A 72089-nucleotide genomic window follows, 5' to 3' on the forward strand; every position below is an offset into this window, starting at 1 on the left:
AAAGTGGAGGCTCATTAGGAAGGTGAGTTCATATTTTTTTTTGGAAGGTGCCCCCTACCAAAGGGGAAAAGATCAAGTTTTTAGGAGAATACCGACAACCAAGGAGATTCCAGCCATTCTTGAAGGTTTGCATGAGGAAGCGTGTGGTGATCATTTTGCAAAGGAACTCACTGTAAAAAATATTTTGCTTGCCGGGTATGTTTGGCCAAGCTTGCACATTGATGTTCCACATTGGTGTAAAAGCTGCCACAATTGTCAAATTAATGGAAACAAGTGCCTGTTACATGGTCCACGTTAGTTACTCCTTGCAAATGGTCCGTTTGAAAAATGGGGCATTGATTCTATGGGTCCATTGCCTAGGACTAAAAATGGAAAATTGTATATCTTGGTGGCCATAGACTACATGACTAGGTGGGTAGAAGCTCAAAGTGTGGCAAGAGTAAATGAGAGGACAGCTAGCAAGTTTGTGTACACTCACATTTGTTGCAGATTTGGCACACCTTTGGAGATTGCTTCTGATAATGGTCCAGGATTTAGGAAGGTCTTGCTCACAGAATTTTGTGATAAGCTTCACATTCTACATCGGCATAGCACACCCTACTATCCTCGTTCAAATGGTTTGGTAGAGAAGGCTAATGGCATCATTGCAGGAATCATCCAAAAGATGGTAAAGAACAAGAGTGGGATGACTTCTTGAATGGAGCATTGTGGGCCTATCAGACTACCTACAAGGAAGCGACAGAGTTCACACCCTTCCACCTTGTCTATGGTCAAGAATCTTTGCAACCAATTGGGCTCAACATTCCAACGATGCGACTTCACGGAAAGATGATACAAGGCAAAGAAGAAGCATGGGAAGATTGCCTTCTCACCCTCGCAGAACTAAAATGGAAACGAGAGGCGGCTTATGAGTGCTATAAAAGAAAGGGCTACGTAAATAAAGGACAAGCTTGACAAAAAGGTGAAAGACAAAGGGATCAAGGAAGGAGATCTGGTGCTAAGGCACGATAATCGCCTTGACAATCGCTTTGATGTGAAGTTCAATACTAAATGGCGTGGCCCCTACATTGTAAAGAAGGCCTACTATTCACGCGGCTATCAACTCATGGATTTGGACGGCGAGGAGCACCCCAAGAATGTGAATGGGTATTGAGTAAAGCGTTACTTGAGTCGAGTTCTACCAGAGGATCTACAGGAGCAACGAACAACTACAATACCATGTAAGTCTTTGAGCTTGGTACTACAAGATGAAGATTTGATTAAGGCACCAAATATCACAAAGGATTGAAAAACACTCTCATTGGAAAGTATGCCTTTTGATGGTACATGAATGTACCATCATCTAGGGGAGGGCTAAATGATAGCCATTTTTTTGGCTCTCATACAATATTTTAAGAAGCCACTTAACCCCACAAAAACACCCTAGCACAATGACTAGGCTCGCTTTTTCATTGTAAATACTGTGCATGCGTTTAGGGTTTCTATCACATTTATTTATCAAATCATTGAGCGAGTCATTGGTCTAGGAGACATAAAAATTAATTTATAATATTACGGTCCTCTTTACATGTAAATATTTTCTATCAAATAAAGGACCGAAGTATAAAGGGTTTTTTTCAAATTTTTTGTATTTATATACGTATATATTTTTAGGTGTGCGTTATTAGGCCTAAGTATGCTAGCTTCCATTGCGTGTCATTCCTTATACATATTTTACTATCATTCTATCCCTTAAGCTCTACTTGCACAAGCTTTGAAAAAACCTTTATGTGACCTCACTGTATAAATTCACCAATAACCTTATCGGCTCCGTCATATTTTTTTCCATCCCTCCCAGATAAATACTCACAAGTACATAGATTTCATCTTCAAATAAATTTCATAAATCACTCAAAGTAGAGAATAATTGAGGGTCCCTTCCCTCATGATTTTTCTCCTTTTATTTTATATGTTTTTGCCACCATGCATCCCATGTGTCCATTTTTCATGACTAGCTAGCCTATCTTCTTATCCCACAAGTATATCTTATATTTGATACTTATCCTGTACCATACATGTGTGGAAGCTCCTTGGAAATATTAGGTCATGGTTGATGTATGGGGGTGCTCACTTGGAAGACTACAAAGGAAAAAGAATCAAATAGTGGCCCACTTCAAGCCTTATTAGGTGCTGCAGGGACAACTTTTTGCTCGAATTTTGGCACCTTCTTTTAATCCGAGTCTGAGGATGTGTTCAAATGAGAAAATGTATCTCGTGAGCTAAAGTATTTTTCATAATGTTTTTGGAAATTTTGAAGTCAAGGGAGATTTTACATGAAATTTATGGCCTACTTCAAAACTGCCACCTCATACACCAAACAATCTTCCTATTTCCTCAGACCTTTCCACACACCTACTCACTCTTACACACTCCTCCCTCTCTTTTCCACACCCAAACCTACAACTCACATGTCCTATTTCACCTCTTCACCATTGCCACTTCTCTCACACCTCCATAGCCTTCATCCTTCATTTCTACACCCCTATGCGCTCCCCTTTCCCTCTACATATATGTCCATATTACCATATCCTCTTCAGGTTTCTAAAGAACTTCAAAAACATCAGAAAAAATCCAAGGCTAACCTCTGCAAATGAAGGCTTTTATCATGAACTATCCAAGGTTTGAAGATAACATAGCTTCATGAACACGTGCAACTTTGCCATGCTGACCACTTCTTCTACCGTTGTTGTAAAGAGGTGAATGTCAACTTCTCCAAAGCTTCAACCTCTCTTTACAATCTTATCCCTTCTCTAACCTTTCTCATCATATATCTCACCATTTGGTGAATGATTTTGTAAATGTTTTGGAGCGATGATTACTAACCACTAACTACTAACCTTATTATAAAAATGCACCCTCTACTATCTATTAGAGTAGGCACTCCCAAATTATTCATTCAATCCCCTCTCCTTTGATCCTCAATAATTCTCTTCCCTTGATCCCACATCCATGTGACTCAAAGGATAAGAGAGACCCACTCTCATTTAAAAAATAGAAATATGCATAATCTTTAATTTCTTTAAATAAACTTGATTAGGTCTAATCCTAACTGAGGCTTCTAAAACCTATAAATAGATCCCTTTTCTCCCTTGTAAATGATCACATGATCACACCATTCTCCACACATAACACACCACTCTTCAAGCCTAGTTTTGTAGAGTGTGTGCATTGTGAGTGCTCTATTCCATCACTACACATAGGTGCATGGAGAAGCTTGAAGTTAGTTATGCCATCTAGAGGAGTGGAGTGATACCATACTCTTCATCACACTTGTAGCCTACTCTTGTGTATAAATAAAATTTATAGTTTTGGGTGCAACAACTACGACTCTTTTCTCCAGATTGACTTGATAAGTTGGTTCATCAGGTGGTTGAAGGTATATTGTCTTTGAAGTTTGTTGTGCCATTTCATGCTTGGTGGTTTGAGGGCTTGTTGAATTGTTTGCCTAAAAGTCAATTGTAAGAGGGTGCTCGGTGAGAGGGCTCCCATGACCCTAAGACAATTTGTGTATTGGCAACAAGGTCAAGTTTTGTGTTGTCTCTATGTTTCTCACTAAGCTTTGAGTGTATCTAGTCTTTAAGGCTAAGTTTGAGTTGCTCAAGTTGATTTGTGCCCTTTACCCCTCTCTGGTGTGGTGAATGTTTTTGTCTGGTGTGTGCAGATATCTTGCATTCCCCTCCCTTTGTGTGTTTTAATACAAGAAGATATCACGTGCGTCCTAGTTCGCATCTACAACTAGGTGGTGCCCCTTTCTTGTTTGGTTTCTGGCTGTGGGTTATTTTCTTTGATTGTGATTTCCCTAGCCCCAATTAAGAAGCACGGGAGCGTTGAAGGGTGTTTCGAGGACGCTCTTCTTGTTGCTCGCCCTGGACCGCCTCACCAAAATCTATAGAGCTTAAAGAACAACTTAGGCAACTTAAAAATATTTTGTTTTACTCTAAAGACGAAGCAGAGCATGAAGAACATGTCCGGAAAGTGTTAGAAATTCTACGTCAGCATCAGCTTTATGCTAAGGAAAGCAAGTGTAATTTTTGTACTCCCCAAGTTAGCTATTTAGGTTTCATCATATCTGCTGATGGAATTTTAGTTGATCCCATGAACATCAAGGATATAGTGGATGAGCCTCAACCTTCTTCTGTCAGTGAAGTCAGAGGATTTCTTGGAATTATAGGGTGGTATATAATTTTTGTCAGAGATTATGCTCTTATTGCAGCACCTTTGACAGGACTTCTGAAGAAAGGAATGTGAATCGATTGGAAATCAGAGCATGAAGGTAGTTTTGTAGATTTAAAGAGATATTTAGTGTCTTCTCCTATTTTAATGCTTCCAGATTTCAGCAAGGATTTTGAAGTTGTGACCAACGTCAATAGTTGTGGCTTAGGAGGAGTTCTTACTCAAGAAGGGAGACCAATAGCTCTTACCTCTCCCAAGATCAAAGATCATGAGAAGAATTATCCAACACATGATCTAGAACTTCTTGCTGTCATCCATGCATTGAAGTTATGGAGTATCTTTTGAGTCGCAAATTCTAGCTAGTTACGGACCACAAGAGCTTAAAGTAGATCTTTACGCAACCCAACCTCAACATGAGACAGAGGAGGTGGATTGAACTTCTTCAAGAATACGATTTTAATATCAAGTACGGACCTGGAAAATATAATGTAGTTGAAGATGGAATCCGTCTTAAGTCTTTCCTCAATGCTATCTCTATACCCAATAATCGTATTCTGGAAAGAATTAGAGAAGCTTCCTCAAATGACCCAGAGTATCAATAATTTTTAGTGTAGATTCAACAAGGCCAAGGATCTAAAATAACTTCTAGACCGACTAAAGACAATTCCCTTCAAGGGGAATTTCTTTATCTTGGTCAAAGACTTTATGTACCTAAGGATCAAGCATTAAAGAAAGCAATTTTATTTGAGGCTCATGATAGCCCGACTTTTGGACATCTAGGGTATGCAAAGACCTTGAACCCAGCCAAAAGAAGTTATTTTTTACCAGAAACGAAAGGTGATGTTCTTTGTTACGTAAAGCAGTGTTTATCTTGTCATCAAATTAAAGCCGAACGAATCAAGCTTCCCAGGCAACTCAAACATCTTGATAAACCTCAAGTGAAATGGGAGCGTATCAGTATGGGTTTTGTTATTGGATTACCTTCTATTGGAGGCAATGATTCTGTATTTGTGGTTGTCGGTATGCTCACTAAGGTGGATCACTTGATACCTGTCAAGACAACCTATAGTGCTTTCAACATCAATAGGGTTTTCATCAAGGAAATATTTATATTTCACGGGTTATAGAGAAGAATCATCAATGATAGAGATGTGAAGTTTACTTTGAAGTTTTGGACTTCTCTTTTTCAAGAAATTGGAACTCAACTATGCTTTAGTACAACATATCATCCTCAGACCAACGGGCAGACTGAAAGAGTAAACCAAGTAATCAAAAATATTCTAAGAGCTTACTGTTCACAAGAGCCAAGGAAATGGATTCAAAATCTTCCTTTAGCAGAATATTCTTATAATTCTTTTGTTCATAGAAGCATAGGAATGTCACCATTCAAGGCACTCTATGGACAAGAGTGTATAGCTTCACTGAACTTTTCTGGTCCAACTATTAAAGTGGAGGCCTCAAAGTAAATGTTAAAAGACATGGAAGTGCAAACTAAAGCAATTTGCAAGGATATTCAAGCAGCTCAGGACAGACACAAACATTATGCAGACAAGAAAAGATATAAAAGAACTTTTAAGTTAGGAGATAAGGTGTTTCTCAAGGTTAAACCCAAGCAGAGTAATCTATCCTTGGGAAAACTCAAGAAACTTAGCCCAAGATACTGTGGACCTTATGAGATTTTAAAGGTTGTAAGTGATCATGCTTACAAGTTGCAGTTACCCTCAAACCTTAAATTTCATGACGTTTTTCACGTGAGTTTGCTTAAACCCTATATTCCCAATCCCGATCATCTTGTAGATGCCGAACAAATCGTTATTCCTACTCAAGGAGTTCTTGAGTTACAACCTGATTACATCCTTGAGATGCGGGAAATAAAACTAAGGAATAGGAACATCATTGAACATCTAGTCATGTGGAAGGATTTTCCAAACGAAGACGCAACGTGGGAAGATCAACTAACGCTTCAGAGAGAGGTTAGGATTTTCTAAGGTATGTATGGCATGCATGGCTATGCATGCATGGATGTGCATGAACGATCATGGGTATGCATGGGCATGTATACCCATCATGTATGACCATGGGTCATGAGCATGGCTAGTCTTGTGACAAGTGTCAGGTTAGGCATGAGTGTAGCATGGCCTAAATAAGGTGGCACATGGGTCAAGAGTGAGGTGTGGCATAGTATGGGCAATGAAGCATGGACTTAGGCCACCACACCCCCTCAAAATAGCAAAAAGCTAGTGCTACCTCCCCTTGTAGGAATCAATTTTTTAAGTGTGTGTGAGAGAGAAAGAGAGAGATGGGCAAGTGAGGACACCTCACTAGGGAACCCCCACACCTCGCATGACACTTGGAGGTGTGTGTATGTGCTCTCTAGTTCTAGTTTTAGCAAGCCAAATTGAACCTAGTTGATGGGGATGCCTATATAAGAGTAGCTTCAACCCTCTCTAGACACATACAATTCCCAAGACAACGCAAGGAAGTGCTGCTGCTAGAGTGAATTTTTGTGAAGCTTTTCTACATCACATAGTACACAAAGGAGACCTTAACCAAGGGTAATTAAATTATGTCTTTGCTAATTCTATTACTCCATAGCCTCTTTTCTCTAGAGGATTCCTATGTTGAGCTTAATTATGCTAGCTGGCTACAGCATTAAACAATCTATTCTCTATTATAATCTATGCGAAGTATTGTCAATGGTTTCCATCCGTTGATTATAGTTCTATTATTAAATTAAGGAACACCTTGCTTCTTAAGTATACCTAATTTTTCTTAATTGAGCATGAGTTTATGCACATAATTATCATTGCTATATAAGAAAGTTGTGCATAATTATGTTGTAAATATTTTTCACCCATGATTCTCTAAGATATGGTGAATCTTTTTCACCTTGTTATGCACCCAAATTGCAGCATGATTATGGTGATAAAAACCTTGGTTTATCCATGAAAATAGGGCAGAATTATGAGAAATTCTTGCATACTAAAAGATGCATAGTTAGAGTCTTTCTTTGCACTAGTAAATTATGCATGTCTATGTATGATAGTGCGGAAGTTAATCATTTACTACAATTGGTATTTGCATGGTTATAGTCTATCATTGTGTGATATATAGATGCATCTAGTTAGTATAATAATCTTGATCTCATATTACATATGGGAGAAGTCTTGGTTATGATGATCTTAGTGTGAGCTTATAAGTAATTGGGGCACAATCATCTCGTTGCTTGCATACTTATAGTTGTGAAAGCTTGTAAATTAGCCTAATATTAAGTATAAGACTAAGGTTATGCTTGTTAAGTTTTCTCATTGGTTGTTGTGGTGATTTTTGTACTACACTGAGTCTCTTCGTTTTTCCAAAAGAACTAATCCTAGTAGTGAGAAATGGCTCCCAAAAGAACTCGATTTGGTGATGCTAACGACCGCGAGGCGGGAACTAGCAAAATGGTGACCAACAATAAGGCGCCAATAAGAGAGGGAAATCTGGCCATCTCACAAAGCGACATGGAGAAAATTCATGAGGTAGGATGGATTTTATTTTGTAATTTACATAAACATTGCATTACAATAACTTTAGGAATGTCTAAACTCCCCGAAATATGTTGGAAATCCAACCGAGATAACGGCAATAGTATTTTAATGGTTTTTATCTAAATTTAAGTTTAAATTAAATAAGAAAGAAATGTTTTATGGAAATATTGTTTTGAGGTAGGAAAGAGTGGTTGTTAGGAAAAACTATCTCAACCAAATTTCATTCATTATTCCAATGTCAACTTAGTCAGAACCCCCTATTGATCACCGGGTGGTAGCTCGCGAGGTTATCGCAGAAGATAAATCTTTTTATGCAGTGAATATGTCCATGGCTTGCTTTTGATGCGGTAGATACATGATTTTACCCAGAGAGTTACTCCAAGAATTGGGTGGATCATGGACTGGTTGTATGGGCGGCCAATTGACAATGGGTGGATTTAACACTTTCTGGAGGTCCTACGACTCCAGGACATTGAAATTTTTAATGAAATATTGTTTGTTGAGTATTTTTTCCTAGGAAAAATATGTTTTGGTGCCGGTTTTTCTTAATTGAAGGGATTGTCTTAAGGAACTTGTGTCAAGGAAATCTAAAGAAGGAACCCTAAGTGATGAACAAAACTGTGTTAGTAATTAGGCCACACAAAGACTCTGTGTGAATGCGGGGTGGAAAGTGGGGGGCTTGGCTCGGTGTGCCAAAGCCTACGAGATGGGTGGTCCCGATCAGTCGAGAACTCTCTGCTTTTTGTGATAGAGTACTAAATTAGATATCATATTATGCCAGAGCAGTAGGAACTCGGTGTACAAGCCTCTGAAAGATATGGGGAAAAAGGCACGAGGGTTTTTCTCCTCTTGTAAGATGAGATTATGACCGATAGTATGTAGTTATGCTTCTCCTGTGGAGCAGAGCTAGATTCCTTTCACTGGTGGCTTGGACTCATCTAGTGGTGAGAGACCATCCAGTGGTTTTTCTTCTTAGCCAATTTTTTTTTTTCTTCCACATAGGATCTAGCGAACGTCAAGTGTCCTCCAGTTTCATCAAGGTGAGACGAGGAGGGGACCTAACAACATCTTAGCTATTCTAGGTATTGCTCAAGCTAGAAGAGTTGAGCATATTTATGTTGTGTCGCTCATGCTGGTATAGCTGCGCATAAGAGTCAAAGTCATTGTAGTATAGTGGTGAAGTGAAGGAGAGAGTCCAAAATACACTCACGCACTCAGTACAGTGAGGTATGAGTGGCCAAGCTTCTACATTGAAAACCCTTCTTGGAAACATGAAAGCTATTGAGACGTCCTTTGATGTCACATGTACTACATTTTTTCCTTCTCATCAACTCCATCTCTTAAACTACATGCTTTTGTTTGACAAAATTTATCGTATGCATATAGAGTGTCCCATACTTTGCACTTGCATTAGGCACTCTTCCTTTGTTTCTCCCAAGCACTCACCTTGCATGACATGTACTTCAATTCCAAATTCTCAACTCCCATTGGGTTTTTTCCCTTTGGTCATCCAAGTTTTAAGACCTTGATCTAAGAATCCTCATCATCAACTTCTTGTATATATTCCTTCTGCATCAGCAATAAGGAAGTGGCTACCTAAATCAATCGACAACAACTTAGAGCTACACCTACAGATCAAACACACTTATCAAGAGAATATTTTATCTTCAAGGATGGGAACAAAGCTCCATCAAATAATGGCAAGTTAAATATTGGCCTACAATGACAAAAAATGATAGCATTAACAAGAGATCTCTCAACAACCAAACATAAGGAGATCAACAATGTTGAAGCTAGTGAAGTATTTCAAGTCAACAACAAAGGCAGACACATCAAGAAAAACCTTCACAGCCAAAAGTGGCACCAACAAGAAGAATGAGCAATAGATGCAAAATGTCATCGCCAATTGAAGTCCAAAACACGCATCAAAAATAACATAGCAGATATAAAGAACTCAAGGAAGGGGGGAGAGTCATCAACGACAACGCACCTTCCAATTTGAAGACCAACCTTGAAGAAAAAACTGAAGACAACCCTATGACAAGACTGCACAAGGTCGTGTCAAGGGATGACATGATTTAGGAAGGGGGGAATGTTACACGAGATAGACAGAACGGGCATCCACTTGGTTGGACACGTAGCGGTACACCATATTTGTACTCTATTAGTTTTTTGAGTTAATGTAGTGATACTCTATATAGATCCTACTTCCAGAGTAGCAGGTCAATTCCTTGACTTGTAATGTTGTCATGATATTTGTAAAAGTCCATGTGAACTGGCCATTTAGAAAGCCCTAGGTATAAAGTTCAATAACTTTAATGTGAAAGGGAGGCTTTTTAAGCCTCCCTTTCACATAAAAACTAATAGACCAGGTGGGCGCCCGTTCGGTCTGTCTCGTAACAGAAGGCAAGGCAAGGGCAAAAAACTGCATCAAAAATCATCAAGGAGGCACAATGAGATAAAACCTGCAAATTCTGATATTTGGATGCACTTTTTTAAGTTTTTACATAATTTTTAGTTATATTCAAGTCTCACTTCAAAAAGCTCACTAACAAGCACATACAATAACCCAACAGCTGGCGCTAGTCAAGCGACTTGCCCTGCATGTACATTTGCTTGCTAAACCAATCACAAAAACCCAAAAGAGCATGCCCAAATACTCTAATGAAAGTTTATCTCAGTCAATATGTACAATTTTTACAAAAAATGAGATTCTCAAAATGCGTGCAACATAGTTTGCCAATCCCCCAGTCTGCTAGAGCATTCATGCTCAGCAGTAGACTATGCACAAGCTTGTGTACAAAGATACTTCATGTACAAATACATCAATATCATATACCCTTACCATGATCAAATGGAAAAGTATTATACCCTACATCCATCGTGCACACATAATGGCATCCTTCAAAGTCACAAGGAAAATCAAGAATCATTAGTGAGCTCCAAATATCAGTGTTCATGTCATACAAATCAAAAGACCATGGATTAGCATTCTCATCACCATGAGATGTATCACTAACATGAGGACAAAACAAAACATCCATTGTATCCATGTCATCAAGGTTGTCCCAACTTTCCAAGCTTCAATCCACTTCAGCCTACACACATGCATGTGAGGTTTTCCTAAGCTTTTTCACCCTTGACAATGCATGGAACAAATTTACTTGCATCTCCTCATCCATCTCAACTTGGAGATCATTAAAGCCCCAATCAAGACTACTATCATCATCCCCATATGTCTCATAAGCATCACTTTCACTACATGCCATCTCTTGATTATAATCAAGAGCATAACTAGTAGGCAAACAAGAATCCTAGCCAATGTCACAACACCAATATCAATATCCCAAATGGTTCCACATGCCCACAAGTCATCTAGATACCACATCAACTCAGAAGATGGAGGAGAAAAAAAATCACCATGAATGTCAACATGCATGTCATTTGTCTCACAAGTAACAACATCCATAGGCACATAAGGCAAACACATAGACCTAGATGAGGCCTCATCTTTATGAGAATTCATACATGGAACTAACTTATAAGTGAGTCCTAGGGAAGAGCTAACTTATATGACACTTGACCTATACGTTTGAGAATGGTAAACAATCCACAATATCGTGGTGAAGGTTTAGCAACTTTTTCCGTCTTTAGAACTTCTGAATGTTTTGGAAAACCTTCTCTCCTTCTTGGAAAGTAGCAAGACGGTGCTAGCATGCAAACAAGAAGGGGCATGAATTCCTCTATAGCCTTGCACGAGCCCGACTGTTAGAAGGAAGAACTATTGCACGGCCAAAAACACATGTGGTAAACACTTGTAGAGATTTATAAAAAACCCTTCAAGCATGGAACACACTCAAAATCAGGAGAAACAGAGGACATCAGGATGAAACTTGTCTTGTGGAGATGCTCATAGAGTATTCATAGGCAAAAAACAGAGGAGAAATGAAGAAGTTATGGCCACTCGAACGTGGAGGTGTCCTTTCTCTTGCTCAAAAATGAGCTCTCTGGAAGCTGTGCAGGTGTTGCAGCCATTAAAATGGGACTCCCTTATCTTTTATTCCCCCAAAAATTTTCTCTCTCTTGTCAACCGACAAGGCTTCTTTTTTGCCTTTTTTGGGAAAAATTTGATGTGTCGATGACCCTTTTTACCAAGGAATGGGGTGGGGGCAAGTGGCGAGGGACCAAAAATGGTGTCAAGTGTTTGGGCAGGTAGTGTGAATATGCTGAAAAAGGCACCCCACTCTCCCCTTGAGTCCACAAGCCCATGAAGCCCATCAAGCCAAGCTTTTCTCCATTTGATACACCTAAGGGTACTCACCCTTTAGGCTATATACCCCCCATTTCCCATTTTTTCCTTCCCATGTGGGATAATCCCCCCCACCACATGGCAACTTCCTCTCCAAGCTTCCCAACTTATAAAATTTCTAGCTTTCTCTCAAAGCATAAGAACTTCTCGAAAAACTCCCTTCAAGCATAACTTTGTGCTCCGATCATCGAATGACGCATTGTAACACACGGCTCGAATCCCATCATCTCGGCTATCTCCAAAAATGTAAAATTTCAGCATTTCTAATCTTAGACCCTCAGGTTGGACTAGTTGCCCTTGTTGCATGCACCCGCAATCACCATCTAAGCCCACTTTGGATGCCCATAACTCATGATGTACAAGTCTGATTCACAAGCTATAAAACACGGCTGAAAATACTTATGAAAAAACATGTATTGGGGACTTGAACAACCAAAAACATCAGCATTCAATCTTGCCAAATTCACACCTTTGTACATGAAGTTTTACAGGGCCACGTTGCAGAGCTATGTACATGTATATGCACAAGGCTAGTGGGAAATATTTTTGGCATAACCTAGTGACTCTATGCTCATCCAAAAAATGCCTAACATAGCTTGCCAACCCCCCCAGCCTGCTTGATCATTCATGATAAGCAAAGGTTCTTAGGGTGAACAATTGTTGCAGCTCATTCCCAACTGTTGCAGCGACGTGCACCAATGGTTAACATCTCACTGAATGCTTGGCCATACATATCCTTCTTGAAAAAGTTTATGGAGCATGATATTCATGGCAAAATGGCCTCTAAAAGACCCCTCATGTTTTTCTTCCAAGATCTTGTAGACTTCCTCTTTCTGGCGCACACAAAAAGAAACTAAATCACTTTCTTTCATGTAAAGCACATCATCAAGCATTTTGTACTTCTTGTCTTTTCTTAAAAACGCATATATTTTGGAGGATGGAAAACCTTCAGGTAGGACCTATCAACAAAAAATCCATCTCCTTTGATAAGACCTCTCTCCCATGATATAAAGGGGCATTCGCCTTCAACACAAACACACAAATGATCATTTCTTGGGCAGAATCATGAGCTTCTTCATTTTGAGACCTCTCAATGTGCTGCAAACTCCATGCTTCGAGATTTTTGAGCAATGATTTCACTTGAAGCATAAATTCTTCAATTTAGGATTCTTATTCTTCCATACTCCCAATACTTGCTTCACAACCAACAACGTAATGTTCTTTGATCTGCAAGCGTCTAATTCCCAATTGTAAGAAAATGTGAAAACCACCTTCAAGAGACATACACTCTGCTTCATTATTACTTTTTGCATCAAATTTCATCCCTTTCTTCTTTACAAGTTTTCCTTGTGCATCATAAATGACAATGCCTCTCGAAGCAGCATCATGACTTCTTCGATAACAGCCATCAAAGTATAACAGTGAAGTTCCAGATATGGCAAGAGTCTTGACTTTCTTCTTTTGCACCACCTCTTATTTAACCAAAACAAGAGTGTCTTTATAAGTGAGTAAATCTACCAGGGTAGCCCAAGTACTCTCTTCTACAAAAAAGGTAAATTGAAACTCTTAAAGTTCAATAACCCATTTCATCACTATCTTTGATATATTTGAATTATTGAAAAGTTGGGAAGCAATGAATATCTGGTGAGGAAGGTGAATGACTTTTGTAGCAAGTAGTGTCTAAATCATCTGCAAGAATAAACCATACTGGTCATCACCAATTCAATTTCAAAGAAATCTCTTTCATGAGGAGTTTTCACTCTGCTAGCATAATGAACATGCTTCATATATTGAGATTCCTTCCCCTTTTGCAATAACATGGCCCCAATGGAATCATCTCCCAATGATGGGTTAACATAAAACTCCTTTTCCCAATCAAGAGCGTACATAATGAGTAGTGTACTCAAAACCTCTTTGACTCTGTAAAAAACATCGTCGCAGTCACGACACCACTCCAAATGATCGTTCTTAACTGCTTGCTGTAATGGATACAGTAGTTGTGATACCAAAGGTATGAAACAAGACATACATTTAACCTTCTATATGAAAGTGGCTAATTGTCTAGCAACAAAGCCTCCACTTTCTTTGGATCCGCTTCAATCCCATTTTCTGAAATCACTGACTAAGGAGCTTTACCCTTGGCTGTGCCAAATGACATTTCTTAGGGTTCAGCTAACCCTCACATTCATCATACCTTGCAAAAGTCATTTCAAGCTTCTGAACATGCTCCTTCCTTAACTGTATACAAAAAAATCATCTATGAATCCTTTGACAAACTTCCCAAGAAACGGGATAAAGATTCACTCACTCTTTAGGCTATATACCCCCAATTTTCCATTTTGTCCTTCCCATGTGGGATAATCCCCCCCACCACATGGAAACTTCCTCTCCAAGCTTCCCAACTTCAAAAATTTCCAACTTTCTCTCAAAGCATAAGAACGTCTCGAACATCCCTTCAAGCATAACTTGCTGCTCTGGTCACCGAATGACGCACTGTAACACACGGCTCAAAGCCCATCATTTTGGCTATCTCAAAAAATATAAAACTTCAGCATTTCTAATCTTAGACCCTCAAGTTTGCCTAGTTGCCCTTGTTGCATGCACGCGCAATCACCTTCTGAGATGATACCACCCACTTTGGATGCCCATAGCTCATGATGTACAAGTTGCTAAAAATACTTATGAAAAAACATGTCTTGGGGACTCGAACAACCAAAAACATTAGCATTCAAGCTTGGAAAAATCACACCTTTGTACATGAATATTTATAGGGCCACTTTCAAAACTTGGAGGGATATGTACATGTATATACGCAATGATAGTCGGCAAGCTTTTTAGCATGACCTAGTGACTTTATGCTCATCTAGAAAATGCTTGACAATGGTGGTGATCATCTGCGTACTTCTTTCATGGATCTTGAGCTTGCTTAACATTTTGTCAAGAAACTCAAATCATATCAAAATGTTCTTGGAGAAAATAATTCACCTTTTGTATCTTCTTCCTGGCCAACCCCACCGTAATGGGTGATCTAGATTGAAAATCATATAAAAGCATAAATGGACTAAACCATGTAGTCACATGGTTTGAACTATTATAAGAAAATTCTGATATAAGCAAGCAGTCTTCCCAATGGATTTTCTTCTTGCTAACGTACGCTCGTAGCATATCCTCTAGGATTGATTAACCCTTTCGATTTGACCATCTGTTTGTGGATGATCAATCGTACTAAGATTAAATGTAGTTTTCAACTTTTGGAACATATCTCTCCAGAAGTGATTATCAAACTTTCAATCTCTGACACTAATGATGCTAGCTGGAAGACCATAGAGTCTATATATATACTCTATAAGTAACCGTGCTAATTTTAGTGTCTTAATCGTAGTCTTAGTGGAATGAATCAATACATCTTTGTTAGACGGTCTACAATTACCCATGTGGCATCATGCCCCCGATTTGTATTAGGTAGTCCTACTAAAAAATCCATAGAGATACTCCCCCACTTACCTTGTGGAATCTCTAAAGGATATAAAAGGCCACCAACCTTGAGGTGCTCTGTCTTATTAACTTGACACTATTGGCAGTTTAGGACGTACTCTTGCACATGATGTAAGCCTAGCCAATAAAATTACCGTTGAACTAAGGCATATGTCTTACAAATACCTGGATGACCAGTACTTGGACTATCGTGACACTCAAATAATATTTGGTGCCTAATGTGTGAGTCCTTTGACACACATAATCTACCCTTATGGAGTAAGTAGCCATCATCAATGGAAAATTTCTTCCATCGACTAAGCTTTTCCTAAGTACGGTTGGAGCTCTGTGTGTTTTAGTTTTTATCTTCACATGAAAAAGCATGTTGATATGGCCGTGCAGAGACATGTGAGTGTGAGGGATTCCTGCTTAAAATTTCACTCCACATTTTAGCATATAATTGATCTTGTGTACACTTGCCATGTAATGACTCCAAAAATTCACTCTCTATTTACGTGAAAGCAAGTGAATTAATCTGAGGCATCCGACTTAATTCATCTGCTACTACATTATATCACCCCTTGATATATCATAGCTTACAATCATAATCTTGAAGGATCTCCACCCATCTAGCTTTACAACCCTTCAAGTCCTTTTGAGTAGTAAACAATGTTCGCACCATATAAATAGTGTTGCCACTTTTGTAAAGTGTGAACTATGGCATAGAGCTCCCTCTCATAGACAAAATAATTATGTTGATCTCTATCTAACGTTTTACTTTCAAAGGTTGTAGGTCTTCCCTCCTGGAGAAGTACCGCATCAATTGCTTTATCATTAGCATTAGTCTCTACCACAAACGGCTTAAGTGGGTCGATGATTTCTAAGATGGGAGCAGTGGCTATAGCTACCTTGAGTTGTTCAAAATTGCGTTGTTGGGCTTCTTCCGTGGAATAGGTCTTACCTTCTACTTTAAGTTGATCCATCACAGGAAGAGCAATTTTGGCATAATCATCGATAAAATTCATCCATGCCTAAGAGGAGATGAAGATCCTCAACCGTGTTGGGATGTGTCTATTGAAGAATGGCAATGACCTTGTCATTGTCCACCTTGATGCCAAAATAAGAGATCACATGACTGAGGTAATGTATCTCTATTTTAAATAAATCACACTTTCTTGGCTTAGCATACAGGGCATGAGTTTGTAGCTATTCGAACACTAATTGTAAGTGTTCTATGTTTTCATCTTCAGTCTTACTGTAAATGAGAATGTCATCAAGAAAACCACATCAAATTTTCCAAGATAGGGACGTAGGACACTATCCATGAGTGTCATAAATATAGATGGAGCATTGATTAAATCAAAAGGCATAACCAAAAATTCAAAATATCCGAACCATGTTCTAAAGGAAATCTTAGAAATATCTTTCAATAGGATATGCACTTGGTGGTATCATGAACGAAGATCTATCTTTGTATAGTATCTTGCCCCATGGATTTGATCAAACAACTCATTCATTCCAGACATAGGATACTTGTTCTTGATGTGTGTGGAGTTTAATCTGCAATAATCTATGCACATGCGCATGTAGTACCATCTTATTTTTTTACCAATAGAATTGGCGATGGGCCAAGGCGAAGTGCTAGGTCTAATGAAACCACGGGCGAGCTAGTCATCCAATTGACACTTAACCTCCTTGGAATCAGTAGCACTCATACAATAAGGTGGTTTTCTCACCGGTTTAGTGCCCGGTAGGACATCTATGCCATGCTACAAATCACATGTAGGGGGTAAACCCGACAATAAATCACTTGAGAATACATCACTATACTCCGTGAGTACGTGAGTCAGTTTTTGCGTGCAAAAGGAGAAAGTAAACTAGAGTATGTTGGGATGGAGAATCTTGTAATTCCTTTATTTTTTGTTTTACAGCAGCTGCATGTTGCTCAACATAATTAGAATTGAGAGAACTTTTCTCTTTAGAATTGTTAGCACTTTTCTTTTCATTAAAGTTCATTGCACTTTGCATACCATAACTAGAGTCCACATCTCTTTCCTCTTGAGAATTCACAAGACTTGGAGACAAGCAGTAACACAAAAAGACTTCATCTATTAAATCTTCTTTCTGTTAAATAGAAAGATCAATTGTACATATAAGAGGTGCAGATAGTATATTTTTCTCACCAAGAAAAAGCCCATGTTTACCATTGTCCATAAAGGATAAGGATTTGTGTTTGTAACTAGTGTGCAATGTGTTTCCTAAACCATGCAACCACTCCCGTCCTAAAACTACATCAGCACAGTCCATGTTCATAATCTGAAAGTCAAGGGTCATTGTATGATCTTAAACAATAAGCTCAACCCCTAACTACCGTATCCCTTACTTCTTTATCATTTTCAGACATTTGTTCTACCACATACTTGTGGGAGCGGGGAGTCTGTGTAAGCTTCAATTTCTTAACTAGCTTATAGTTCAAGAAGTTATGAGTTGATAAGCACTGTTGGTGGTATGTTCTCGTACCGCGCACATGACTGTGTGCCTGTATTCTCTTTTGCTGCGTTTGTGGGCCATCGTCTTTCCCACCTGTTGCGTGTGAATCGTGAGAGAGGAGATGTGCATCCCATGCACATGCATCCTGCTTTTTCTCTTTTCTAAAACAGCTCGGATACCATTGAAAGGAGGAGAGTAATACTGTGTGCTAGTCTCCACCCAACCATGATATCTTATAGCCTCCCTCTAGCGTACACACTATCCGACTGTGCCGGTGGCCTTTCCCGTAAGTAGGACCCCTCTCCTTACAAAACCCCAAACAAAAGAACTATGCCTCCTTGGGAATTTACAAGCATACACCCACCCAAAGGACCATAGCACATAGGAGCAAAACCATGTCAAAGCATGGATTTACAGCACACACCGACCAATGCATATGACGACAAGGTCTGCTACAAACGGAGAACGCGGTGGCCGTGCAAAATAGAGAAAACAATATATTGCAAGCCATAAATCAAAAAAATTGAATACTTGACAATCATCCTTCACATATTCCACGCCATACGCAACATAGAGAGACATAGAGCGAGAGAGAGTAGAAGAGTACGTGCAGATGCGCCTCCTAGAGCGGAGTTCCACACCGGCACGACCAAAAAGAAGAGAGAAGAGGAGAGATGGATAGACACGAGCACTGGGTACAATCTTCCCCCATGAAAGAGTGACCATTTCCCTCTTGCACGTATTTACTTTATAGATTTCTTGAATGGTGAAAGTGAGTACAAACTGTCCGACCGGTCATAAATGGCCAAAGCTCATAAAGAGCACTTGAATAATAAAATGTATATATGTTCACATAGGCCTTTGCTCGGTTAAGCCTTTTCCACGTGTCAGCTGTAATAAATAGTAGAATTTCAATTCCATAACAAGGGCCTCCCCTTTTGCTACGTTGTGGGCCGTCGTTTTCTCCATATGTTGCATGCGTATTATGGGAGAGGAGATGTGCATCACATGCACATGCAGCCCACTTTTCTCCTTTCTCAAAAAAGCTCGGATACCACTGAAAGGAGGAGAGTAATACCATGTGCTAGTCTCCACTCAACCATGCTATGTTATAGCCTCTCCCTAGCGTACACAATCTCCGACCATGCCACTGGCCTTTACCGTAGGCGTGTGCTCCCTTCATAATTTACAAGCACACACCCACCCAAACGACCATAGCACATAGGAGCAAAAACCCCCTCCCCCCCCCACTACTGAACATATACCTGCTACTATTGCCTTCTTTAAAAATCATGCACTTGATCTAAAAGGTTGACGTCTATATCTGTGCCACCTACAATTGCAGTATGACATTAACTTCCATATTTAGATTTTTTTGTTTCTTCCCATCGCTTTTTCTCTTCTCCTCCCTTGTCAGTGCAGGTCTTCCTTTCCTCTTGGTTGCACAACTAATATCATTTATTAACATGCTTTTTCTCTTTTTAGGTGGGTGAGTGTTGAGATGTAGAGAGAAAGAGAGAGAGAGAGAGAGAGAGAGAGAGAGAGAGAGAGAGAGAGACAAGACAACAGACACACCATGTACACTCCCAAAAACTGATTCAATTGAGGAAAAGATACATATATATAGGTGAGACCAAGTTGAGTAGACTGAGCCATATATAGATCCAACACCCCACTCAAACAAAGGTCTTTAGATGTGGATGAAAAAACCCTTGGGGAGTTCAAGAAAAAAACCAAGCCCCTATACAATGTGAAAATATGAACCAGCAATGATGATGTGAAAGGTAACTGTGTATCTACGTAAAAATATACAAATGACTCAGAGATCAGAGTGTGAAAATGTGGAGTGTCCATAGTGCATGTTACCTATAGGACTTCAATGGCATATGTACGAAGCTATTACAATAGCAGAGAAGCTAATCGAGAAAGAGTGAGGCCAAAGAAACTTCACGCTTAGAGCACAAGAGGATAAAAAATGACTCGTTGAGGCCTTTGGTAAGAATTTCTACAATTATCTACTCGCTTGGATTGTGTTCAACCATTATGATGCCTTTGCCTACTTCATACCTGACATGATGATAATGGACAGCAATGTGCTTTGACTTATTATGTTGAACATAGTCTTTTGCAAGACTAATAGCACTTTGGTTGTCACATCGCAAGGGTGTGCTAGAAAGAGGAGAGTGACCAATATCAACCATCATTTATCGAAGCCAGATCAGCTTACGAGATGCAAGTGATATCGCAACATGTTCTGACTCAGTCGTAGAGACTGCAACACAGCGTTGTTTCTAGTTGATCCAAGAAACAAGACAACCATTTATAAAGAACAAATTTCCACTAGTAGATCGCATAGATAAATGTGAGCTTACCCATTCTACACCGGCTTAACCCAAAAGAGAAAGAGATTGCATAGAATCCGACGTGAGTTGTCGTCGATAGATCAAATCAAAATCTGTAGTGCCTTTTGAGTATTTCAATCGCTTTGCTACAGATCAATGCTTAAGAGAAGATGTGCAAGATATTGTCAAAGATAATTAGCAACAAATAGAATATCAAGATGAGTGTTCATGCCAACAAACAAAAGACATCCAATCAAGTTAGCATAAGGTTGATTTGTGACAAGTTGACCACCACTATCAGAAGTGTTCTTAGTAGATCTCGCAAGACAAGGTGTGTTGGTCAAATGTGCATACGAAATTTTTGAATAGTATCTGCAATAAACTTTGACTAACGAAGGAATAAGATACCTTTTGTATGGTTCCATTGGCTCTGAATGACAAGACATAAGTGAATCTCTTCAAGATCCACCAGATCAAATGCAGAAAACAATAACTTTTTCACTTGATGAAGAGATCCCAAATCACTGGAAACAAGGATGGTATCATCCACATAAAGAGCAAGAATCATAAAACTGCTACCTTGGCATTTTATGTATAAGTTGGGGTCTGAAGAGAAAGAGATGAATCCTTTAGAGGCGAGAAAAAGATCAAATTTTGTATACCAGGCCCGCGAAGCTTGTTTGAGACCATATAGTGTCTGATGGAGTTGAACAACAAGGTCTTCTTTACCTGAAATAACAAACCCTTTTGGCTATTCCAAATCACCATTCAAAAAATCGGTTGACACATCCATTTGATGAGCTTCTAAGTCAAATTGAACAGCAAATGCCAATAAATCTTGAGCACTTGTAATGCAAACAACTAGTGAAAAGGTCTCTTGATTATCAATGCCAGCAACTTGGGAGTAACCTTTTGCAACTTAATATGCCTTGAACTTGTCAAAAGATCCATCTGATTTCACCTTCATCCTATACACCCACTTACACTTAATAGTTGTATGACCAAGAGGTAGTTTAATTAGTATCCATGTACCTTTAGAGATAAGAGAATCGTACTCTGCTTCCATAGCCTCTTGCCAATGATCCGTGAAGACATAGCTTCATTATAAGTAATGGAATCTTCAAAAGTAGAGAAATAATTATCAATAATATCATCATCATAAACATGACATGAACCATGTCCAAAATCAATAGGCAGATCAACAAAAATATCAATATCATAATTGGAAACATTTGAAATGGATGGTTGTGAAGAGGAAAGCTTCTCTATAGGAAAAGTTTCATCATCTAATAGGAATGGAAAATCCTGAAGCAGCGATTTATTATCATCAAAATCATCCATGGACCATGAGCCTCCCATAAGCTGTTTGTTAAAAGTAGTAGCATGATTCACAATTACTTTCTTGGAGGAAGGGTCATAGAATTTCTAGCCTTTGAAAGTATTAAAATATCCAATAGAAATAACTTTAAGACCAGGAGCATCAAGCTTTATTTGTGTTTCTTTGGGAACATGAATATAAGGAGTGCATTTTTTTAACGAACTTTTATTTTTGTGCTATTTAAACAATGCACAATTTTTTGTGCTTTTTAGAGTCGTTTTCTAGAGCAAATATACATGTTCTAAACAATGTCCAAAACCACCCGATAAGTTTATACACAAAAGAACAACAGATTATCAACACAATAAGTATCACACATAAGTTGTTGCATCATTAAACAAAATAAACATTACCATGCCAACAATGTGTGATCAAAAACCTGAGAGCGTACTAGTTCACTTAATAGAGGGAGGGGCAAAATGGGGTTGCCTATTTTTGATGTAGAAAGTAAAGGATTCATAGCACGGGGATTGAAATACGGGGTTGTTTAAGTTTGAAGGCAATGTCCGTCGCAGTCAGTGTGGGTTGATGTATTACCATGTGCTCCTTAGGTTGCAGACCCAAGACATGCACATACATATAATACATGTGCTTACAAGCAATGAATGTCTCTTGAGGTATGACCCTTTTCTGGAAATCTGGACATGTACAGCTTGGCTCGCCTTTGATATGAACATCATAACAGCTTTCGATAAGTATACAAAACACAACATGTTTCTTTTCAATTATCGAGACTTACTCTAAGAAGGTTCCAACCATCACTGCAGTTGCTTCAACCCTTTTTTGTGCTTCTTTAGAAATACCATGCCTCCACTTTCATCCCCTACTACTTGAACCTCCTTCTCCACATAATGAAGAAAGCCTATTTTCCTTGTGCTTTGGTGTAATAATACCAGCCACTTGAAAACCTGTCATTGTAAGACTAGCGAGCTCTTCTCTTGAGACTTTTGTCCCCCTTGCAATGGGCCAGATCATAGGGGCTATTGGTACCTCCTTCACCTGATTTTTAACTGACTTTGTGTGCTCCACATCATGATTGCAGAACCATAGCCATTTCTCTATGGTTTTGTCTTTGTAGCATCTTTCTAACCAAAAGCATGGCACAACCAAACCTATACCATGACTATTAAGAGTGTTACCACAATTTTTCCTACCCACAACACCAAAACAATTCCTATTACAATGAATGGGAATTCTACGCAAGGCCCATTGTTCACATGTAGCATCATGTTCCTCTACATAGATTGACTGCTCTGTGTTGCATGTCAAATGTTGATTTTCAGGCATATAATCTTTTTCAATATCTTCTTCTTCACTATTGCTTGACTCCATGGTTTCAAATCTGATATGATGTGGACGACCACGAACTTTGTGTTGTTTTGACTCCATTACATATTATGGACGATGAGAACCAATAGCTTTTCTTCTCTCTCTCTCTCTCTCTTATTTCGTTGCACGGTTTCCTTGTCACCATGCAATGTGGGCTCTTCATACATTGGGGTGCCTATGACAACTCCTTGCACCACCCTTGCAATGGCAGCTGGACTTGGAGTTTGTTGTCTCTCGACTCTTGAGAGCATAGATCCAAGTGTGGGACCCGTGCCTATATAACGACCTGTCAAGAAACCCAAACGCTTTGCACATTATATATACGAGTTTAAGACATTGCTAACACATGCATTATATAATGAAATCTTTCTTCTTTCCCCTTCAGCAGCCAACAAGCTAGCATGAATGCTCTCATACAAGTTTATACTTGGAATTTGTGCCTGCTCCATGGAATTTTATTAGCCTATCCACAAAATTGTAGTTGAGTAATCAAACATGGTTTTTCTTGGATCACAAAGAAATAAAATATAAACTGAAATTCTTGTTGATGTTTCCCCAATGCTCAATTTGTTGTTCCCACCATTTAAACCATCATTGAAGCTCCTCTAAGTTCTCTTCAGGAACATGAATCAACCACCAATCTTTGGTATGCCTTGCATTAATTGTAGCCTCTTCTACAATTGTTGAGAGTCTCCATGCTTGACACATTCCAATATGCTCATTTTGCTTTTGTGCAGGCACAAATTTTCTTGTGTACTTTTTCAAGCTCTGCTCCCAATGGAAAAGGCAAGAGCGCTCTCTACCTTCCATAATATTATGCGGGCCTCCATTGTACACTGTCCTTACTGCCAACCAGTTTGCCCGTGCCTCATCTGACATGAACCCTGCAAAATTAGGTGGTTCTTGCCCACATTTAGCCATGGTAGCATTCAAACTTTCCAAAAACAATACTTAAAACTCTTCTTCCTCCTCTTTGCTTCACAAATTGCAATAACCTGCAACGCTCGCATTCTGGAAAAATATGATGCAAATGTTAGGACAAACCTTTTGAAGGATAAATATTTCATATTTTCAATTAGAAACAAATTTAGCCCGGATCACACATAACATGATAGTGTTGCCCATCCATCTATCCTATGTGTATGATCAAAGTGAACCCAAGCATTCCTCAAGTCCCCTTGCCCAATTTGTCTCATTTGGTTTACTAGGTCCACACCTAATGAAGGACCTTTTGTAGACATCTTGAAAAGGTAACATTTTTCTCTTCCATTGCCTTGTCCTGGAAATCTACTGCCATGGAGAAAGGGAAACATACAATGTCGTTGTTGTTGCAAAATATTGTCATATCCTTCACCCATCTGAACAGATTGCTTCACCTTTTCTTTGGTTATTAGACCTTTAAATCTACATGCAATATCCTTATTAATGTAAATGACATAACATACCAAAAAAAAAACATAAGACACATGAATCCATGCATACCCATTTTTTTGCACTAGTGGCATCATCTCCTCCAGAAAACCAAGTAAACCTTGATCAGTTATGAATTCTTCACCCTCTCTCGTTAAAGATTCAAACAACATTTGTTGAGCTACTAGAATTTGTATTTTTCACGGTCCACCTTTCTCTATTTTAAGAACTGTGCTAACCAAGTTCAGCACTTTTGCTATATTGGATCTTGATGTGCCTGGTTGAACACTGTGCTCATGATTTCTAATATGAGTACCATTCGAGTCATACTCTCATCCAAAGGGAAAACATAATAGATCATAGCCTTGCATACATCAATGCATGTCATTGTTTTTTGGCAATAGTGACAGTAAATTTTTTATTTACCCTCACCGACAGGATATCCCTTGCTTACGTGCCTATCCAAGTGACCATGAAAATAGCTGTCATTGAACTTCTTCTCATTCATGTAAATAGGACAAGAGAGGTGGTGACATTGTAGATTCCCAAGGAAATAACTTAGCCTCACTATACAAGCTATTGTCATATTTTTTTGGGATGGTTGTGTCCATAGATGACTATCGTGTTTTTGCTCCATCCCTTTCATTCTCTTCATTTTCCCAAAAGTTACAGGAAACTCAAAACACAAACTACCATTATAGGTGGTGGGAAGTTCAGCTACCTGTAGAGGATTGCCTCACATCTTTAACAGCTTCTTAAGTCGAGGTGCCCCTTCTCCATTTTGTATCCAATGAGCAATTGACATAGATGGCCTACCTTCCATTTCTTCAAATTCACCATCAAGTTGCAATACTTCCACACACGCTTCTCCATCTGTAGGTCTCATATCATCTAGCTTTGTTTTTTTGTACTTTGCGCAATTTATCTCCAATCTCTCGCTATCCGATACATAAACACACTCTGTGGTGTGCAATAATAGATATTTGGTTGACAAAGAATCATCAACCAGGTAGTGTTCATTGTCTTCATGGTCACAATGTGGAGTCATAGAAAGCTCAAACAAACTATTGTCTTCTTGAATAATTGCATGTAGTCCGTGAAAAAAAAATGAAGGAGGTAACAAACTTTTAAGATTGTGAGAGCTTAGCAATACGTTACCACTGTGCAATGGAATATCAAGTGTGACAGTGTCACCAGCAATGTGCCAAGCGAGCAACACAGAGCTTGGAGCACTCATGAGAGCTATGGAGTAACACATTGTAGCTATGGAGCACCAAAGAGCTATGGAGCAACAGAGAGCTCTGGAGCTAAGAGAGGAACAGAAATGAATGTAGTTCACATAATGCAATAAGTGGGAAGATCTCACACAATAATATGAGTGATTGTGTGACATGAATAAAACTTAATAGACATTAATTGTGTAGCCATCAGCACAGAGAGAGAATGATTCACTAATTTTTTTTCTCTTTTTTATTTGAAAACTTTATGGAGCATATAGTTTTTCATTAATTTTAATAGTTTAAGAGTTCTTACGTGCAAACACACCCACACACACACAAAAAATAGTTCACGACGGTAGGGTCACCTTGTGGGTTTTAAAAAAGTTTTTGTTTAATCTAAGAAATTTTTTATTCATTTTGAGATTAGTTGTAAAAAAGACCTTGTAATTCGTGAAAATTTTCAAAATACCCTTGTATCTATTTAGGTTGGATATTTCAAGATTTGTAAATTTTTATTCTTTTTTTTACAATTAAGAACCATTCTTGAGTTCTTAGCATGTAATTTGTCACAAATTACCTTACAGATAAATAATTATGTCTAAAACTAGTAAAGCACTGCATCTCAAAATCCTACATAACAAACTAAAAATCTGATTGTAATGATAGACAACAATCTTCTTATGAAATTATGATATAGACTATCTTTCCAAAAATTTGATATCAATTTTAAAGATTATGAATGGCATTTTGAGAATTTATGAAAAAATATGAAGGATACCTTGGGAATTTTTCGAATAATATGAAGAGATGTAAGATGTATTTGATAACTTCAAAGAGATTTAATTTCAATCTCAAAAATTATGAAGAGCATTTTGGGAATTTATGACAATTTTTTATAATTTATGACAAAATTTATGAAGGGAATTTTGGGAACTTTAAAATTTATGAAGGGAATTTTGGAAACTTTAGAAGGAAATTTTGGAAAATTTTGAGTTTTCTAAACCTATAGTGTAGTCCGTGAAAAACATGTGTCCGCTTCCTTCTCCCACAGAGGCAAGCTTGCAAGATTTGTAAAATTTTTATTTCTTTTCTATTACTTTGTTAAGCTCTTGAGAAAGAGGTTAGTTTTGTTGACAATTTTCAAATATTTCCTTAAAATTACAAGAAACATAAGAGTGTTCAACTCTTTAAGTACTTATGAAAAATCATGCCTTGATATAGTGTTGATATTTAAGTTTTGAATATTTTATTACCTTGATTTTAGTTATTGTATCACAATTATTGGACTTGTTAAGCTCTCCAATCATCCGCTTGCAAGCGGATGATTAGAGAGCTCAAACATCTACTATACACTAAGTACTTATGTAAAATAGTACCTTGAAATAATGATTTCAAGTGTATTATTATCTTGAAAAAAAATATTAGTTTGGGTGGCTATTTTAAACTATTGTATTAAAATTAGATAAAACTTAAAAGTTTTTGAGCTCTCTGATTATCCGCTTGCAAGCGGATGATATGAGAGCTCAAACACTTACTCTACACTAAGCTTTCAATTTCATTGTTGTGTAGAAACAAAATAGACTCTGTCCATTTTTTTAATTTTCTATACTTCAAAATATTTTTTGGTTTTGCCAAACATCTAACTTTTGAATATTGTATGATTTTTATAGTGTATCTAATGGCTCCCAAGAGAAAGAACACAAAAAGAAAGATCCATGTCTCTCAACATAATAGCTGTGATGTGAACATGAAGTTGTGTTTAGGATGTATTTCTAAAAGAATGATAGAACAACAAGCATCATCACGTCCATGTCCTTTAGACACTACCCCTAAAAAGAAAAAACACATACGTGACAAAACATGTGTTTTCATTGATGATGAAGACAAAGTGGATGAGGATTCTAATCATATATAAGGTATGTATGACCCATTGACATGTTTATAGCATTGACTACTTTTCCTTTTGTTATTTTTATGATTTAGGTTTTTTTTGTTTCTTTTTGTAGAGGCTAACATGGATGAAGAAGGTCTTGATGAAAATGAAGAGATGAGTAATGACAGTGATCATGGGAGAGAGGATGATGGTAAGGAGAAGAAACATTCAAGAAAATTGGGCAAACAAGTTTCTCTTGGCTTGATGAATGATGTGTTAAGTAAGTTTTATGTGAAGAAAAGGACTACGCCTCCTCCTATTCCTCTATGTAGATTGGTGGCTCATGAAGATGTTAGATTTTCCATTGATGATGCACAATGGTTGATATCTTCTTTTGACTCATCTGCTTATCTTGAAACTATGGGTCATTTTCTTGTTTCCATGGAGATTGCTAGAGGAGAGATAATGCCAGTGACAACAAGCAACCTTGAAGAGTGGGGACCTGTATGGTGTCAAAAGAATGATGAGTTGGAGAGAGCTCTTGGAAAAGAGTGGAATGACCTAAGGGTTAAGAAATTTCTGGTTTGGGATGGTAACCACAGGTGGAAGACATGGTGGAGACGTATCACGAAAAGTATGTCATTTTCTTACATTTTCTAATTTCTTTGTTGTGAATGATACTTCTATATGAATCTTATAGTTGTTGTTTTAATATACAGAGTACGTCGATAATGTGAAATACCATGTGAGTGTGAGGTGTCAATTTATACAAGTACGAAAGGCAAAGGAGGCAGAGCTTGTACTCGCCCTAGACACAACCAATGCGTAAGTGACTTAACATTTCTTTACTCCATGAGAAGGATACGTTATGCTTAACTATTCACTTCACATAATTTATTGTTGTAAATAGGATTTCTAGAGCTCAAGTGACTCCAAACATTGATCATAAGGTGTACATGTTTCAAAACTTTGGTGTTGCCAACAAAGAATCTATTCTAGATAGATTGACACCTGAAATGAGGAAGTGGGTAGAAGTTGAGATGAGTGTAGAGGCCCAATATTATCATGGTGTTCCTCCTTGGTATAACTCTCCTTGTGGATTGATTTCACAACTTGTTTGGAAGGTGACTACTCTCTATTTTCTTCCTTCTATTTATAGTTTTGTGTATTGCTTGATGGTTACATAATTAATTTATGATGTAAGGATGAATTTCAAGCATTCCTCTTTAAAGAAAAGGCAAAGATTGAAGCATTTGGTGTAGATGAGTCCAAGAGGAAGAAAAGATTAGATAAAGCTACTAGAGTGGAGGAGGAGTGGCTCAAAGATAGAGGCTACAAGTATCTATGCATTGCAAATCCCCATAATGGAGAGGATTCCTTCAAAGTGTTGATTGGAGGATACAAGCATGTGTAAAATTACAAGAGACAAGTTGTACTGCCTTACAAGTTATAAAATCTCTCGTGAAAGAAATTTTGGATGCATTTATTTGTCTATACTTGATTTTGTTCAATGTTTTCTTTAAGTTTAAGTTTGTATGTATTGTAGGAAGAAAATATTGCTACAACTCATGAGTCTGACAAAGTCCTAAGACCCAAGATTATAAGGCATTTTGGACTTACATGAAGAAAGAAGCATATTGGGCTCATCTTCACTCTGAGGCCTCTCTTCTAATCCAAAAGATACATGTTGAAGGGACACAATTACCGGATTCATTCGATGAATTCTTCAAGATAAGCTTGAAGAATCATGTTGTGCAGGTAAACATAAAGTGAAATATAAGTTAGAATTTATGAATATGTTTACATGTAGAGTAATTGTGAGGTAATTACATCCAGGCTTTTGCGTATCTTATGGATGGGTTGAAGTCTTTGGATGTTGTAGGTGTATAGGTTTGACTCTAAGATAACTTCTCTATTGGTGGTGATTATTGCATTGTGATATGCATGGATGAGAAGTACTTCATTCTATACCTTAAAATCCTCATAGAAGCTTAAAAATGGATGGTTTGTATATCTTGTGTCATGGAATTACCAAAATAAAGTAGAATATAAAAAATATGTGGTGGCTTGATTTTCTTTAATATTGCTTTTGCCTTAAATTCCACGTGGAAGCCTAAGATAGGGTGGCTTTAATGGTTATTTTTTGAAAAATGATCTCTAAAACAAAGGAGAATCTACTGAAAAAATTGTGGTTACTGAATTCTTTTCTTCTCTCAATACTTCTAGTTTCCTTTGTTCTTTGATATTGTTGCAGGTGGAAATTTGCAATGTGTTGAAGAGGGAAGATTGGGTGAGATTTCAAAATTGACAATAGAGTGGGTTGATGTCGATGATGAGAGCACTATGTATTCTCCCTCCTTGATTGAGAAAAATATGACACCATGGGAAGCACGATTATGTCCTTGGTGGCTAGATTATCCGGTTGGTGTAATCCCAAAGTAAGAGAAGGATCTTCATGAAAGTAAGTTCTTAAAACCATGTGAAAGATTAATTTATAAATGTATGTGTGTAATTTAAAGCCATGCATATGATGATAGAAACAATGATTCTTGTAGGATTCAAGTAAGAGACCCATAGTAATAAAGAATTTGACGTACTTACTACACCCTCTTCTATGGAGCATCAAGTAAGAGAAGGAAGTGACGAGATTGAAGCTAGTAAGAAGGCCACAAAAGCTACCCAAGGTACACAGTCCAATGTGAGGACTACTCAAACAACCACAAGAGCTACTTCTTATCCTTTTGTTGGCATTTTGGACAAGAAAGGTAAAGGGCTTATGGAACCTCGTAGCACCTCAAGTGATCCAAAGTGGATGAATGCGGTTGAGGTCTCTTTAGCGCCTACTACCTCCTTTGTTGCAAAGTCCTCTCTAAGTCGAGAGAGTTGGGAGAGACAACCTATGACACGTTCTGGTGGTAAGTTTTCTCAAATGAATTTGAATCTAAAGTTACTTGCATGTAAAGACTTTTGTTGATGCTCTACTTGTTGATGTGACCCAAATTGATAGATTAGCTCTAAGTAGGTAAATGCAACGTCCATGAAACATTAAATTTAGTATGTTTTCAAATATATGACTATAATTTTTTTTTTAAATAGCATCAACAAGTTTTTTTCCACTCAAAAGACGCACATTTATAGCAAAGATGGAGTGCCATGTTGAGAGGTAGCTCGATTGATATTTGCAGATTTTCCTACGGGTTTATTGGTGGACGCCCTTGGTCCTATCCCTTGGGGTAAGTAAAATTTTATTATTTTAAAGGATACAAGAAAGTAAATTGTCTTATTAACATTTTGAATTTTTTAGAGGGCATGACTATTCCCAAGTGGAATAGTTTCTCGTCGGGTTTGGTAAGGGGTTGCATGGATCTTTCTTGCGATTATTTGCCCGACAAGGGCTTCTTGGTCACCATGTGCTTAGCTGAGCATATAGGGGAGTTCCTTGTGTATGCATCAAGAGTGGGACTTGTACTTCATCGTACTTGGATGCTTGTGTGTGACTCCAAGGCATATCGAAATCCCGTCACTAGAGAGGCGGTAAGACCATTGATGTTTTAGTATATCTTGTTTTTATTTATTTTATGGTAAGCTTCTTAATTTGATAATATCATATTTACAATTTGTATATTCAAATAGGTGCTTGATCTTATAATGTGTCTTTGGCATCATGTTGGTCAAGCTATGCCGAGCTACAACAGAGAGAGTGGGGAGAAGATTTAGGAGAGGTTGTTTCCAGCATACCGTAGCTATGTCTTAGATAATAGTGTTTTCCCCACAGAAGTCGATGGTGAAATTGTTAGAGGTGGTGCGAAGAGAAGTAGTGTATTTTTTTGGTATGTCACTTATCTTGTATGATGTTGATTTGAATGGTCCTTGTATTAATTAAGTTTGAAACATTCTTTCCACCACTCGCAAGAGTAATGGTGTTTATTTGTATGTTGGTGACATGGTCAGGTGGTTGCTGGCAACATTCACATAACGTTGCAACAATGTCTTGGATGTGTTTGCAGGGTGTGGTGGGTTGGGGAAGGCAAGTGCAGAAGACCTGAGACATTGCATGTGTTTAGAGCTAGATGATGTACTCTATGATCAGTGTCTTTCTCCCATAGTGTGTGGACCCATGCCAAGCTAAGAGGGAGGAGATTGTTGTGACAAGATCCATACATTTGATTTTGTTACTACTATGATCTACGGATTATGTACTTCTTTAACATTTTTTGGGGTGGTAACAATGTGTGACTACATGACTGATGTCACTATGTTTGGAATGTCTCTATGTTGGTTTGAGAAAGATTTAAGATCACCTTGTGAGACTACCTATCATACTTTCAATTCTTTTTTAAAGAGCATACTTTTTCTCTAGGTGCTAGCTAATAAAGGTTTTATTTGAAAGATTTTTTGTTAGTATTTTCATTGTTTTGAACGTCCTTAATCTCTTGTAGAGGCCTTTTGATAAAGGTGGAGAGATACTTTTTGGAATTCTTAGGCTAAAATGAAGGAAACTCTTGCAAAAAAAAAAATTAGTACTTGAAAAAATTGGTTTGGCATTCATATTTTTTACTTTTGGCCTATAGTTTGTGTGCAAATTTTGTCTTCGACAAGCTCATTTAGGCCATGTTTCACTGCAAAAGAACAGAAAAGTACAAACTTATATGAAGGGTTTTCTGTTAGTCTTATGTGTGTGTGAAAATTCCTAATCTCTTGCAAAGGCCTTTGTGATGAAGGTGGAGCACTACTTTTAAAATTTTTTAAAGCTAAAATGAAGGAAACTCTACCAATTTTTAAAAAAATTTGTACTTCAAACTTTGGTTTTAGATTTATATTTGTTTACTTCTAGCCAATAGTTGTACGCAAATTTTGTCTTAGACATGCTATTTAGGCCATGTTGCATTGCAAAAGAACGAGAAAAAAGTACTAATTGCAAAAGAACGAAACACGAAGCTCGCAAAAAAGAAACCCCCGAATATAAGCAATACATCCAAAGGTTCAAAAATGAGATACAGAAGGTATGTCACTTGTCCATGATGTGATGGGTATCTTACCAGAGGGTACATTAGTAGAAAGATGATTTTGAATAAATACTGTTGTCAAAGTAGCTTCAGCTTAGAAAACACGAGATAACCTAGAATGAATCGGTATACATCTAACAACATTGAGAATAGTGCGATTATTTTGTTCAACAACGTCGTTCTATTGAGGTGAATATGGAATAGTGTGTTCATAATGAATTTCACTATCAACACAGTAACTCACAAACTCTCGAGAAACATATTGGTCTGCATCATCACTACGAAGCTTCTTGAGGCAATGATTAGTTTGAAGTTCCGCAGCCTTGTGGAATTGTTTGAAAACAAATAAGGCCTCATATTTTTGTCTAAGTAGAAATACAGTTGTATACCGTGAGAAATCGTCAATGAAGGTAATAAAGTAGCACTATTGTGATCTCGAAGAAGGTAGAGGCACACATGTATCAGTATGAATAAGATCCAATATGTCATAAGGATGAGTTGTATTTGAGAGAGGAAAGGGTATACGATTATGTTTCCCAAGAGCACAAAACTCAAAAATTCTCATATGGGGATGAGCTTTAAGATCCATGCCATGAACAAGATCACGACGCTGAAGATCAAGGAGTTTTAAGAAATCAGCATGAACAAAATGGTGATGACATACATTGCAATCATGAAGCAGTGATAACATTTGCTACAGCATCATTGAGAGAGATTTTGAACAAATTACCGTTTCAAGGAGCAGTGGGTATAGTCTGTCCATCTTTCTCAATTTGGCATTTTGTATGATCAAATTTAAGAAAGAGACCAAGATTAACAAGTTTAGAAACTGAAAGAAGATTACGTTGAAGATCTGGTACATGTAACACTACTCGCAAAATTTGAGTGGAAGAAGATAAGGTACCAAGATATAAATCTCTGATACCCTTTACTTGACAAGTCGTATTATCAGCAAGATAAACAACATGTTGAACTGGTAGTGGATGATAGTTATGGAGCCATTTATACTGACATGTCAGATTTTTTGTAGCACCAAAATGGACAATAAAATGTGATCCATCACGTACATGAAGTATTCTGTCTGGAGCAATTGAACATAGGATGCAGCTTGTTTCTGGTACAATATTGTTTCGATATTCAGTAGCATATGCTCTATTACGATCTTGGTTGAATGGACGCTTATAATACGTATGAGTAGGATGATTAGATCGTCCACAATATTCACAAGAAGAAGAAGAAGAATCTCTAGATGAACGTGGTTGTTTAGTGGTAATATCGTGTTCTTCATCATATTGACATTCCCAACAATCATCTCGAGTATGGACATTTCTGATGTCATAAGAACATTGCTTATTAGGAAATTTGAGATGAGAGAAAATATTAATGTGACGTCCACTTCTGAGGTTCCTCGTTGAAATGGATGTTTTTGAGCATAAACAGCAGGTTCCATCTATTGTGACTCAGTCTCTTCTTGTGAAATCATAGATGAAACATGATCAGCACAACGTCGTTCTTGATGTTAAAAGTATTCAATTAAAGACATGCAGGCTTGGTTGAAATCGAGACCATCCTTATTAGAGAGAATGTAACAATGTTATCATAAGAAGAATCCTTCACCGTATCAAGGAGAAGTGTAATCAGTTGTTTGTGTGGAATAGGATCATTCACAGCAGCAAGTTGATTAATGACAGATTTGAAAAACTCAACGTGTCCCGTCATGGAAGTACCAACTTTATATTGTAACTTGTTAAGAAACCCTCTCAAATAAAGTATTTCTGTAACAAATTCTTCTAAAAGTTTGCAATAAGGTACTTCCATACGTCGTGGAAAGTAGGTTTTTAATACATATCAAGCAAAAGGGAATCAGTAAGAGAAAAGATAATATATCGACGATCTACTTTCTCACGTCATTGCCAAATAAGCACGTTGTCATGATCCGTATCTACAAGCTGAGATGGACATCAAGAAAAGATTCCCTTTTTGGTACAAACCCAAAATCTAATATAGCCTTATCTAGTACTTGTATAAGGTCCTCATTAGCTGCATCAGGATAAACTTAATTATGCACAAAATCAGATTGCTCAATACCCTTAGCATCCATAACTAAGAATCCTTCCAAAGCTTCGTCTAATAAACACATAAGTTATGGGTCCACAGCTTCAGAAGAATTCTCTACCCTACACATCTCAGATAGTAAACTAGGCTTTTCATATAGGGCATGCACAATACTAGCCATACCTGCTATAGACTGATATGAATATTCTCTTCCTCATCCAAATATTTTTGAACTTCTGTAGCAGAAATCTCAACATGCTCATGGAAATTAGAATCCAAAGCCCTATCCATATGATCATCACAATGAACCCAATTGTAGGCAACACCAAGAGATTGCACTTGATCATGCACCTGTCCGAATAAGCACCATCAAATCAAGGATCAATCTACCACATTGTGTCCCCTGCATCATAAAATCTTGATAAAGAAGGAGTATGCACCTTCTCTGATTCATCACCTTGCGGATCTTCAAGCACATTCTCTTGTACATTCAGGCCCTCAAAATCTAGTGTATTCAAACCCTGTAGATGCTCATGCACAACTACACCATGTGATCTCTCATGTCTCCCTCATGTATGGACAAATCATGTGATTCATCATGCCTTTCTCAACCCTGTATATCTTCTGCTTCAACCTTCATCATGAAATCTGCAATCTTAGCTTTGCATAGACTGCCCGAACAACTTCTTCATCATCTTTATCCTATAACATCCTTCCATACTCAAGCAGACACTCATTCATAGCAATGTCTGTAATGGAATTGATATTTCTATTAATTATTGCAGCTGATAGGTGGAAAAGGCTTAGACCTACGCATACGGAAATATATATATATTTCATGTATTATCCAAGTGCTCTTTATGAGCTTCGGCCATTTATGACCGACCGGCCAGTTTGTACTCACTTTGACCATTTGAGAAATCTATAAAATAATTACGTGCAAGAGGGAAATGGTCAGTCTTGCACGGGGGCAGATTGCACCCAGTGTTTGTGTATGGACATGCTTGGAATAAGAGTTCTTGAATATAAGACTCGTTGCATAGATCTATGGGGTCTCTTAATGCTGTGATAAATTCTTCTTCTACTACTTCCTCTAGCTATACATATCATAAAATCCTATTACCTACCTTACCATGATAAGCTCTCATATGCTCATCTGCTCTTCCTGCCCACCATTAGATTATTCGAGGAAATTAAATTCTCAAAGTACTCATCATGCTATGCAATGGCATATGGATCCTATTGCATAAAAGGCCAAGATCTTTTTATATCTTATTCGACCGCTCGCACTAATTACAAATTAGTGAAGGATTAATGTAAAGATATCGAAGGATTTTTCAGAGATAGGTAGCATCAAGGAATTTTGTAACACTTACCATTGGTGCATAATCATACAAACCCTTGCTTAGATGCCATTTTTTTGAGGATCTCTTTGCCTAATTATTATCAAGAGCGTATCTTTGTGCTCTGATACCAGTGCTACAAACGGAATGCGGGTTGCCCTACAAAATACGTAAATAACATGTTGCAATCCATGAAAATCACAAATCGGCATACCTGGCACAAACCCATAGCACGTATGCAACGCCGTACTCGAACAAAGAGAGACATAGAGCGGTAGAGAGAGAAAAGAAGCCTCCAGGCGCACCTCCTAGAGCGGAGTGCTATGCCGGCACGGCGAGAGATAAGAGAAGAGGAGAGAAGAACAATACAAACACTGGGTGCAATCTCCCCCTCGTGCAAGAGTGACCATTTTCCTCTTGCACATATTTATTTTATAGATTTCTCAAATGGTCAAAGTGAGTACAAACTGGCCCGCCAGTCATAAATGGCCGAAGCTCATAAAGAGCACCTGAATAATACATGAAATATATTTCCGTATACGTAGGCCTAGCTCGGCCAAGTCTTTTCCACCTGTCTGCTACAATAATTAATAGAAATATCAATTCCATTAGAGTGCCCAGTTCTTGATTTTCAAACCAGTACCCAAAGTTTGGTTCATAAATTGCAATTGATTTGAATATTGTTGCTGCAAAACAGCAACCATTAGCCCTATAATGTGTTGCATCTCTTTCACTTAGCTTGTCACCATGTCTGACTCGGTCTACCCCGGTCAATTTTGCATCAAGATACCAAATTTGTCGGAGTGCACGGCTCTTCAAGGTCGACCGAGAAAGCACCAAGCCTCTCACTGTAGATAGGAGCTTAGCAGATGCTCAAACTAGGATAAAAGAGTGCAGTTAGACTTAGTTAATAGTTTAATACACGTAATATTGCTGATTAAAGAGAGGTTGAGAGAGAGAAGACTGCAAATCAGAATTATATTAACTAATATGACACTAAGAAACAGAGATTTGAAACTCAAGAGATGTTGTCAACTAGCAACAGATACAGCTTCAATTTTTTTAATTGCTCTTTTATAATTCTGTTGCATACGTCCGCTTTGGTATGCCCTTCAAATTGCAACCCTCGACACAGAAAAACTCCTTCAAGTTTCATCACCGTCCAGTTTTCTTGTGCTCTTGACGCTCTTCTCGAGTTTCCTTGATCACCTCCAACTGCTCTCAAGCACAATAATTCCCTTTTGTTGTCGGTTCCCCCCAAAAAGCCCTCCCAATAATCCTTGAAAGTTGACCCTCATAGAAAAGAAACAAATTAAAGAACCCTGAAAATACCCCACTTATAGGAGGTGAGCATTAAAAAAAAGGAAAAAAATTGTCTTCCCCCTGCTCGTGCATCACAAGTTTAGTCTCTTTGTAGAAGTTCCTATGCATGATCCCCACATGTGACCCTCCATTTAGAACTTCCTATGCATGATCCCCACATGTGACCCTCCATTTAGAATGTATACTGCATGACTCCCACCTCGGCTCACACCCTTGCAAGGGAATCACTTCTCAGCTGGCTCCATGTGCATTGTCCCCTTAGAGATAAGCGGGCCGTCAATTTTTGTGAATGAAGTTAGGTAAATTCAAAAAAATTAGTAAATTCAGAGAAATTGGTAAATTTAGGTGAGGGGGGATGACGTTAAATAATGATGACTCAATAATATCACTTTTGGAATTAAGAGCTTAAAAAGTGAGAAAATGTGGTCATTAAATGCAAGAATATGTTCACTGCCTCACATTATGATCATTTTGGACGTAGTGTGAGGCATCAAGCATAAGAAGAACTTACGTTCAAAAATACTAAATTCAGACTGTTCTGTAAATTCGGGTGGGATGCAGTGTGGTTTTTTCCTTCTCTCCTCCTACTTACACCTAAACTGAATACTTATTCCCTTTTTCCTTTCCCTCTTCCACTCTTGTCTATTGTGGTCATTGAGTGGTATGTTGAAACGGATGATGCGGATGACGACTTTAGCATCCAGGGAAGCTCCTATACTAGCTCAAGTGAAGAAGAAGATGATGCACACGAACATACACAAAATGAACAGGACCCTGATAATGCCAATGCTGAGGACTCCATGAATGGATGTGACTCATCATATATCTTCCAGGGACTTCTCATTTGATAGGGGTGCATATATCTTAATGATCACATTGCTCAATGAGGATATCTCCATATCTTTTCATACACTCAAAATGATTTATCATACAGGGATGCTTGATCTTAAGAAGTGGTGCAAAATTAAAGACTACATTTTGCTTCAGAGAAGAAGAAAATGGTTCACTTTGTGTTTGTCTCAAACTCAACCCATCCATGAGAATCGCGTGTGTGGAGGATTGGAAAACCATTGTTGAGGGTGGGCATCACATAGATGGATCATCTTGTCATAGAGATCTTGCCAACACACTTGGTACATTGAAGTCCACATGGTGCATTGATGCACATAGCTATGAGATTCCCATATCCTACATCAAAGATTTTGTCAGCTCTTGTATATGTACCCATAAAAAGAAGACTAACGTGTCGTCTCAATGGAAGTTTGATCTTAACATGGTTCCATCATATGTAATAAGTACATTCAAAACCAATTTGGATTTTCAACTAGAGAAACTAATGATTGAGCACAAAATAAGACTAATTATGGTGCGGTTTGCAAGGAAGCAGCAGTCTACAACTCTTGTGATTGACTATATTTGTAATGATAAACATAAATATGAGGTTACTATAAATATTTACCCTAATCATTACGGCCATGTCCCGGATTGTAGAAGTGATCTCTATCATTTTCCAATACACCCATCTATTGTGAAATGTTGTGCTAAGGATTTTTTTGCTATCAGTAGCTCTCATCATGTTGCACAAACGTCACTATCTAAAGAAAGGTATCAAAGGGAGAGACCTACCATGCTTGATCACATCATATTTCGGTTCTTTATGATTCCCAAGGAGGTTCAAATGTTGTCCTATCAAAAACGCATTGAAGGTAGGCTCAGCCTTATTCTTTTGCCATTATTGAGGTGTATATCATTGCTTTTATTTATCGTGGTTGTGTGTACAGGTAGAATTCCTAATGATGATTAGGCAACCATGCATAGTGAGGTTGCACCTTTACAAAAACAATAAAAGGTTATAAATCTACCGCTTCTTCTCCATCAACATCTTGCTAGTATTCTATTGACATGTTCTATGTACGCGGGTGGTCTATTTCTAGCCTTATAATCCAAACGCACAAAATCCAAAGGAAAAACCATTCATTTTAATTCGGCAAGATTATTGGATGCTACATATGGCTATGCGATTCTCTTCCAACAATTCATGGGCAATTGACACATTCAAGACAGATGTGTTTGGTCTTCCCTTATTTGCAGCAGTAATACCCAACCAACTTGGACGAGGCATACCGTTATGGTTCATGTTATGCACAACGGATAAATGGGCACATCATAATGTTACTACTTTGGAGGTGACACTCAAAATAATATTTGCAAGAATGGGATGCATTCGACCAGTTGCACTCGTCATTGACAAGTCACAACAAGAACTAGAAGCATTTTCAAGTGTGATTGATCAATATGCACATCGTTAAGAAATGCTAATATAAGGGCCACGTCGTTAAATTTCATGTCACATTATTCTATGTTGGTTTCATGTTCAGAAAGCATGGGTGGAAAATCTCATTCCATAGGTGAAGGCTCCTTACATTTCCCAAGGTGTTCAATGTCTAACTTTTTGATTTTTTAATGTTCAACTGCCAATGCGAGGTAGCATTTGCCAAGCTCAAGCACATGTCACTCAAAATCCTCTTGGCCATGGGAAGCGCAAAGTAGATTGTGAGACTTTGATTGAAGGAGACATCAAGGGACCAATCACCCACCCTAAGAATCTCGCTTGCCAAACTAGTATTCTTCATAGAAAAAACCAACAAGGTCGTAACCTTGTTCAATTTGATGAGTGTCCTTGTATTTATTGTACTCATTGTTGTACACAGACATTTTTATTGGATCCTGGAGCTAGATTCCAAATCTGGATGCTTATCACTTCTATAATTTTAGTTTATAAGTCTCATTCATGTTATGTGGTCATGTATTGGTTCTTCAAGTTTACACCCGAATTTACTAAATTCGCAACCCAGCTTTACCAAAATTTCAGAGAGCATGCCAAATTGAAGTTATCTACAACCCGAATTTACTAATTATGCAGTCCGAATTTACTAGCAATTCTATTACTTGTTCTCAAGTTCTTTTCAAGAGCTCTTTAAGTAATGTTGTGCAAAAGTAAAAGTGATTTTGGCAAAGAGAGAGAGTACTTACACTAGAATGGTTTGTTTTAGCATGTTTTTATTGCCCTTCTACCAATAAGATCCTCACAACTCTCAAATTATTTGATTGATACCTTGCACCAAAGCCAATTGTATATGCTACATTACATCCTTTTGCCTTTTCCTTTTATAATCAAACTCTTTTACTATCTCTCTACCCTCTTTTTCTAAGTAAAAGCCAAAGGTGGATTTCTTCTAATGCTCTTTATTTAAAAGTAATGAGTCGAGGAAAGTCATATGACACCCTAAAACCACATCAAATCAATAAACCATAGATCAATATCCTCACAAAAAGTTGATGATGGCAAGATTGTAAAGTACATCATGTCATATAACAAATAGTACATCATGTCTACCATGTACGTGAGTAATCCATACACTAGCTTGATCACAAAATTGGTCATTCTTTACACCACTACTAAACCACACCTACAAAAGCCTTAATGAAGAGACCAAAGCATAAACCATAGAACAAACCAAAGATTCTCATTACACTCCTTGAATGTACTAGCTCAAAAAAGACGCATAAATACATATACATTTCTCCAAACGATGCATAAGTATGATCATATCCTCAAAAATGATACATGGTTTTGAATTGTTGTTCATCATAACAAAAAGTACATCATGTCTACCATGTCCGTGAGTAAGCCACACTAGCTTGATCACAACATTGGTCATTTTTTACACAATTACAATACCACACCTACAAAAGCCTTGATGAAGAGACCAAAGCATAACCCATAGAACAAACCAAATTTTTGTTGAGATGTAGAGAGAAAGAGAGAGAGACGAGACAAGAGACACACCATATACGCTCCCAAAGACTGATTCATATTGAGGACAAGATACAAATATATAGGTGAGACCAAGTTGAGTAGGATGAGCCATATATAGCTCCAACACCCCCACTCAAACAAAGGTCTCTAGCTTTGGATGAAAAAGCCCTTGGGGAGTTCAAGTTAAAACCCAAGCCCCTATACAATGTGAAAATATGAACCAGCAATGATGATGTGAAAGTGAAGTGTGCATCTATGTACAAATATTCAAGTGACTCAGAGATCACAATGTGCAAATGTGGAGTGTGCATAGCGCATGGTACCTAAAAGATTACAATGTCATATGTACAAAGCTATTACAATAGCGAAGAAGCTAATCTAGAAAGAGTGAGGCCGAAGAAACTCCAAGCTCCGAGCGCAAGAGGATGAAACGTGACTCGTTGAGGCCTTTGGTCAAAATGTCTGCAATCATCTGATCACTTGGACAGTGTTCAACCATAATGGTTCCTTTGTGTACCTCATACGTGACATAATGATAATGGATAGCAATGTGCTTTGACTTAATATGTTGAACATAGTCTTTGCAAGACTAATAGCACTTTGGTTGTCACACCGCAAGGGTGTGCTAGAAAGAGGAGAGTGACCAATATCAACCAGAATTTGTCGAAGCCAAATGAACTCACGAGCTACAAGTGATGCCGCAACATATTCTGACTCAGTCGTTGAACTGCAACACCACGTTGTTTCTTGCTAGTCCAAGAAACAAGACAACCATTTTTAAAGAAGCAATTTCCACTAGTAGATTTCATAGATAAATGTGAGCTTGCCCAGTTTGCATCTGTGTAACCCAAAAGAGAAAGAGATTGCATAGAATCCTATGTGAGTTGTCATCGATAGACTAAACCAAAATCTGTAGTGCCTTTCAAGTATTTCAATACACGCTTTGCAGCAAACCAATGCTTAAGAGAAGGACATGCAAGATGTTGTCCAAGATAATTAGCAACAAACAGAATATCAGGACGAGTGTTCATGCCAAAAAACTGAAGACATCTAATCAAGTTAGCATAAGGTTGATTTGTGACAAGTTAACCGCCATTGTCAGAAGTGTTCTTCGTAGAGCTCACAAGACAAGGTGTATTGGCTGAATGTGCAGATTCCATACCAAATTTTTGAATAGTATCTGCAATAAATTTTGACTATCGAAGGAATAAAATACCTTTTGTACGGTTCCGTTGTACTTGAATGCCAATACACGAGTGAATCTCTCCAAGATCCACCATATCAAATGCAGAAGACAATAACTTTTTCACTTGGTGAAGAAATCCCAAATCATTGGAAACAAGGATGGTATCATCCACATAAAGAGCAAGAATCACAAAACTGCTACCTTGGCATTTTATGTATAAGTTGGGGTCTGAAGAGCAAGAGATGAATACTTTAGAGATGAGAAAAAGATCAAATTTTGTAAACCAGGATCGCGAAGCTTGTTTGAGACCATATAGTGCCTTATGGAGTTGAGCAACAAGGTCTTCTTTACCTGGAATAACAAACCCTTTTGGTTGTTCCATATAAATTTCCTCTTCCAACTCACCATTAAGAAAAGAAGTTCGCACATCCATTTGATGAGCTTCTAAATCAAATTGAACAGCAAATGCCAATAAAACTCGAACACTTGTAATGCAAACAGCTGGTGAAAAAGTCTCTTGATAATCAACACCGGCTACTTGGGAGTAACCTTTTGCAACTAAACGTGCCTTGAATTTGTCAAAAGATCCATCTTCTTTTACTTTTGTCTTATACACCCACTTACATTTAGTAGCTGTACAACCACGAGGTAATTCAGTTAGTATCCATGTACCTTTAGAGATAAGAGAATCGTACTCTGCTTCCATAGCCTCTTGCCATTGATCCTTTTGTGGTGAAGAGATAGCTTCATCATAAGTGACCGGATCTTCAGAAGTAGAAAAAACATTATCAGCAATATCGTCATCATAAACATGACATGAGCCATGTTCAAACTCAATAGGCAGATCAACAAAAATATCAATATCATCATTGGCAACATTCGGAATGGATGGTTGTGAAGAGAAAAGTTTCTCTATAGGAAGAGTTTCATAATCTGAAAGAAATGGAAAAGCCTGAAGCAATGATTCAATATCATCAGAATCATCCATGGACCATGAGCCTCCCATAAGCTGTTCGTTAAAAGTAGCATCATGATTCACAATTACTTTCTTGGAGGAAGGGTCATAGAATTTGTAGCCTTTGGAAGTGTCAGAATATCCAATAAAAATAACTTTAAGACCAGGAGAATCATATTGACATGCCCAACAATCACCTTCAGTATGGCCATTTCTGTTGCAGTAAGAACATTGCTTATTAGGAAATTTGAGAGGAGAGAAAATATTACCGCAACGGCCACCTCTGTGGTTTCCTCGTTGAAAATGGACGCCTTCGAGCATAAAAAGTACGTTCCATCTGTTGTGACTCAGTTTTCTCTTGTGAAATCATAGTTGTATCATGACCAGCATTACGACATTCTTGACGTTGAGAGTATTCAATTAAAGACATGCGGGCTTGGTCGAAATCAAGACCATCTTTATTAGAGAGAATAGTAACAATGTTATCATATTTTCTCATTATATTCCTTGAATGTAGTCATACAAAAAACATGCATAAATAAGTATACATTTCTCCAAAAGACACATAAATATACGTGCATCCCTCAAAAAAGGTACATTTCTTGAATTGTTGTTCATCAAAGTAGAAAAACCATAGATCATTGTCACGGCTTTCTAATAGCTAGGTGATCTACGAAGCATCACAATGTACAGTGTCCAAGCACTAAGCTCCAACTTGAGCATCTCCACGACCGCATGAGAGAACCATCCTAAAATGACCTGCAAAATTTTAAAGTGATTGAGACATTTTAGAATCATAATCCATTTTAGTCATAAGTATCACCAAAAGCACAAGCTCATGATATACTTACCCACTTTTTTAGTGTGTGATTACTCACACCACCTTTGATCAATAACTTCATGACAACTATGATGTAGTACCCACAATCCCTACTATTTGCTTGCCTTGGCATCTAAACAAAAAGAAAAAAATACCACATACAAAACTTGTATAGAAGCCAAATCATCAATTTTTTTTCAACACAATACCAGATATACCTCCATTGTTCTAACATGACATTTTTCCAAATCTAAAAGCTCTTTTCTGAGAACTGGATGCGATGTATAATCTTCAATACTACAAAACTCTGAAAGCACAAATATAACTATCCTATTTACTAATTGACACCACAAGAGTGTAAGGAGAGCTACACATACCTCTTCAAGGGGATACTATACCAATAAATTTCTTGCAAGGCAAGAGATTCAAAGAACAAAATTGCACTCTTGTATTTTTGTAAGTGAGACACATGCCATACATGGCAATTGCAAAATACATCAAGCGTCCAATGGCCTCTGCCAGAAGACATTTGCACAATATATGTAAAAGTTGAGGTAGACACATATGAATAAATCATACATCACTAGCATCTCCATACTCATTCATAATTGGGAAAAAAGTGAGCATGTGGTTGGAAAGGTCAACTCTGCCAAAGTAGTTTTGCATTGCCCTCTCACTAAGCAAGGTTCGAGCAAAAGACAACCACAAGATATCAATGAGCCAAAAATGATTGAGAGTCTCCTCTTCAAAAATGTGCTCCATCCACCTATAAGTTCATGGCCTTATTATGCTACGTATTCCTAAACTATTCAATCAAAAATAAACTCTAACAAGCAACACTTACATGACAAATAAATTGAGTGCACGTGAACTTGCCCTCTTGTGTGTAATGTCACTTGCAAGTTTAGCATCATATGTTATCTCAAGTCCATATCTGGATGAACACAATTGGATGGGGATACACTTAGAAGATCTATTAGGCATAGGTCACTCACTACATTCTATGTCAAAAAGGAAATGAGCCATTATATAGAAGACAGCGTACCATGGTGTGTTTGAGCCCATCAAGAGGTCATGCACATAAGTATTCCCACTTGGAGAAGAAATTTCTATATGTGTTTGTATTTTACCTTTACCATTTTTCATTGGCGACATGATCAATGCCTCATTTTGTTTAATGGAATAGAAATAAAAGAAAACAAAAATGTAAAAAATTGAAAATAAAGCCGTGACAATGTATGGGTACAAAGTAATAAAACAACCAATAGTTAGCAAATTACCGGAGATCTTGTTTTAGGATGTTCCTCATCCTCCATTTGCGATGTATATTCATCTTCACTCTCCATACTCTTAGTAGGTGAGAAAGCATTATCCTCATGTTCTAAATCCATCTCCTTTTCTTCTTCTTCCTCATGTTTGTTATTCTTGTATTTTCTTGACTAGAGAGACATTTAAGCATGCAAACAATTTTAAATTTAGAATTTCATACATAAGATACAATAATAAAAGCATTGAAGCAAAGAATGAGAGCATCCCTTACCATCATATCGTATCCTCGCTTTCACTTGCGTAGCCCAAAACACCCTCGTCATTACTCGGTTGCAGAGCTGTCAGCAGTGCCTCGATTCCCTCAATGCCGACCCGAATTTACCCGCTCGCACAATCCAACGGACCTGGAAAGCCCCACCATTGATCCCCTCCATTTTAATGGCGTGCCATATAGAGAGGAGGCTCACCTACCTTGCGTTCCCCCCACCCTTTTCTAGTGCGTCGAGGATCTCCCCATCTCCTCCATGCAAGCCCCTTACCTGCCGATCCCTTTGCACAGATCGCCCGACCTCCTGAGAGAGAGAGAGAGAGAGAGAGAGAGAGATGCCTTCTGTTGGAGCTATATATGGCTCACTCTACTCAACATGGTCTCACCTGTATATTTGTATCTTGTCCTCAATATGAATCAGTCTTTGGGAGCGTATATGGTGTGTCTCAGTGTCTCGTCTCTCTCTCTCTTTCTCTCTACATCTCAACATGGTATCAGAGCGGTAACGATCACGCACCGATTCAATTCATGGTGACAAAACAGTATGTGTATACGATTCGCATATAAGATTCAAAATTGCTACAAATTTTATTTTTTGAGCGTTGATTCTTGTTAACTGTGGTTGTTTTGTGTTAAGAAGAATATGATTAGTGTTTTGTGTATCGTTTATTGCTAATCAATCTAATCGTTGATAACGTTTTCTTGTTGATGACACCCTGAACTTCAAATCAATTTTTTGGGCTATTCTGCTCAAAACTTGTTCATCTCCTCGAGCTCTTTGATTTGAGTTCTAGGTTTGCGTCAATCAGAGTTCGCAGCAGAAAGTTATGCTGTTTTTACTGCAATTGAGCTTGACGCAGCTTTCTTCGTCCTACTTCTTTGTGAAGCGTCCGCGGTCGTTTTTCTTATTTTGACGTTAACTTTTTCGAGAAGATTTAGCTTTTTGCTATTCGTATTGTGGCCGTCAATCTTGCGTCTCATGCCACTCTATTTTGAGGACTCTTTCATTATTAACATCTCCTTTACCCTGCTTTTTTTGGGTGACGTCTCTCACATCTTTGGACGTTCCTTGAGTATTCTTCTTACGTTTATCATTGACAGAACGTAGTCCTCATATCTCTCTCATTCTCAATTGTGACCTTCACCATATATGGTGTGCATATTTTGCGATCTTTTCTTATACGTCTTTTCGCAACAAGATATGGCTATGAATATTCTCGTCAACGGCTTTCCTTCTGGCCAGCGTTCTGTTCCTCCTTTCCACGGTCAAGGATTTCCAGGCTGGAAAGCAAAGATGTTGTTAATTCTTGAAGGCGATGAACTCTCCGATGTTGTTCTTGGAAATCCTGTTAGTCCACCTCAACCTGTTGATATGGATAATGATAACGTGCTTATCACTGAAGGACCTATATTTGAAGATTGGAATGTTGCCTATACGGATTGGCAATGACGTGATAAAGCAGCTCGTCGGTATATTCTTTTTGCTCTTACTGATTTCCTTTTGCTTGATATGTATGAACTGCCTACTTCTCACGACGTATGGAAGTACCTTATTGCAAACTTTTAGAAGAAATCTGTTACAGAAATACTTTATTTGAGAGGGTTGCTTAACAAGTTACAATATGAAGCTGCCATGACGGGACATATTGAATATTTCAAATCTATTATTAATCAACTTGATGTTGCCGATGATCCTGTTCCACAAAAGCAACTGATTACACTTCTCCTTGATACGGTGAAGGACTCTTCTTATGATAACATTGTTACTATTCTCTCTAATAAAGATGGTCTTGATTTCGACCAAGCCTGCATGTCTTTAATTGAATACTCTCAACGTCAAGAACGTCGTAATGCTGGTCACGATACAACTATGATTTCACAAGAGGAGACTGAGTCACAACAGATGGAACGTGCTTTTTATGCTCGAAGGCGTCCATTTCAACGAGGAAACCGTAGAGGTGGCCGTCACAGTAATATTTTCTCTCGTCTCAAATTTCCTAATAAGCAATGTTCTTACTGCAACAAAAGTGGCCATACTGAAGATGATTGTTGGGCACGTCAATATGATGAAGAACACAATATTATCACAAAACAACCACGTTTATCTAGAGACTCTTCTTCTTCTTCTTGTGAATATTGTGGATGATCTGATCATCCCACTCATATGTGCTATAAGCGTCGATTCGACAAAGATCCGAATAGAGCATATGCTACTAAACATCGAAACAACATTGTACCAGAAACAAGCTACGTCCTATGTTCAGTTGCTCCAGACAGAATACTTCATGTACATGATGGATCACTTTTTATTGTCGATTCTGGTGCTACAGGAAATATGACATATCAGTCTAAGTGGCTCCATAATTATCATCCACTGCCAGTTCAACGTGTTGTTTATCTTGCTGATGATACTACTTGTCAAGTAAAGGGTATTGGAGACTTATATATTGGTACCTTATCTTCTTCCACTTGAATTTTGCGAGGAGTGTTACATGTACCAGATCTTCAACGTAATTTTCTTTCAGTTGATAGACTTGTTGATCTTGGTCTGTTTGTTGGATTTGATCATACCAAATGCCGAATTGAGAAAGATAGACAGACTATAGCCACTGCTCCTCGAAACGGTAATTTGTTTGAACTCTCTCTCAACGATGTTGTAGCAAATGTTGTCAGTGCTCCAGGTAATCATGATTGCAAAGTATGGCATCACCGTTTTGTTCATGCTGATTTCTCAAAACTCCTTGATCTTCAACGTCGTGATCTTTTTCATGGCATGGATCTTAAAGCCCATCCCCATATGGGAGTTTGTGAATTTTGTGCTCTTGGGAAACACAATCGTAAACCCTTTCCTCTTTCAAATACAACTCATTCTCATGACATATTGGATCTTGTTCATAATAATATATGTGGACCTCTACCTTCTTCAAGATCACAATATTGCTACTTCATTACTTTTATTGATGATTTCTCAAGGTATACGACTGTATTTCTACTTAGATAAAAATCTGAAGCCTTATCTGTTTTCAAACAATTCCACAAGGCTGCGGAACTTCAAACTGGTCGTCGCCTTAAGAAGCTTCGTAGTGACAATGGAGGCGAATATGTTTCTTGAGAGTTTGTGAGTTACTGTGCTGACAGTGGAATTCATCATGAACACACTATTCCATATTCGCCTCAACAGAACGGTGTTACTGAACGAAAGAATCGCACTATTCTCAATGTTGTAACATGTATGCTGATTCATTCTGGCTTATCTCGTGTTTTTTGGGCTGAAGCTACTTTGACAGCAGTATTTATTCAGAATCATCTTCCTACTACTGCACCCTCTGGTAAGATACCCATCACAGCATGGACAGGTGACATTCCTTCTGTATCTCCTTTTTGAACCTTTGGATGTATTGCTTATATTCATGTTCCCAAAGAAACACGATCAAAGCTTGATGCTCCTGGTCTTAAAGTTATTTTAATTGGATATTCTGACACTTCCAAAGGCTACAAATTCTATGACCCTTCCTCCAAGAAAGTAATTGTGAATCGTGATGCTACTTTTAACGAACAGCTTATGGGAGGCTCATGGTCCATGGATGATTCTGATGATACTAAATCATTGCTTCAGGCTTTTCCATTTCTTTTAGAAGATGAAACTCTTCCTATAGAGCAACTTTCCTCTTCACAACCATCCATTCCGAATGTTTCCAATGATGATATTGATATTTTTGTTGATCTACCTATTGATTTTGAACATGGTTCATGTCATGTTTATGATGACGATATTGCTGATACTGCTTTTTCTACTTCTGAAGAACCCGTTACTTATGATGAAGCTATCTCTTCACCACAAAAGGATCAATGGCAAGAGGCTATGGAAGCAGAGTACGATTCTCTTATCTCTAAAGGTACATGGATACTAACTGAATTACCTCCTGGTCGTACAACTATTAAATGTAAGTGGGTGTATAAGACAAAAGTAAACGCAGATGGATCTTTTGACAAGTTCAAGGCCCGTTTAGTTGCAAAATGTTACTCCCAAGTATCTGGTGTTGATTATCAAGAGACTTTTTCACCAGTTGTTCGCATTACAAGTGTTCAAGTTTTATTGGCATTTGCTATTCAATTTGATTTAGAAGCTCATCAAATGGATGTGCGAACTGCTTTTCTTAATGGTGACTTGGAAGAGGAAATTTATATGGAACAACCAAAAGGGTTTGTTATTCCAGGTAAAGAAGACCTTGTTGCTCAACTCCATAAGGTACTATATGGTCTCAAACAAGCTTTGCAAGCCTGGCATACAAAATTTGATCTTTTTCTCACCTCTAAAGGATTCATCTCTTGCTCATCAGACCCCAACTTATACATAAAACGCCAAGGTAGCAGTTTTGTGATTCTTGCTCTTTATGTGGATGATACCATCCTTGTTTCCAATGATTTGGGATTTCTTCAGCAAGTGAAAAAGTTATTGTCTTCTGCATTTGATATGGTGGATCTTGGAGAGATTCACTCTTGTCTTGGCATTCAAATCCAACGGAACTGTACAAAATGTATTTTATTCCTTCGACAATCAAGTTTATTGCAGATACTATTCAAAAATTTGGTATGGAATCTGCACATTTAGCCAACACACCTTGTCTTGCGAGCTCTACGAAGAACACTTCTGACAATGGCGGTCAACTTGTCACAAATCAACCTTATGCTAACTTGATTGGATGTCTTCAGTTTGTTGGCATGAACACTCGTCCTGATATTCTCTTTGCTACTAATTATCTTGGACAACATCTTGCATATCCTTCTCTTAAGCATTAGTTTGCTACAAAGCGTGTATTGAAATACTTTAAAGGCACTACAGATTTTGGTTTAGTCTATTGACGACAACTCACATCGGATTCTATGCAATCTCTTTCTCTTTTGGGTTACACAGATGCAGACTGGGCAAGCTCACACTTATCTATGCGATCTACTAGTGGAAATTGCTTCTTTATAAATGGTTGTCTTGTTTCTTGGATCAGCAAGAAACAACGTTGTGTTGCAGTTTCTATGACTGAGTCAGTATATGTTGCGGCATCACTTGCAGCTCGTGAGTTGATTTGTCTTCGACAAATGATGGTTGATATTGGTCACTCTCCTCTTTCTAGCACACCCTTGCGGTGTGACAACCAAAGTGCTATTAGTCTTGCAAAAGACTATGTTCAACATAATAAGTCAAAGCACATTGCTGTCCATTATCATTATGTCAGGTATGAAGTACGCAAAGAAACCATTATGGTTGAACATTGTCCAAGTGACAAGATGATTGTAGACATTTTGACCAACGGCCTCAGCGAGTTACGTTTCATCCTCTTGCGCTCGGAGCTTGGAGTTTCTTCGGCCTCACTCTTTCTAGATTATCTTCTTTGCTATTGTGATAGCTTTGTACATATGACATTGTAATATTTTAGGTACCATGCACTATGCACACTCCACATTTGCACATTGGGATCTCTAAGTCACTTGAAAATTTGTACATAGATGCACAATTCACTTTCACATCATCATCGTTGGTTCATATTTTCGCATTGTATAGGGGCTTGGGTTTTTCCCTTGATCCCCAAGGGTTTTTTCATCCAAACCTAGAGACCTTTGTTTGAGTGGGGGTGTTGAAGCTATATATGGCTAACTCTACTCAACTTGGTCTCACCTATATATTTGTATCTTGTCCTCAATATGAATCAATCTTTGGGAGCGTATATGGTGTGTCTCTTGTCTCGTCTCTCTCTCTTTCTCTCTACATCTCAATACCTTCCCCTTAGCCCTGCCTCGTGCGTGCACACAGAGAGGGCCTGCGACGGACTGACACTTGCTCTCTCACGAGAGAGAAAATGACAACTTGACACTTGTCCCTCCACCTATATATATATATATATATATATATATATATATATATATATATATATATATATATATATAGAGAGAGAGAGAGAGAGAGAGAGAGATCTGCCTACTGGGAAGACCTCGCCCTGCTCCTCTTGTAGTGAGCACAAGACAAAAATAGCTTCGACTGGCTACAAATACGTTGATGTGGCATGCACTTTCTAGATGGTCGCTTGTCGAGAAGAAGTAGGCCTCCCCCACTCCCGCTAGCCATGCCATATTTGTCTCACCAATTAAAAGCAAGAGGTCGCAACGGCTCTCCATCCCCTTCCCGGCATCTTTCTGTGTGCAAAAGCCTTCATATTAAGCGCTTCTGTTTTGGTTCTCCACACACGCTTGCAGAAGTTCATTTCGACAGCTTCACAAGCTCACGATAATCAACTAAATGAGGTATTGGATTTGACTCCCTCCCCCCCCCCCCCCCCCCCCCCAAAAAAAAAAAGGACAAACAAAAAACAAAAACAACAGACATGTGATGCTACTCAATTACACACACACACACACTAATTATTGTTGCCAGAGGTATCATTCGATTATTGTTTTTGCATAATGTTTACTTTATGAGTACTGTTCTATGCATTTCCAGAAAAAAATATTCTTGATAGACAGCTTGTATAAATTGCCTTTTGGTTTTAGAGGAGGGTCTCCCAATAGTTGAAATGCATGTTTCCCTTCTTGAGTCTATGAATGCATGTCATTGATTGTTAGGGATATTTGGAGGCCAAAATCACATGAGTCACTACAATGCACAGATCCAAAAGCGACCTAGAGGTGGTCAACAAATGTCTAGGGTTAACGAGGGAGCTTTAGGCAGCCAAGAGAATGCTCCTTCAAGAGAGACTAGTGGGTTGGGTGATAGGGAAACAATGTTTAAAACCCAATTGAACGAAGACCTAGGGTTTATGTAGTTGCTTCAGAAGGATGGATGGGGGGGCTCATTGATTGAGGGTCAGTCAATTGAGAACATAGGATTGAGTTAGCTGACCATCCCTTTCCAGCGGAGTGTTGTTCCGGGTGTTTCCTTCATACGGCCAAGACCCCTCCCTGCATCATTTTCCCCATTGATTCCTCAAGGCTTTAGGCCTCCTCGCATGGGGGCTTCTATGACCATGCCCACATTGAATGTTGGGACTTCTCTTCTATCCACTACCCCAGCTATTGTTTCAATGCGTCCTCCTGTGACTTCATCTAGTGAATTGACCAAGGGGGCTAGACACCCTCATGTGGTGATACCAGTGTGGGACGAGACCGCAACATCGGCCTTGCTTAAACACTACGAAGATCGATGGTCTCATGTGAACATAGGCAATTTGAGACCAAAATACTGGGACGAAGTTACATTGCAAGTAAACAATGAGGTCACTGGCACCTTCACACAAGAGTAGGTCAAGAACCGCATAGACACTCTTAGAAAAAAATAAAAAAAATAAAAAAAGAAAATAACAACCACTGGGGGGGTAAGGTCCACATGGGAATACTTCAAGGTGGTGGACACTTTTGTGGTCATCCACTCCATGATGTGTTGGGATTCTGGCAACCTTTGATAGTGCTAGCTCACAAAGCACTCATGCAGGGAGTCAGGGCACTCAATAGGGAGATGGCTGCAATGATGGAGAGGATGAGGGGGAGGGAGAGATTGGTGGGGAGACAGGGGGCGAAGGTGGAGGCGAGGGTGCGACTATTGTAGAGGAGACTGCAAGTGTGGCTGGCGCAGCGGATGTGGGGGATGCAACACGGATCCCCAGGTCCAAGCCCTTCTTGAAGTTAAAGCGCAAAAAGTGAAAGGGCCCAAACGCACATCGCTACGATCTATTGCCAAAGTGCTTGGGGAGGGGATGAAAGGGATGGCCCAAACAATGAAAGACTACGAGAAGGAGCGGGCTTCCTACGAGGAAAGATTGCTGAAGCTCAAGATGGACGAGAGGCTCGACGAATGGAGATGTACATAAAATCTCAACTAGACCTCACAAAGATTGTCACCCAACCCAAGGTACTTGACTAATTGCCATAAAAGTGTTTTGAGGGAGGGAGCGAGGGAGGAAGGAATTAAATGGATCCAAAATTTGGCTTGGTATTATTCTTTAATGCGTTTTTTTTTGGGAAATGTAGGATGGATGATATTGATGCAGTTGAACTGCTTCTTTTATTGTTGCTAAATTTGCATCTTGTTTCCCCTAGTGAGGAAGACCCAGGCCAAGATCATCGGAGGCATAGAATGCAGTCTATGTATTTTTGTTTGATTGGTTGTGTAGTCTGTTGAATTGCATCCATGTTTTGGTTCGATACAGGAGGGTTTGATTGGGATGGATCCACGAATGTGGTGGTGCTTCCCTAGGCAGGTGACATTTTGAAATTTCATCCACTCAGCTATTTGGACATCAGGGCGAGTAAACTATCAAGCTATTTTTAGGATGTATTATAGGATGTCTTACGAGGCATTTCATGAGCTAAAATAATTGATCCTGCCCCATCTCCCGTGTCCTGATGTGCATGGATGGTCCAAGGTGCCCATCCAAGATGATCAAGCACTTGGTTGCGTGCTACGGAGACTTGCACATGGCCATTCTGCAAGAACATTATGTCAATTATTTGGGATGGGAGAATCTACCATTAGAAAGTACACCAACCTTATCATTAGAGCACTCACCACTCAGGAGATGCTTGTCCGGACCCACTTAGAGAAGCCTTCGAGAAGGCGATTAGCAAAGATCATAGAAGATTTTCAGTACATTACGGACCTATCGAACATGTGTGGTGCAGTTGATGGCACTCACATGAAGCTTGCACGCAAGCCTCAAGGTGACCTTTTTCCTGCACGGTATTTTAGTTGCCATGGATTCCATAGCATTCTTCTTCAGGGCATTGTTGACTCCAGAAAATATTTTGGAATGTAGTTTAATTTGTAGTGCCACAAGAGGCACACACAACTCCACGGTCTTCAAGGGTTCTACAATATATGCTCAAATGAAGCAGAACAAGGTTTTGAATACGTCTCTTCTAGAAGTGAGCGACTTGAGAGTGAGGTCGTATATTGTGGGGGATTCAGCGTATAAGCCAACAAGTCTTCTTCTCAAAGCTTATAAATCCAAAGGTGCATAAGACCTGCCACAAAAGAATGTTTTTGATAGACATATTGTGAAGGGTAGGGTTAAGGTTGAGAATGCAATTGGTATATCAAAAAACCGATGCGCATTCTCTGCGACCTCAATGTAAATCCTTCCTTTGCTCCCTTGGTTATTAGTGCTTGCTTCGTATTGCACAATTTTGTGCAATTGAAGGGTGAACCGGAGCCTTTGGAGAAAATCGACCTACACCCCAATGCGGAGGAGGCCTTGAGGTGGCGTGCGATGACGCGTCAGCACACAGCAGGCCTAAGAATGCGCACAACACTATATACGGATTTCAATAGGCGAATCGCAGAAAATTGAGAGTGTGAATCTTAATGTGTGCATTGATTGGACGAATCAAACTGACTTGTTTTTTTGTGTGTTTTGCAGGAATAGTTGGATTTGACGATACACTTTTTTTATTTTTGCATTGCTGCATGTTTCTACGTGTGTGCATGCATACTGCATCATTTGCTTGTTTCATATGCTTGTTTTGTGTGTTTTATGGCTTCATGTGTTTCACTGATTGTTTGTTTGTTTGTGTTGTTTAATTGACGTATGCTTGCATGCCATTAAAAAAAAAAAAGCCATTCTATCCTTGAAAGGCGTGGGCAACCTTCGAGGAGAACGTGTGCTTGGCCTGTGGAGGGGCTGGGTTCGAGTCCCAGGTGACTTTGACGGAGTGGATCCCCCCCCTAGCACGCGTCTACACAACTATTAAAAAAAAAACTCAGTAAATAATTTTTAGGGAGACCTGGGGCTTATTGTCTTCGTCCGGCCACTATCCATGTGCTCAAAGCTCTCGGCGGCTTGACGGCCGACCACCAATTGGACGTTGACCTGCTATCATGTGCTCAATATCGTCGATCGGCTGGAGTATATTCTTGGAATAAAGGAGCCGTTGCATGGTGGCCGTCCGGCCTCGTGTGCTAAGTCTACCTGTGGTAGATCTACCCGCCGCCCCTCGTTAATAAATGACATGGGGTGGATTCAAGGGATCCACGGCGGGGGTTCCATCCACCGTCGATTCATTTCCAGCAAGCGCAAAAAGTCAAAGGTTCTCGCCTAACGTCGAGACTCGACCCCACAACCTGTCCCTCACACTCCCACACCCAATCCATCTCGCCTAGCGCGTTCCGTTGAAAGCAATGTGAGTCCTGCGCTATGTAACTCTTGCCCCCCCCCCCCCCCCCCCTGCTGCGTTGATCCGAAGGCCCAAAGCTCTCCGCCCGGCTGAAAATACATCCGTGCCGTAGATCCCTTGAGTGACACCTCGTGTCACTTATAAATGAGGCCCGCCGGCCCCACACACAACCTCATGAAGGAGGGTCATGATAACCATGCTTGCAAACCCAAGAAGCTTTAAAAGCTACTTGTAGAGAGAGAGAGAGAGAGAGAGAGAGAGAGAGAGAGAGAGAGAGAGAGAGAGAGAGAGAGAGAGACGGTAAGCCCATTCACTGTTGGCATGGCTAGTGGCCACTCTCGAGAGAGAGACAGAGCGTTGTCTGCTCATATGCCGGAGACACAAAAACGGGGAGGCAGAGAGAGAACTGGGGAGCACAAAAGAATAGGTCCAACCAGTTTTTAGAAATTAACCGCACATGCTGGCCCCTGGTGCTTCATGGCTCTACCAGCAGGTTTGCGCACGGTTTGTCATAAGAAGTTTTGGATAAATTCTCACAATAATTCCCACATTGTGACTTACCTGAACATCAAGAGCTTCTGTGGGAGAGGCACCGTAGACCTAGCTAGGTACGATTGGCGCCGCCCCCTGCCCCCAATCGTACCTAGCTAGGTATGTGGTGCCTCCGTGGGGGGGCCGGCGGTCCCCTGCCCCCAATCGTACCTAGCTAGGTATGCGGTGCCTCTCGAGCAGAAGCTCTTGATGTTATGCACCCACGGGGCTGGCGGTCCCCTGCCCCCAATGGTACCTAGCTACGTATGGGGTGCCTCTCGAGCAGAAGCTCTTGATGTTATGCAGTGTATGAAAAACACTGAAAAAGACTCTGTTTTCCTACATGGAAAATTTCTAAATCTGCTTGTGTGTGGTTCGACAAGGATCAATGCCCACTGCTTTGCTGACAGGGCCGCCGAGGAGCCCCCATGGACACCTGCTCTTGAGTCGGACCTTGCTCGCAGTCTCGCTCCAGAGCCATGGTTTTGTCGTAGGTGATTCTCCACCCTTTCAATATTCCGTCCCGCCTGCAGCTCTTCGCCGCCCTTGGCTCGTGACGTCTCCATCTCAAAAGCCCTGGCCCTGCTTGCTGTGCAGTGGTCGCCTCTCCCAGTTCCAACCCACCTTTTCAATGCCTTTGCAGTTGGCTTGCCTTTCCACGCCAAGCACCTCTTCTTTTCCACGCCCTTGTTGTCCTGTGCCTGTCCTGATGTTTACACTTGCAATGCCCTTCTGGATGCCATCAGTGATAGAATTTGAAGGGCTACCCCAAATGTCTAATGACAGGCATGTGCACCTTATGCCCTTCTACATTGAAGGGCAAAATTTACAATTGCCCTTCTAATGAACAAAAAGAAAATTTTGCACCCTTCTACATCAAAATGGCCAAAAAATAATTGAGACAAAATAAAGACACTATGTAAAGGTAAGCTAGATGTATCATTGGTAAGAAACTATAGCACAAGATAACACACCCGGTCAAGCCATATGACCATGTGGGAAATTGAGACTATAGAATTTATAACTACATAGAAAAGAAACTAACAATCTTAAAATCTATAACGCTTTTTATTGTAAAAAGAGGCACAACTAAACATTGGGTAAGAATGGATAGCTCAAGAGACCCGGTCAAGCCATATGGATAGCTAGAATAACTGAAGGTAAAAATCAATAGCTCAAGATAGCACACCCGGTCAAGCCATATGACCATGTGACAAATTGAGACTATATTTGTAATTTTATACAAAATAAAGACATTGTGTAAGTGAGACGTAGACATACCCAAGGTATGCTAGACATGTTTTGGCAAGAAACTATAGCTCAAGATAACACACCCGGTCAAACCATATGACCATGTGAAAATTTGAGACTATAGAATTTGTAACTACATGAAAAAGAAACTAACAATCTTAAATTTTTTAACGCTACGATGTCACACACCCAGTTTGAGATTAAGTGTACATTCTTTATTGAGTTAATACAACACTACCACTAAAATTGTGAGTATGACCAAAACAAAAAAGATTGCGGCGTATTAAACTCTTTAATGGACATTGAAAATTGAGATAATGTATTCTAATTTCTAAAGATTATCACTAACTTACAAAATCTATGCTAGTTTTGAGCTTGCCTTGAAAACAATTGACAAAATGTGACAAGATTTATTATAATTACCAAGAGCTGCTTCAAACTCTGATCTAAAAACCGATTTAATGTAAAGTATGCCTTCAAACTGTGCTTTAGTGTAATTACCAACAGATGCTTCTTACTGTGAGCTAATATCGTAAAATCCCGATTAGATTTTGAGCTGGCCTTGAAGTAAACCGAAAAAATTACATATGTTTTAGTGTAAACATCGGACAAAAACTTCAAATTTTGACCCAAACACACAAAAGATTTCTGGATACTTCACATTACAACATACCCCCCGAATGCACGCATGGGGTCTATGATGCAAATAATGGTCCACATTACCATTGGTTAAGGCAATAATAACTATAATAGGCTGTCATGACTCATAAATTTAAACTTAAAAGACCACAAAGAAAGAAAGTATTAAACTCACTCACAATAGCCTGCACTGTGCAGGCTGCAATGAAGCCGAATTCGGGACTCGGGGCTAAGAGATAACTGGTTGCAGCACACACGCAGAAGGCTCCAAGGGGTAGCAGGCTGCGGTGCGGGCAGGTCGTGAGTTGAGAGGCTCAACCAGGTGGGCGCAGGTCGTGCCTCGAACAGAGCAACAGGGAACGACAGACTTGAGAAGACTCAGGCGCGCAGTAGCAACGACACACTCTCACTGGCTCAGGACTCAAAGAGTTAGTAGCGCCGATATCGATGCCTGCAGCTCGGACGCCATAGCTACGAGCAAGGAGCAGGCAAAAACGGGTGTCGCGCTGCGGGCAGTGAATTCAAAATTAAAATGTTGGATCTTTAGCCTTTAGGGATAGTTTAGAGCCTTACGCGTTCAAACCTATTATCTCACACGACCATGGACAAACCCCGGCCCCAGGTCCAGACTTCAAACTTTAAAAGTCAAATATCGATAAGAAAAATACCCCTCAAATTTCAAAAATTCCCAAAATACCCCCAATATTCTATAGTCTTTGACATTGGTTTTTGAAGGGCAATTGAATGGCTAGCCCTTCTAATGACAGATTGGACAAATGTTCTTCCTTCGAAGTTGAAGGGCAACTTCAATTCGATCCCTTCAAGTGCAAGGTTTTCCACCAGTCAACCCTTCTTACGCAAGGTTGACGGCCGTTTGAAGGGCAGAAGGGCGTCAAAAACTATCGCTGGACGCCATATTGCTCTCTTTGACCACATGCATGGAATGGGAATCCAAGCAGATGTCAACACTTGCACCTGAACACTCAAGTCTTCTTCTCCATATTTGACACCAAAAAGGTGGGTCATGGAAAGCAATGTTTGTAAAAGCAAAGTGAATGGTCTTGGTTTTTTCAATCTCCAGATTAAGCCACTTAAAAGTTTGAAAGTACTTAAAACTTTTCTTGGCTTTTGGCCAAAGAAGTGATAGTAGCTTGTAATGGCATAGTTGGTTATTGTGTTCTAGGTGCAAGGTCTAGGTCTTCCTTCTCACTTTCTACTTTCTGGGGACAAGGCGACGAAAAATCCTGATGAGAAATGTTTTTCACAACCATTCTCTCTCTCTCTCTCGGATGCAGATGTCGATTTTCTAGAGCTTGTTCGTCTCTCTCAAAATACTGCAAGTGATGCTCGCTCCAAGTCTCTCGCGGCTCCCCCTTTCGCAAAAGTCTTCAAGGCAAACCGACCTATGTGTGTGTGTGTGTGTCCGCGCGCCATGCAATCGAGGCAAAGAATCTCCATGGCTTCTCTAGTCTTGGTCTTGTAGCGGGGAGTTGAACACATCTCTGTGTGTGTGGCTGTGCCGTGCCATGACTCATGTTTTCAACATGTGTGATGATGCATGGCAGACGAGGGAGGTCGACTTGGGTGTGGGGTGGTTGTCTCTGCAGGGTACCCCAAGGGGACACGGTGTGGAGGGTAGAGTAGAGGTTCAGAGCAAGTGGCGGTGCAACAACCAGCATGGGTTGAGTGGGAAAGGCCGAAGGAGGGATCTGGGGAGGGGAGGTACTCTCTCTCTCTCTCTCTCTCTCTCTCATGCAGCCGAAAGTCAGGAGGAGGGGATGGGAGGTAGGCGTAGGGGGTTGGAGGCGGCACATGGCGATAAGGGGGAGGGTTCAGGTATTGAGGGGGGAGGGAAGGCGAGGGAATCTAGGGGTATTTGAGTATGAAGGCAATATTCATCATGGTCAATATAGGTTCATGTATTTCCATGTTTGTAGGTTGCAAGTCCAATATATGCACATACACATAATACATGTGCTTACAAGAACTGAATGACTTTTGACCCTTTTATGAAAATCTAGACATGTACAACTTGGCTCGACTTTGATATGAACATCATAACAGCTTTCAATGAGTATACAAAACAGGACATGTTCTTTTGGAATCATACATACCTCCTCTAAGAAGGTTGCAACCCTCAATGTACCTACTTCAATCCTTTTCTATGATTCTTTTGAAATATCATGCTTCCTCTTTCGTCGCCTACTAATTGAACCTCCTCCTCGACATTGTGAGGAAACCCCGCTTCCCTTGTAGTTTGGTGTGCTAATACCAGCCACTTGAAAAACTGTCATTGTAAGACTTGCAAGATCTTCTTTTGAGACTTTTTGTCTCCCTTGCAATGGGCCAGATCTTTGGGATAATTGGCACCTCTTTCTCCTGCTTTTTTATTGCCTTTGTGTGCTGATTGCAAAACTATAGCCATTGCACTATGATTTTGTCTTTATAGGATCTTTTTGACCAAAAACATGGTGCAACCAAACTTTGTCATGACTGTTAAGAGTGTTATTGTCTCGCTTGAATTGTAGCCTCTTTTGCAGTGGTTGAGAGTCTGTATGATTCGCACATCCCAATGTGCTCTTTTGCTTTGGTGTAAGCACAAATTTTTTAGTGTATTTTTGCAAGCTTTACTTACAATGGAAAAGGCAAGAGCGCGCTCTACCTTCCATAATGTTGTGAGGGCCTTCATTGTACATTGTCCTTATGGCCAACCACTTTCCCCCTGCCTCATCTGACAAGAAGCCTGCCAAATCAGGTGGTTCTTGTCCTCATTGAGCCATGGTAGCATTCAATTTTTCCCAAAACAATATTTAAGACTCCTCATCCTTCTCTTTTGCTTCACAAATTGCCATAAACTACAATGCTTGAATGCTACCCATACATGATGCAAAGGCTAGGACAAACCTTTTGGAGGTGAAGTATTTCATATTTCCAATCATAAATAAACATACCCCAGATCATACACAACACATGACATTGTTTCCCATTGGTGTGGAAATCACTTGATAAAATGTTCAACTACGTTGAGCAACATTCGTGGGGCGAAAGTAAGCTCACATCATTTGAAGCATCCTTGCGGGACTAGAAGAAGGGATACCTGGCAGGGTATAGTGGACAACATATCACTCATTATATGGTGAGTTAGCATGTTCCATATGCAAGCAACATATGCTCCATAAATCCATACTCTACTCATCATTTTTATTTATTCAAATGGAACACATAATGTTCAACCATGGTCCATATTTTTCCAAGACATACGGCTCATTGTCAATGTGGTCCACACAAGGCATGGAAAAGACCCACTACACGATAAGAACATGTTACTTTAAGCACATCAGACACGGGAGAGTTAAAGAGAGAGCCAATAGCCTGTTAGAGTCAAACCAATGGACTTATAGACAACTTATACATAGAGCAAGGCAGAAGGAGCTTCTTAAGACCTCAAAAGTTACACGTTCTTTACAACTCATCCACAAAGAGAAGAAGCAAAGGACTTGGAGAAACTCAAACGTGGAGAAGTGCCTTGCGAGGTGGCGACATTTAAGAGTCTAGAGCGAGAGAAGATGAACATGATCCCGTCATTTTTATTCTCTTCCCTGTACCCCCTTGTTGTGTACGTCTTCGATGTACACGTCTCTTAGCCGAACTTTTTCCTCTGTTGATGGCAGAATCTCCGAAGGCATTAAGCGTCTTCTATCCCTTAAAAATAGCCTTTTGTTGTATGGATCGAGGCACTCTGAGTCTTCGACTCCTGCCGCCAGGACATGAGCTATGTAGGACATGAAATAGGGGGCCCTGAGTGCTTGGCGCCCATACCCGATACCAAATACGTGTAGACAAATTTGTTTCTCTATCAAGATTATCCTTTATGCGTTTAGTGGCATGAGGTACCCACCACACAATCTTGTAATACCTTTCATTGCAAACAAAGGTAACTTTGCATTGCCCTCAAAGTATTCCTTGTTGTCTATTATGATCTACAAAACAGTCTTAAAACATTCATGGGTTATTATTGAGATGCGTACAATAGAGTCAAGTACATGAATTGTTTCTACAAACCTTTTTGTGGTTAAAATGCTCAATTTAGTGAGACAATTCCACATCCTTGCCTTGCACTCTAGTGACAAGTCCTTGCCTTGAGCCTCCTGCTCTTCTAAGAAAACTATCATCATACACAAGAACCTATCAACAATAATATTTATCTCAATATTGCATCATTGGGACATGGGAAAAACAATCTGCATGCATAAAAGAAATTACCATGTAATTCTCGTCCATTTCCATCATGAACCTTCCCCACAAGTGAATTGAGTGGCTATTCGTCGGCTGGGCAGGGTACCACATGGATACCCATGTTTTGGAAGCCAAGTTGTTTTTTGGTCAATTGGAACTGCTCATCTGTTGGAAAATTGGCTTCTCTCAACTTTGCTTCATTGAATTATCTTTGATTAGTTGACTCCCTGAAGTGAATTGTGTGTCGTGGACAAATGTGTCAACACAGAGATGTTTGTCCACTCCATCCTCCACAAATCCATGTCTATCCCACAAAACTTTGCAATCGCAGCTAAGCAGTAGTCCTCTCGTATATATTTTTATGCATAATATGCATGAGGAGAATGTAGTGAATGTTGTCGGCCATAGCTAAATTGGGAGCACAATCTAGAGGCAAAGACCCTTCCTCATTTGGGCTTTCTTCTTGCTTCCAAGTGCTGCATTTGCAAGAGAATCAAGAGTTAAATTTGCATCAAATGTCTCCTTCAATACCTCTACCCACTCTTCCTCTGGGTCAAACTGTAACTCCACATCCTCCACCTCTTCCCTAGGCGCCAATGGGAAACTACCAAAATTTGATGACTGGGAAGTCTGTGACTTACCATTCGTCACAGGTACAAGTAACACACAAACGCGTGGTTGAATTCCACTAAGAGACACTTTTTAGAGTGCCTAAGACATGTGACTTTGATAAGCAATGCATTAGAGGGACACTTTTCCAAAAAGAGATTCAACCTTCTTGTAGCACGCTTCTCAGGGTCAAGATTGATTGGGTGCGAAAATTGCATGCCATCAATTTTCTAGGAACTATCACAAATGACTGCTTCATACTGTTGCAAATGTGTTTGTAGGTATTCAATTGACCAATCAACAATCCATTTGACACAAAACTCTGCATTAAACATTTCTGATAACTCTGGCGCTTGTTGATGAGCACGAGCATTGTATAGGAACATGTACAATTTTTCTTCACATGTATCCTCTCCTACATCATCCGCCTCTAGGACTATGTTCTGCATGTCTGAAAGGAATAGCAAGACAAAGATGCTATTGCATATTAAAGTATATTTGGGGCCAAAAGCAAGCGAATAGGGAGCCTAGGGATTTCGTAAAGGTCTTTATTTGCTTGGTTTTGACATCTTGTTTAGGACAACCGATAACGTGATAAGAGTTTAAACCAAGAGAGTAAGGGCCGGAATAATCCCCCAGGCCCATATTTGCTTAGTTCTACCAACGTGATCATCTTGGTACAATGCACGTTGTACCCATGCTCATTTGGGGTCAGGCCAAGCAAACAGAGGCCTTGAAGGATTCTTCAGGCCCTTCTTTGCCAGGTTCTAACGAAAGTATTGATATCAGAACAGGTAACGTGATGAGGGTCAGAACGTGGAAAATAATGGGTCTGAAGAGTCCCTCAAGCCTCTATTCGCTTGGTTCTGACCCAAAAGATAACATTAGTACAATTTACCATATATCCATGTCCATTCGGCACAGAGGGTCAGAACCAAGCGAAGGGGGCCCTTGGGAAATTATTCAGGCCCCTATTCTCCTAGTTTTGAACCGTATTTTGAGAGGCCTCACGTGACCATGCAAGAGGCGATAGTTATTCATGTAATACTCTATCTAGGCATAGTTGGCTTAATTATCAATAATTGATAACGAAGCCTCGTGTCAGCATGGCCTATCTAAGCCACTCACTCACGGCGATGTCCAAACAGAGCATTAAATGAACAACCATAGCTTGCACGGTCAGACAAGGGGTCATTATTCCACTATGCTTTGAACCTCACAACTATGCATGGAGAATCTCAACCCATTGTTACGATTATTGTTACCATAAACAACATTATTGTGCTCCGATCCTAACGACTACTCTCGCCTTGTGCCCTAACCCCATGATGTAGGTGCACACAGGCATGAAACACACAAGCAAAGGAGAGCTAGTCGGGGGGGGAGAGAGAGAGAGAGAGAGAGAGAGAGAGAGAGAGAGAGAGAGAGAGAGAGAGAGAGCATGTCTTTGCAATATCCAATGGCACCAAGGTGGATGGGGATGCAGCAGGTAACTGACACAAAGCTTTGGAGGTCGCTGAGAGAAAGATTGCGAGAGGTGACTGAGAGCAAGATCACGAAAAGGCCAAGGAAAGGCTGATGGAGACATGGCAATAACAGACTCAAATATTTGGAGGTCATTGAGGTCAAGATCGCGAGAGGTGGCTGAGATCCACATCGCAAAAAAGACAAATGCAAGGCTAATATCTTTCTCCTATTTAGATATGGAGATGCCGAATGCAATGGTGATCGGTGTCTGACACCAAATGGTAACTCCAAAAGGACACATGCATTGTCCTCACACAAGGACAACCAATGTAAACAAACTCAGATTCTCATGTAGTACGGTTGACCAACCACCATGAAACTAGAAATGATGCTCATTAAATAGGTGTATGTTCCAAATTTTAGAGATAGCTAGTCTCGCCTTACAGCATCAGCCTACCCCTGACTCGCATTTAACTCTATGCCCTGGCTGAGCCTTTACGCATTGTGCAAATAGTAAAAGGACAAGGACTCCCACCCTTTTGCTGCATCCTCTTCTGCCTTGATTTGTTGACGCAAATCTCTACACAGTGTAAAGGTATCCTATCATTCTTTTTTGCAGTTCAAGTTTGCAAGGCCAGTGCCAAGCGAATAGGGATGGTAGAACTATATCTGGAGCTTTGATTCACTTCGTATTGACCATTTTCCTTGCAATTGCATTTGTCTCTTGATGCCCCTTATGTAAAAGGCATTCGCTCACATAGATTTTTGTTATGTTGTTTGTAGATTTTATTCTTTTTTGAAGTTCAAATTTGCAAGGTCAGTACCAAGCGAATGGGAGCGGCAAAATTGTGTTTGGTGTTTTGATTTGCTTGGTATTGACCATATTCCTTGCAAATGTGTTTGCCGCATGGAGCTCTTTATGTGACAGTAACATTTTCTCACATAATGTGGTTGGTTTTTTGTTATGATGTTTGTAGAGATGACTTGTGGAAAGGCCACACCTAGAAGAGCAACAGGTAAGTCCTTGCATGCTCAAGCAAGAAGAGTATGTCGATACGAGGCGCACATATGCGTCCTATAGGAGTTGCGTAGGATCAAAAGGCACATGCAACCATCCATTCCAAGGCTTCCCTTTCAATGAGTGGTGCAAGAGATATACGAGCATTGGAGAGTGGGCATGCGATGGCCCAACACTGCTCTTCTATGCTTGCAGGAGATTGCAGAGGACTACCTCGTCAAATTCTTCAGTGATGGCTATATCGTAGCGGCCCATGCTCATCATGTCACATAATTCCGAGGGATTTTAACAGCCTCTGCAAGTTTCTCTTCCACTACTGAGGGCCACTTTTCAAAATTTGGACCACCTCTCTTTGGGTATGCACTTGATGGCAAGGCTTCAAGGCTTCACGGAGGAGGAGGGACTTGATGCATTAAAATCACAAAAAATATATGTATTTATTTGCACATAGCTATGGTTTTGACACATTTGGACCTTGGAAATAAGGAGAGGTAGGAAAAAACTCTATGAATACGAAAAAATTCAATGGATGCTGATTCTACCTGATGGTCACTACCTTACGGTTACTATAGGTGAAGAATAAGAGTCAGTAGTGAAAGGGAGAAGAATCTTATGCATTATGGAGTCGGAGTCAAAAAAATATTATCAAATTCAAGCATAATTCACTTGTGATACAAGGCCTGCACATGGAGTCAAGAGAGGACCACCTAGAAGACTTTTGGCAGGATAAATACGGACACATATTTTGTGGGATTTTTCTCTATTTTTTTTCATTCCGCATTGAAAAACGTTTTCAACAAAAAAGTTGTAGGCATTGAGAAATCTTTTTGACCCTATTTTTTCAAATAATTTTTGGAGCTATGGTTTGGGAGATATGGCTAAAATGGTGGAGTCTATCTGTTCACATGGGAAGAAGTCATGGTTATCCAACTCCACCCACATAATTTCTTATAGGTGTCTCTCTGTTATTGCTTAATTTTCTCTTATTTCATCATGATTTTCTCAAATATTGTAAGGAAGCTCTTGGACTCAAGCTATGGAAGGAGGCATGGAGATAAAGCTCGCCATGATGAAGGCAATTATGAGGAAATTGGTCCATAAGAAGGGCACACTGAGCTCTCTCATTGGGGGAATGCCTCTAACTAAGGTTACTTTGTAATAACTCCTCTTGATCATAATATCTTCCCTAATCACTCTCTTGGCATATAAAAGGAGACTTCTCTTTTGTAAACGGACACACAATCAAGCTCTAGCACTCACACTCTCATATGTACATCCTTGTGTATGCACCTTTACGCACACATAGTTCTACTATGGCATAGTATTGGCTATGGTTATTTGTTTTGGTTTCTTAATGGCCAAGAGGTTTGAGTTACCATTCACACATGCGTTTGTGAGATGTTGATTATGTGTGAATCCCCTCGTGAATGTTTGTATAGTATTTATGAAGCCTATATTAATGAAGCTCTAATGACCTCTTTCTCTCCCTCTCTCTCCTTCTCTCACATCTTCCTTGTGTTATGGTGTTTATGAAGCCTATACTAATGAAGCTTTAATGATCTCTTCCTCTCCCTCTCCCTCTTTCTCCTTCTCTCACATCTTCATTGTGTTATGGTGTCTACCCTCCTACCATGTGTCCTAGCCGCATTCCAAGCTAGGTAGTTCCCCTATTGTGTACCTCCATGACGAGGCCATTGTGCATAGTCTTGGTGAAAAGGAAATCGGGTCTATTTTGCACCTCCACCTCTCACTATACTGGGCTACTTCAACCAGTGCCAATCCGGGACAATAGGACAATGGATATTCCTAGCATCCCCCTCTCCATCCTCGAGCGCGACGACAGAGCCTTCAAGGGTTGAGAGAAACAGACGCACACAATCATGGGTCGAGAGGGAGGAGCTTGAACATGCCAGGGAGGATCCTAAGCCCATCAAGGACGAGTTTTTACATGTAGAGATAGAGCCCACCAGGGAGGAGCCCGCCGGTTTAGAGCCTGAGCCAGCCAGGGAGGATCCCACACACGTAGAGATAGAGCCAACCAGGGAGGAGCCAATCAGAGAGGATACGACACACGTAGAGCCAAAGTCCAATAGGGAGGAGCCTGTCGATTCAAAACAAGAGCCTCAGCTAGTTAGAGCAGAGCCCGCACAGGTAGAGCCAGAGAATGCTCAAGAAAAGCAAGAGGCAACATCTTCTTTGCAAGGTCTAGCCAACCTACAGGAACGACAACCTAGCGAAGAGCAAGCGCATGTGCCACAAGACTGGCACCTTGTAGCAAAAATCAACGAAGAAAACAAAGAGGAACTACAATTGCTTGTCAATTCATCCCCTCTTCAAGCACAAATCCATCCACCTAGATGGTCAGAGATGGACTCCGTTTTCAACCTGATCGACAAGGTTTTCTTTGCATGTGCAATTTCTCCAACGCCAACGCAATGGATGTAGTCGTCCATGCTACTATGTGGTAAGTATTAAGTTCATTATGTAACGCTCTTAAGTCAATACCAAGAAAATATGGACACTTGGATATTTTCAAGGTCGCTACTCGCTTGATATTGATCTGTATTTTTTTGGGACTTAGGGTTAGAACCAAGCCAATAGGGACCTTAATGACCATTTCAAGAATCGTATTTTATTTGTTATGACCCATGTCTTTGTACAATATATATCTATGGTAAGATTTAAGCTCATTATGTCACGGTGTTGGGGTCAGTACCAATCAAATAGAGACACTTACAAATTGTTAAGGACACCAATCGCTTGATATTGACTCGGCTCAGATTCAAGCAATTAGCTCGATGGGTCAATGTGCTCACTCAAGCTTATGATTTTAGTTGTGGCTGGAGGATGTGTATGAATGCTATGCTCCTTCTGATCCAAATTTTGGATGTACCAAGCGTAAGTATGCGTGTTGTTTCAATGCTTCTATCACTGCAATGTTTTTATGGAAAGAAGTTACTTTTGTTTTTACTTTCTTATTATCAAGCATCTACAAGACCTTGAATTACATAACTACGGCCCCTATGATGTGCACAAATTTTTGGAAATGTCCATTTAGCATATTATAATTTTGGTGCATAGTCGATCAAGGGAGGAAAGTGCTTGAGCTAAGGAGTTTGAATAGGCCCACATTAACAAAATGATGCAGCATGAGCAGACTCAGAAAAATATTTGAAACATGCAGGAAGCAATCAATCAATATTATGTGGACGTCACAGAAGAAGAGGATTGGGTTACACGTCAATGGAAAGAGTGAGAATAGAGGTTCAAGATGCATGGGAAGCCATGGACGAGGCCCACACATTTGAGCGACGCAAAAGGGAACTCGAGACTAGCATCCATCAATGGAGAGGGGAGAGGACATGGGAGCAGTGGTAGGAACCGGGATAGGGGCCAGGGGAGCAATGGTGGCAGGGGGCAGGGGAGCAATGGTAGCAACACATGCAGGGGGCATTAATTATTGCCCCTTTTTATACATTTTGAATGAAAATATACAATGTATAAAGTCTTTAAAAATAGAAAGTTTACAATTTTGAGACAATGTCTTAAAACAATACAAAGTTTATGATTTTGAGACAATGCTTCAGCGGCACAAAATCTCTTTGTATTAATCATTTTGGGGTGTACATATTTGATAGCATGGCAGTAAAACTCATTGTGTGCACACTGTATGTGACCTAGCTTCCGATTGAATTAATCAAGTGAAGTGTATTTGAGAGGGACTCCTTGCTCAATATTGTTTTCTCCTTGCATCTTGGATTTTGAGAAAAACAAACTGTTAGTACCTATATCTTCAAGGCATTAAAGACAAGTGAAATTTATCCATTTATTTAGTACCTTTCTATTGCTGAGACTAAATGCATACACTTCTAGAAGTAGTAGTATCAGGTCTTCATATGTAAGATCTACCCTGAGTTGTGCAAGAGTTATACTTGACATTGTGTCCATCACAATAAGTATGCACTCTCAAAAGTAGGTCTCCATTCCTAAAGGTTTGTTCGCAGAGTTAAGACTCTTTATCTTGGTCGAGTGGAATAAGATTCTCACTAAGAAGATGATATCTAAAATAGTAAAATGACACTATGAAAATTTGAGAACTTTTAATGTACTTGCAAATTATGGACTTCTTTTGTGAAATACAGATTTTTCCCTCCGACTGTTTCCTATCCCAGTTATCATTTAAAAAGTCCAAACAGCTCTCAAACTTGCAAATGAACATTGTTGTGGTAGTTCTTATTTGTTCATTGAAGAAAGTCTACAAACACTTCAACATATATAAATAGAGTGAGCCTAGCAATCTTTCTAGTAATAGAATACTTGAGGGACTTTTGTATATCCTGAAACAACCTATTCCTGAAGCTTTCACTAGTTTTGGACGTTGGCAAAGACCAATCCTTGATGTCAAATGATGGAAGTGGCAAAGGAGTTATACGAACCCAAACATATGATAATCTGGGTTCCAAATATGACATATCATAAAAGAATATTTCATTATTTGCAAGCTCCTTGTGCGGTCTACCTTGATATTTTTTCTCACCAATAAATGCATGGAAAGCATCAAAATCCCCAACTATGCTCTCAACTCGTTGCCAGTCCATCCTATTTGATGGATAAATATCTGCACCATATCAAACATGATCTCAACCATAAGCCTTAAAAAATAATCATGCACTAAATGAGATATATGCTCAAAATACCCTACAGTTGGGTCAATGGGGTGGAAAACTAGGAGGAGATGTTTGAAACCTTAAGTCTGCATGTTGGAAAGCAAGCTGTATGAGGACCTCTTTCACCTTATTTCTTTGTGCACGCACTTTAAACTCTTTAACTTGTCCCTTGAAAGCCTCCATAAAATCATTGCATTGCTTCCTCCTTCTCCTCCTCATCTCTGCAATAGTGTCCAACTCTTGATAGTTATTCTAGATGGTATCCATGAGTAATCATCTATAGTATAACTATTAAAAATACTAACAGAGTCAATTGTAGTGCTAGGCCTTGTAGAGATATTCATGGTGTACACTAGAACACATAGTAGATTTAGTGCAAATATGAAAAAGGGAATACATTTTTGAGAGGGAAGTAGAGTTACTCAAAGTAACATTTGGGAAGGAACATAGATAGTGGAGCTTCAATGCAAGTTCTAAAATTGTTGATACAAAGATAATATTGTTTATGGCATTTGAAAGTGTGACATTGTATAATTTAAATAACAAAATTATTAATTTTTCCTTATTTTCTCAACAAGTCTTACTCTAAAATGTCGATTTTCAACGTGACGCAAGCCTCTTCCTCATTGGTCGAGTGCCACTCTTTCTCTAGAACTAAAAGGCCCAAAACTGGGTCCAACGTTCTCCTAATGTGGAAAAAACTATTGTTAAACTTCTTCTCGTTCATGTAAAATGGACAAGACAATTGATGACATTTTAGATTCCCAAGACAATGACTTAGCCTCACTATACATGTTGTTGTCATGTTTTTTGGGACGGGCGTGTCCAAAGATGACTGCGGTGTTTTTGCTCCATTAATCCATTCTCTTATTTTCCCCAAAAGTTGCAAGAAACTTGAAACACAAGAACAATGATAGGTGGGGGGGAGTTCAACTACCTATAGAGGAATGCCACACATCTTTAAAGAGATCCTTGAGATGTTATGCCCCTTCTTCATGTTGAGCTTACATGTGAAGCTACTCAATATATGGATTCTCTATATATGGCACCCAGGTCCCCTCTATATATACATCATCTCATGTGTGTATTCTACACACTTTGGGGTTCTATTTCTCTGCTCTCTCCTTCTCTCTCAACATGGTATCAGAGCAGTACGTTTTTGTTTTTTAGTTTTCTCCTGATCAAAACCGATTTTGCACAAACTACCCGCACAAGGATCCAGAATCGATGTGCTCTACAACTTTGCAGATGGAAGTTTTTTCAAATTCTGCACCTATTTTGAGTTATCGTTCGCGGACTGCGTACATACCTGAAAAACAGTTTTCGCTTTTTGTTTTTGATTTTTCTGCTAATTGAAAACGATTTTGTAGAAACTACCCTCGTGAGGGACTAGAGTCAATGTGACCTACAACTTTGTAGAAGGGAGTTTTTTCAAATTCTGCACCGATTTTGAGTTATCGTTCACGGACTGCGTACATACCTTAAAAACAACTTCCGCTTTTTGTTTTTTATTTTTCTGCTAATTGAAAACGATTTTGCAAAAACTACTTGGTTGAGGGATCGGAATTGATGTGGTCTACAACTTTGCAGTTGAATGTTTTTTCAAATTCTGCACCAATTTTGAGTTATTGTTCATGGACTGCGTACATGTCCGAAAAAGCAAGTTTCATTTTATGTTTTTTATTTTTCTGTTAATTTTTTTTTTTGGTAGAAACTACTTGCGTGAGGGATCGGAATCAATGTGGTCTACAACTTTGCAAAAGGAAGTGTTTTCAAATTCTGCACCGATTTTGAGTTATGATTCATGGACTGCGTACATGTCCGAAAAGCAAGTTTCGTTTTATGTTTTTGATTTTTCTAGTGATCAAAATCGATTTTGTAGAAACTACTCGCTAAAGGCACTG

At 39.3% G+C, this 72089-nt stretch overlaps 2 pseudogenes; one reads left to right on the forward strand and one right to left on the reverse strand.

The window, feature by feature from the left end:
• The first annotated feature begins 27708 nt into the window (after positions 1-27708).
• Positions 27709-31696, forward strand: LOC147456438 (uncharacterized; annotated as a pseudogene).
• A 3118-nt stretch (positions 31697-34814) lies between these two features.
• Positions 34815-45421, reverse strand: LOC147456439 (uncharacterized; annotated as a pseudogene).
• Between the last annotated feature and the right edge of the window lie 26668 nt (positions 45422-72089).

This window comes from Adiantum capillus-veneris, chromosome 6 (assembly GCF_014529385.1).
Source record: "Adiantum capillus-veneris isolate H3 chromosome 6, ASM1452938v2, whole genome shotgun sequence".
Classification (NCBI taxonomy): Eukaryota; Viridiplantae; Streptophyta; class Polypodiopsida; order Polypodiales; family Pteridaceae; genus Adiantum; species Adiantum capillus-veneris.